Raw genomic sequence first — 72,089 nt, forward strand, 5'->3', positions numbered from 1 at the left:
ACATAAAACTGAAGAAAAATATTTTACTTCAATAAAATACCCATTTTTAGAATTGAAAAAATATCATGATATAACAAATACTAGAACTTGTCTATCAAAATATCAACCAAAAATTAAGATAATAAAAATAATAATTGTTAGATAAATATTCAACAATCGCACCATCTGCAGTAGCTCTCAGGCAAATTCAACGATGTGAATTTTTGTGTTCAACTTCTGGCTGCCAAAAAATATTTAGTTTCTTACCGAAATCCGACTTCTTGGCGTCTTATATTTTTACTCATTTGTATGAAGTATGGACAAATTTATTCATTCTTAACAATATTGGTTAGTTATTCCCATTACCATATTAATTTTGACCTTACTCTAATAAATTATTATCAAATAAAGTTTATTATCACTAATAATCTTTAATGTATTTTTACATTCAATTTGATATAAACATAAAACTAAAGAAAAATATTTTACTTCAATAAAATACTCTTTTTTAGAATTGAAGAAAAATTTCATGATATAACAAATTTTGGAACTTGTCTATCAAAATATCAACCAAAAATTAAGATATTAAAAACAAATAAATGTTAGATAAATATTCAACAATTCCACCATTCGCAGTTGCGCTTAGGCATATTTTGTAAAACCTAGTTAATTTATAGCTAATTAATCCATAAATTAAAATATATTCTAGAAAGTGAGAAATGAGGTTTTTATGGTTTAATGTGGTAGAGAAATTTAAAACAAAAATTTTGACACCAATTTTAAAGAAATCGGCCCAAGATTGGGCCGAACGGGCCAAACCGGGCCAACCGGACCCAAGTTGGGCCAATGGCCCAGCCACGCTTCATTTAATTAATGAAGCTGAGCCCTCTCTCCTCTAAGAACACACACTCACACTGAAATTAGAGGAGGGAAAGGGGGAGAAAACATAAATCCTTGCTCCAACTTCAATTGATCATATCTTTTGATCCGGAGCTCCGATTGATGCATCGTTTGTGGCCACGCAACCGTGGCGTCGAGTTCTAAAAAATCCATCCAACCAATCTTGAGGTAAGTTGTAGAATCTTATTCAAATTCTCAGCCCTCATTTTCGAAAATTTGTGGGTAAAGTGTTGAGATTTTTGAGTTTGAATGTTGTAGGCTCAAATTAACTTGAAGGGAAGGCTTTCTCCAGCTCCCTTGATCTTTGAGTAAGTTGAGATTATCAACCCTAAGCAAGAGACTTGAGATTTTGTGATTTATTGATTGAGTTATTGTGTCTTTATGTGATATTGTGGCTTAGGCCTTGTATATATGTGTTTTGGAGCTTGATTGGTGGTTTTGAAAAGCTTTGGTGTGGAATCCCAAGCATGGAAATCTATTGGTGAGGCTTTGAAAACCTTGGAAGTTGATTTGAGAGTGTTCCGGGTGGAACAGAAATCGGCCAAGGTATGGCTTCAGTTTTCTGTATCTAAAATGTAATGTGGTGTGAAAACGTAGGGTAGAGACCCTAAGATAGGAGTTGAATCATTAAGGTTGTGAATGGATTGATATGAATTGTGTTGTTGTATATGAATTTAGTGAATTGTGGGATGATGATAAGTGTTGGTACAATATGTAAAAGTTGTGTGTGATGTGGTTCAATATGTAGAATTGATGATAGCATTGAGGCTCGTGTTAATGAGCATGACTTGAAAGTTGTGTGCATACGCACACGACCCAGTTCATTTCTAAGACTTTGTTTTCAAGTTCTTCATATTCCCAACAAGCTCGTAAGCTTCCGGAATGTTATTTCACACTTATAAACCCCTAATTTCATCCCTTGAGTCTTAATTTGATATTAAATGCCTAGAGATTAAGAGAAGGCTAGGAAAGGGGTAACTTGTGGAGGGAGAAAAAAGGGATGTAATGATAAGTATAATGAATAATGATGATATGAGCGGTTGGGAAGGATGGTGGAGTGCTGAGTATGATTTGAGTCGAAAGGGCTGAGTATTTCACGAGCCGAATGGCCATGTGTGATGATGATGATTGTGGCTGAGTATGGGATTATGATTGTTAAGCCGGAGAGGCTGAGATAAATGTTAATGTATTGTTGTGATTAAATGCAGATATGCTGAATTGAATTGTTGATACTATGACCGTTTGCACTCCACCTATCTGAGATACGAATTTCCCTGGATGAAAGCAGTGGCTAGCCACTACGTGCTCCAGGTAGAGACTCGATACTCTATTGACCCTATGTCACAAGTTTGGCCGGACACTGCGAAAGTTCCAGATGAGCTCGCCCCCGTGAATATACACCAGTGAGGGTGTTGGATATAAATTATGATTTTGTTTGTGGATAACTCGAGTTGGGAATACGCGACAGAGGAACAGTCCAATGGTTAGCTACTAGGACTTGTCGGGTTGGCTTTATAACCGACAAATGAGACTCATCAGCCACTAGGACAGGCATGCATCATATGCATTATATGTGATCTGTCTGGATTGCCTAATTGACTGCATCATTACTTGCTACTTGCTTAATTGTTCTATCTACTTCCTACTTGTACATTTTTTTGTTTGATAAACTTGTGCTTGCATCTGTTACTGTTGGCAGTTGGGAGGTTTTGCAGGATTTGGAAAGGGGACATATAGTTAGACCAAAGATCCTTAAGTCAGTTGCCTATTTATAATTGTTATGGTTTAGTTATGTTTATACGCTCTGATTATAAATTGGAAATTCTAGGATTGCCTTCGGCTTTCCCAGGACATTACATGTTAGATATTTGGGCACTGTTACCATGCTGAGAACCTTTGGTTCTCACCCATGCGGATTTTGTGATTTTCAGATGCAGGACGTGAGGCTCCTCGCTGAGGCATGCTGGAGACTTTCTTTTGGCAGAGATCCTTGTATCTTGGGATTTTATTTTGGTTATTATATACCTGTTTAGATACAATATTCTCCACTGTATATGTATTTTGTATTTACTCCTCTTAGAGGTTATTTTGGAGAAACAGGATTTGTATATTGTCTTTTAGGTTGTCTTTTGGGTTTTCTTTACTATATGTATATATGTATACTGTATGCTCGGACTGGTTATCTTTGCAAGCTGAGTCTTGAGTCTTGATATATGTATATTGGCACTCTTTTGTATATCTTTTAGCTTTAGCGTAATCCTTAACTGTTCGTTTACGTTATCAATCGAAGTGTTGCGCTTTTGATTCCTCGGTTTTGATTTACCAACTTTTCTTCAAAGGCTCCTAGTTATGAACATTTTTGCAATACTATACATACTATATTTTATTTTTAGAGGTCGTAATACCTCTCCACCTCTATTTTATGACTTAAGTATAAGAGTCTGTGTTACATTATGGTATCAGAGTGGTTCGTTCCTGTAGAGCTTGAGGGACGGACTAACTATGCTTCTGTGCATTCTCCGTATTTGTGTTTATGTGCTATTAGGATATCTGATTGATATAACTGGCATAAACGTTCATGAGCATGCATTTGGGACTTTGAGCACTATACTTCTGATATTGAGACTGATCAACTTGCTATCGATTGGTTGGTGTGTATAGGAACCAGATGGCACCTCATGGACGCAGACGGGGCCGTACGAGAGGACGTACCGGTACTCATGAGCCATAATTCAATCCGAATGATCTGGTGAACTTCATGGCTGCAATGCAGAACATGGCTGCTACTATGTAGGCCACCGCTGAGGCACTAAGGCAGTAGATGAATAACAATAATCACAATGGGGAAAACAGTGGAAATGGGACTCAAGGTCAGATGACATTGGTGACCTTCCTAAAGGTCAATCCACCAAAATTCAAGGGAACCACCAACCCGACGGAAGCCGACACTTGGTTCCAAGCTTTGGAGCACGCACTGCAAGCGCAGTTGGTACTTGAAGAGCAGTGCGTCGATTTTGCCACTTATTTTCTCATCAAAGAAGCGTCACATTGGTGGCAGGGGTCCCGACGTATCATACATCAAGGTCATGATACTATCACCTGGGATACCTTTCAAGAGTAATTCTACAAGAAGTACCTTCCGACCTCCGCTAGGACAGCAAAGGAACTCGAACTACTACAGTTGAAGCAGGGTATGATGTCTGTATCTGAGTACACGGACAAGTTTGAAGAGTTATTTAGATTCTCCCGTATGTGCCAAGGAGCTCTAGGGGACTTTGAGGAGGGGAAATGTATCAAGTACGCAGGAGGACTCTGAAGTGACATTTATAGTTCAATAGAGCCTATAGAGATCAGGACTTTCTCTGAGTTACTTAACAAAAGCAGAGATGCCGAAGAGTGTGTGAAGAAGGCAGCTGTAGAAAGAGGAAGCCAGATGGGATTAGTCTTACTGAACCGAGGGAAGAGTTTTACTCCTAGAGGTTCACCTTTTAAGCGGGGAGGTTTTGCACCACAGAGGACTCAGGGTCAGAACAGATTCAAAAGGCCCAACAACAACAACAACAACAATGCTTTAGGGAGATGATTTAGGAAGCAACCTTTGAATGAGCAGACTTGCACTAGATGTGGGAGTTACCATCCTGGTGTTCCGTGTAAGGCCGGTTGGGGTCTGTGCTACTCATGTGGGAAGCCGGGGGATAAAGCCTCCAACTGTCTAGAGAAGTAGAGACAGGGTACTGGGAGAGCACAACATCCTGGACGGGTGTTCACTACTTCAGCTATAGGGTCGAGGGGTTTGAGACACTTTTCCGATGTAAATGTGAAATAGCGGGTCAAGTTTTAAGTTCCTTGTTTGATTCTGGAGTATCACATTCATTCATTGCATTTGAGAAGGCTAGTGAGTTAGAGTTGAAGATCGTAAGGTTAGGTTATGACTTAAGGGTGTATAATGCCACCCATGAAGCCATGGTAACTAGGCTTGGATGTCCGCTGATGGTGTTTCTGTGGAAAAATGAATTTCCAACACACAAATCCAACCGGCAAGTATACCGGGTCGCATCAAGTAGTAATAACTCACTTAGAGTGAGGTCGATCCCACAGGGATTGATGGATCAAGCAACTTTAGTGGGTGATTAGTTTAGTCAAGCTAACATTGAAGGGATATTGGATGAAATGTAGCCAACAGAATTGTAAATGACAGGAAATTTAAAGTTGCAGAAAGTAAAAGTGCAAGTAACTTAAATAACAAGAAAGTAAAATAACTGAAACTTAAATTGCAAGAAATGTAAATTGCATGAAAAGTAAAGGGGGTTGGGTGCTGGAAATTAAAGAGAGCAGTAAAGCAAAGCGTAGAACAATTGCAGGGAGATTAACTTGCAGGAAAGTAATTTGGGATCATGAACAGAAATGTAAAATAAAAAACAAGTGCAGAAGAATTAAATTGCTTGAAAGTAAATTGAAAGCCAATGGAACAGTAAAAACAGAAGAGCAGCCAAGAACTCAACTCAATTGCAAAATAAAATTGAAGATCTCAAGGAATCAAAGAGACTAGAAAACAAGTCTAGATCTCACTCCCTTCCTTGATCCAACAGCAAATAGATTGAAGAAGAAAGAAAAATGGAAGCAGCAAAGAGAGCCTTGATTCAAATCGCAATTCCTTGAATTATGCAGCAAAATAAAAACAGAGAGATCTCAGATAGAAATTGAAACAGAATTTCTCCAATCTCAATCCAAGATTTAGAACAGGAAGGAAAACTAAGAGAGAGATCTCAAATCCTAATGCTCCCTAGTGGAGCTAGCCTTTTTCTAATGGAGCTTCCCTTTTTTGAAATGAGAGTGACGCCTTTATATAGGCTTTTTACAAAATGAAAATAAAATGAATTTGAAATTAAAAACAAATTCACAAAATGAAATTCCTAATCTAGCTTCTCTGTGTGCCTTTGAGTCATGTTGAGTGGGCTTTGCTTGCTTTGGATTTGAGGAGAAATGGATTTGGTTGGCCTTTATATATTGCATGATTCTTTTCTTGCTTGGGGACAAGCAAGGTTTAAGTTTGGTGTTGTGATGACATGTCATCATATACCTATTTTTCTATGCTTTTTCATACAAGAAATTGATGATTAGTGCTTAAATATTGCATTCTTTTGTGCTTAATTGGAAGATTTCCTTGATCTTTTAATTTTATAAATCTTGTAGGAAATAAGAAGAAAAAGAAGCAAAGAAGCACAAAAAAAGGAGAAAAAAAGAGCTTTGGGACACACTTTGAAGTTGGAGCACACTTTGGAGCCTTAGGCCACGCTTTTAAAAGCGTGGCCCATGACCAAATTAAAGGAGAATAGGCAATCAGCACACACTGCCCCGCTCTTGCCAAGGGCAGGGCAGAATCGTGATGCAAAGTGAGGTTGGAAGCAAGAATTTTCGCTAAGGTAAAATCTGGGCGCTCATAGCATGACCATGCCTCCTTCAAAGGGCTATAACTTGAGCTACAGATGTCCAATTGATGTGCTTCCAGTTGCGTTAGAAAGCTGACGTTCAGAGCTTTCCAACGATATATAGCAATCCATATTTGGCGTACAATTGAGGTAGGAAAGGAAGGCATCTTTAAGGGCCAAAAATAAGCAAAAATAAACCAATGTGGTTCCACCAAGGTTCGAAGCTGGAGCCTCACCCCAAAGCAAGTAGCGCTCATTTTTCTGCTCTGCCCTCTTGGAGAGTAGGGCAATGTCGTGCTCTTCATGAAAAATCAAGAAAAATTGCTCCCCCAAATGCTTTCACCAAGGTTCGAACACGGCACCATGAGGAATCAAAGAACTAAGCCTTACTTTGGTGCCAAGAAAATCAAGGAAAAAGTGTAGCGTGTGCATTGCCCGAGTTTCGAACATGGGACTTCAATTTGGAAACATTGCCCTGCCCTCCGCAAGGGCAGGACAACATTTTGTTGTGGCACGGTCAGCGCACCATTCTGGCGCACCAAGGGAAGTCTCGGCAGCACCAGCAGCACGCACGGGCATCATTCTAGCGCACCAAAAATTCCTGCCCTGCCCTCCACAAGGGCAGGGTAGCATCCTACAGCACCAAGCACGCACGCACGCAACGAGGGCCGCACGCACCATTTCCTGCTCTGCCCTCCACAAGGGCAGGGCAGCCTCCTGGGAGCAACATGGGCCAAAATTCAACCAAAATTTCATTTAAATTCAATTCCTCTCCAAATTGAATCAAGGCCAACCAAACCCATTTCTCCTCAAATCCAAAGCAAGCAAAGCCCACATCATCACTCAAAGGCACATGGATCAATTAAATTAGGATTTTTATTTTTGTAATTTGTTTTAATTTCATTTTCATTTTTCATTTTGTAAAGCCTATATAAAGGCATCAATTCCATCTCACTAGAGGAGGTTGGCTCTAGAAAAAAAAGGGCCCCATTAGAAAGGCAAGCTCCGCTAGGGAGCATTAGGAATTGAGAGTTCTCTCTCTTAGTTTTCATTTCTGTTTGAATTTTGGATCAAGAATTGAAGGAATTCTGTTTCACTTGATCTGAAATCTCTTGTTCTTCTTCTGCATAATTTCAGAAAATTAAGAATTGAATCTGAGTTTTCATTTACTGCTTCCATCTTCATTTCTTCTTCGATCTGTTTCTTGGTTGGATCAAGGAAGGGAGTGAGATCTAGACTTGTTTTCTAGTCTCATTGATTTCCTGAGATCTTGTCTCTTTAAATTTCACAATTGAGCTGAGTTACATTCTGTGTTGCTTCTTCAAGAAATTTTGCCTTGCTGTTTATATCTGTTGCTTTTATTTCATATGCATTTTACCTTTCTGTTCCTATTACTTCCAATTTACTTCCAAGCAATTTAATCTCCCTGCAATTGTTCTACGCTTTGCTTTACTGCTCTCTTTTTAATTTCCAGCACCCCAGCCCCATTTACATTTGATGCAATTTACTTTTCTTGCAATTTAAGTTTAAGCTATTTTACTTTCTTGCTCTTTAAGTTTTCTGCCCATTTAGATTCTGCAACTTTATCATTCCTGCAATTTACTTTCTGTTGATCAACTTCACACAATTCACTTCAATGTTAGCTTGACTAAACTAATCACCCACTAAAGTTGCTTGATCCATCAATCCCTGTGGGATCGACCTCACTCTTGTGAGTTATTACTACTTGATGCGACCCGGTATACTTGCCGGTTGGATTTGTGTGTTGGAAAATTTGTTTTCCGCAAAAACACCATCAAGTTTTTGGCGCCGTTTCCGGGGATTGATTAGATCAACAATGATTAAGTGGGTGAGAAGTCTAGATCAAGCATTTTCTTTTTTTTTTGTTCTCTGTTTTAAAGTTGAAACCAAGGTGTTTGTGTTTTTGCCTCACTAAGCAAAACTCATATCTGATATGAGTAATTTCAAATTTCATTGATGTTTACAAAATACAAATGGAGTTCAACTCATCTTATGTTCAAACAAAATTTTATGGGATATCATCCACCATCACCAATATCTAATGATGGCTGGGAATATCACCAAGAGAATACACATTCTGAGCACTCCAATTCATGGAGATTTGCTTCAGAAACACAAGATGAGCAAGAGAACCATATGGGACATTTCCTTCCACCACAAAATGATGCAAGTCATGATTCTAATGGTGGCTGGGAAGGGAATTCTAATGTTCCATATGATATTCATCTAAAGATATCATCACTTGACCATGCTTCAACAGAAAGCCCCTTTCAAAACTCACCACCCACACAAACTTCCATGAACCACTCAAGGTTCTCAAAGCTTGAGTCCATGCTCAAAAGATATGAGGAGAAGACAATGAAAGTTTGGAAAGAATAAGAAAACTCCCTCAAAAACATGGAAGTGCAGCTAGCTCAATTGGTGAGTGCAACGAAGAAGGAGGAAAAACAAGAGGAAGAGGCTACTGAGTCAAGTGGATTTTTAGTGAAGAAAAAAAAGGTGGTGGAAACATTTGAACCTGAGCTTGCATATTCACAGAAGCCACTTGAGATGACAAGAGAACCTGAACACTCACAACCTCCTCAACCTCCCTTGGACCAAAAAGTCTCAACAATTGAATCTGAGATTAAAAGATATAAAGAGGAGATGAAGAAATGTTGGGAAGATCAACAAACCTCCTCAATGAAAAAGCTATTAAGTAAAATGTTGAGTGCAAGAGAGGAAGTGGAAGAGCAAGAAAGTGAGGAAGACACTCAAGAGAAGTCAAACTCAAATGAAGCAGAGAGGCATATGAAGGACAAGCTCATGGAACCACCAATTCAAAAGGCTTTGGATGAAGATCAAACTCCAAAAATCACACAGCAACCATGTCTTAACATCCAAGAAGTGAAGGCAACTAACAAAAGCACCAATCCTGTCCCTAAAAGCAAGCTCAATCAATCCAAATTCAAAAGGAAGCTTGCTGAGAGGAAACCAAGAAAGGGGACAAAAGCTGAAACTTCTTCCCCCTTGAAGTCATTCCTCTTAACCAATTGGAAGAAGAGGAAGAAAGTGAATAACAACATGTCAAGCTAATGACACTAAAAGAGCACTTGTTGGGAGGTAACCCAACCGTAGGTAACATTTCTTCTTTGCTTTGTCTTCGTTCTTTACTTTGTTTAAATTCAATAAATGGCCATATGGTTACATTCTAAGTTCGGTGTTGTCTTGCAACAACTTGTTTTTAATCTTTTTGGATGATTGCATCAAATCAAAAATGGAAGTGACACACTAAGATTCTAAGTTTGGTGTGCCACTTAATTCTCTATGCAATTCATTAAGCAACACCACTTGTCTGCATAATCATAAGGCCTTTGCAGTGTTGTTTTTCTTTTGGTTTGACACTTTATTATTCTGTTTACTTTAGTTATTTCTTTATTTTTAATACTTCCACTTATTTTGCTTCTTGACTGTTTTTGTTAATACATCACCAAGAGATCCTTATTCATGACATATTCTTGGCTTAGTGATTGTATTTAACATATAACAGTTTCTTTTGTTTAGTTTTAATTCAAATAAATTGACATATGGTCGTATTCTAAGTTTGGTGTTGCTATGCAACAAAATTTGGTTCCAATCCTTACAAGATACTTGCATCAATTCCAAGTGAAAGTGTCACACTAAGTCTGGTGTGCCACTTATATATTTTTTATGCAATGTATCATGCACACCATCTTACGTTTGCAATCATAGTGTTTTTATTTCTCCGTGCCTTGATTATTATCCTCAATTTTGCTTGCTTAAAACACATGTACTACTAACATATCGTTGTGTAAGACATTCATGATCCTTCTTAGCCCCATAGCCATTGTTCTAATTGTTGCTTGAGGATGAGCAAGCATTCTGAGTTGGTATGGGAAGGAGAAGAATGGGAGGAAAATGACAACAATAGAGAAGATGAATTGCAAGGTTGTAAAGTTCCTTTTCCTCTCATTTATTTCCAGCACTTTAAATTGCATGATTGTCTTATTATCTTCTCTGTTTACATGTGTGGTATGACTAAGCATAGCTTGAATTTGTTTTGAAATATGTTGTTGTGACATTATGACTACCAACTTGAGTTTTGTGAATTCAAAAGCAAAAAAAGCATCATGATCATAAACAAACAAGGAATTAAAGAAGAATTTAGCATGTGCATACAAGTATTGGAAAGCTAGTGTGATTGATTGTTGCTCAATTGCATTGGATTTTATTTAATTGAAGTTTTTCATCTAGTATATTTTGTGAAATCTTTTGAAATCATGAAAACCTTGAAGAAGCAAATACAATTAAAGCAAGAAAAGAAAAATGGAAAGAATGAGAAAGCGGAAGGCTCTGAGTACCAATGGCAATTTATTTGTTAAGTGCTTATGGTGTTTATGTATCAAGCCAAATGCTTGAAAACAAAACACTTAGAAGTCAAGGCTAGGCTCAAGTGCAAAAGCACTCCCTCAAAGCTCAAGGTTCTAAGCATCAATGATTAGAGAGTCAAGAAAAGAAAAAAAAATGAGCTTAATGAAGTCCTCTAATTAAATGCTTGTGGTGCTTATGTATCAAGTGGTAATACTTGAAAACAAAGCATTTAGAAGTCGTAGCTTTGTTATTAACTCATGGGGCAAAGCACCCAAAAGGAGAAACTAAAAAAAAAATCAAAAGCTTGTTTCAAGGAAGAATTATAAGAAAAAGATTTCATAAATTGAGCTAGATAGAAGCATCAATCATTTACATCTCTTTTGTAATTGTAGCATGCATAGAAAACTAGCTTGCCATGAACATTAACTTGCTACTCTTCTTACCTTGGATTGTCAATTTCTATTGCATGATTCTTTTCTTGCTTGGGGACAAGCAAGGTTTAAGTTTGGTGTTGTGATGACATGTCATCATATACCTATTTTTCTATGCTTTTTCATACAAGAAATTGATGATTAGTGCTTAAATATTGCATTCTTTTGTGCTTAATTGGAAGATTTCCTTGATCTTTTAATTTTATAAATCTTGTAGGAAATAAGAAGAAAAAGAAGCAAAGAAGCACAAAAAAAGGAGAAAAAAGAGCTTTGGGACACACTTTGAAGTTGGAGCACACTTTGGAGCCTTAGGCCACGCTTTTAAAAGCGTGGCCCATGACCAAATTAAAGGAGAATAGGCAATCAGCACACACTGCCCTGCTCTTGCCAAGGGCAGGGCAGAATCGTGATGCAAAGTGAGGTTGGAAGCAAGAATTTTTGCTAAGGTAAAATCTGGGCGCTTACAACATGACCATACCTCCTTCAAAGGGCTATAACTTGAGATACAGATGTCCAATTGATGTGCTTCCAGTTGCGTTGGAAAGCTGACATTCAGAGCTTTCCAACGATATATAGCAATCAATATTTGGCGTACAATTGAGGCAGGAACAGAAGGCATCTTTAAGGGCCAAAAATAAGCGAAAATAAACCAATGTGCTTCCACCAAGGTTCGAAGCTGGAGCCTCACCCCAAAGCAAGTAGCGCTCATTTTTCTGCTCTGCCCTCTTGGAGAGCAGGGCAATGTCGTGATCTTCATGAAAAATCAAGAAAAATTGCTCCCCCAAATGCTTTCACCAAGGTTCGAACACGGCACCATGAGGAATCAAAGAACTAAGCCTTACTTTGGTGCCAAGAAAATCAAGGAAAAAGTGTAGCGTGTGCATTGCCCGAGTTTCGAACATGGGACTTCAATTTGGAAATATTGCCCTGCCCTCCGCAAGGGTAGGGCAGCATTTTGTTGTGGCACGGTCAGCGCACCATTCTGGTGCACCAAGGGAAGTCTCGGCAGCACCAGCAGCACGCACGGGCATCATTCTAGCGCACCAAAAATTCCTGCCCTGCCCTCCACAAGGGTAGGGCAGCATCCTGCAGCACCAAGCACGCACGCAACGAGGGCCGCACGCACCATTTTCTGCTCTGCCCTCCACAAGGGCAGGGCAGCCTCCTGGGAGCAACATGGGCCAAAATTCAACCAAAATTTCATTTAAATTCAATTCCTCTCCAAATTGAATCAAGGCCAACCAAACCCATTTCTCCTCAAATCCAAAGCAAGCAAAGCCCACATCATCACTCAAAGGCACATGGATCAATTAAATTAGGATTTTCATTTTTGTAATTTGTTTTAATTTCATTTTCATTTTTCATTTTGTAAAGCCTATATAAAGGCATCAATTCCATCTCACTAGAGGAGGTTGGCTCTAGAAAAAAAAGGGCTCCATTAGAAAGGCAAGCTCTGCTAGGGAGCATTAGGAATTGAGAGTTCTCTCTCTTAGTTTTCATTTCTGTTTGAATTTTGGATCAAGAATTGAAGGAATTCTGTTTCACTTGATCTGAAATCTCTTGTTCTTCTTCTGCATAATTTCAGAAAATTAAGAATTGAATCTGAGTTTTCATTTACTGCTTCCATCTTCATTTCTTCTTCGATCTGTTTCTTGGTTGGATCAAGGAAGGGAGTGAGATCTAGACTTGTTTTCTAGTCTCATTGATTTCCTGAGATCTTGTCTCTTTAAATTTCACAATTGAGCTAAGTTACATTCTGTGTTGCTTCTTCAAGAAATTTTGCCTTGCTGTTTATATATGTTGCTTTTATTTCATATGCATTTTTACCTTTCTGTTCCTATTACTTCCAATTTACTTCCAAGCAATTTAATCTCCCTGCAATTGTTCTACGCTTTGCTTTACTGCTCTCTTTTTAATTTCCAGCACCCCAGCCCCATTTACATTTGATGCAATTTACTTTTCTTGCAATTTAAGTTTCGGCTATTTTACTTTCTTGCTCTTTAAGTTTTCTGCCCATTTAGATTCTGCAACTTTATCATTCCTGCAATTTACTTTCTGTTGATCAACTTCACACAATTCACTTCAATGTTAGCTTGACTAAACTAATCACCCACTAAAGTTGCTTGATCCATCAATCCCTGTGGGATCGACCTCACTCTTGTGAGTTATTACTACTTGATGCGACCCGGTATACTTGCCGGTTGGATTTGTGTGTTGGAAAATTTGTTTTCTGCAAAAACACCATCAAGTACTAAATGAAAAACTTTAATTAAATAAAATCCAATGCAATTGAGCAACAATCAATCATACTAGCTTTCCAATACTTGTATGCACATGCTAAATTCTTCTTTAATGCCTTGTTTGTTTATGATCATGATGCTTTACTGCTTTTGAACTCACAGGATTCAAGTTGGTAGTTATAATGCCACAGCAACATGTTACAAATCAAGATTCAAGCTATGCTTTATTCATACACACATGTAAACAGAAAAGATGAAGACAATCATGCAATTTAAGTGCTGGAAACAAATGAGAAGAAAATGAACTCTACAACCTTGTAGTTCATCTTCATTATTGTTGTCCTTTTTCCTCTATTCTTCTTCTTTCCCTTGCCAAACTCAGAATGCTTGCTCATCCTCAAGTAACAATTAGAACAATGGCTATGGGGCTAAGATGGATCATGAATGTCTTACACAATGAAAAGTTAGTAGTACATGTGTTCTAAGCAAGCAAAATTAAAGATAATAATCAAGGCACAAGAGACAGAGACATTGTGATTGCAAACTTAAGAAGGTGAGCACAATACATTGCATAAAAGATAAGTGGCACACCAAACTTAGTGTGACACTTTCACTTGGAACCAATGTAAGTATCCAGTAAAGATTTGAAGCAAATTGTGTTGCACAGCAACACCAAACTTAGAATGCAATCCTATGTCCACTTATTTGAATTAAAACCAAGCAAATGAAACTGTTATTTATTAAGTACAATCACCAAGCTAAGAATCTGTCATTAATAAAGCTCTCTTGGTAATGTATTAACAAACACAGTAAATAAGCAAACTAAAATGAAAGCATTAAAAACAAAGAATTAACTAAAGTAAACAGAATAACAAAATATCAAACCAAAAGAAAATTAACACTGTAAAGACATTATGGTTATGCAGACAAGTGGTGTTGCTGAATGATTTGCATAGAAAAATAGGTGGCACACCAAACTTAGAATCTTGGTGTGTCACTTTCATTTTTTTGATTTGATGCAGTCATCCAAAAAGATTGAAAACAATGTGTTGCATGGCAACACCAAACTTAGAATGTAACCATATGCCAATTTATTGAATTTAAACAAAGCAAAGAAAGAAAACAAAGCAGAGAAGAGAAATTATACCTACGGTTGGGTTACCTCCCAACAAGTGCTCTTTTAGTGTCATTAGCTTGACATGCTGTTCTTCACTTTCTTCCTCTTCTTCCAGTTTGTTAAGAGGAATGACCTCAAAGGAGGGAAAGATTCAGCTATTATCCCCTGTCTTGGTCTCCTTTCAGCAAGCTTTCTTTTGAAATTGGCTTGATTGAGCTTGCTTGCTTGATCAGGGGGAAGATTGCTTGTAGTTGACATTCTCTTCTTCATGAATATTGTCTTTTGTAGCTTGGTCACAATCCTCTTTTTGGTGCTTTTGTTAATTGCCTTCACTTCCTTGAGTCCAAGTCTTGGTGGTTGTGTAATTGTTGGAGTTTTGTCTTCATCAAGAGTTCCTTGCAGTGATGGTTCAATGAGCTCTTCCTCTGTGCACTTCTCTACTTCACTTGAGTGTGAATTCTCTTGAGTATCTTCTTCTATTTCTTCTTCATGATTTTCCATTAATTCCTTTGGGAGAGAAGTTTCAGGTTCCTTTATCACGTCAATTAGCTTCTGTGAATATGAAGCTACAGGTTCAAACACCTCGACAACCTCCTTTTCTATTGAAATTTCACTTGACACAGAGGCTTCCTCATCTTGCTTTTCTACTTCCTCACCCACAAATTGGTCTTCATCCTCTCTGTTTGATGGTTCTAGGTTCCTTCTTGTTTGCTCTGAGGGCCCATTCATCTTCTTGAAGATGATTTCTTTCCAGGATTAGGATTGTGTGTATCTTTCCACAAGTTTTCTATGTATTTCAATGGCTTGGCATCGGCTTTCTAAGGGTTCTTTAGACCATTGAAGGTAATCCTCGTCTGCTGGTTCAAGAGATGAAGGTTGAGAGTAATTTTGGTGACATGGATGTGTTGTGGTGAAGTTGTGTTGAGGGGTGTGGAATGAGTTGTGTGATTGATGGGATGACTTGTATGGATTTTGGAGGAAACTTTGTATTGAGGCATAATCAAGTGATGAAGAACTTTCAAATGAGAAACTGGGAAGTGAGGGTGGATAATTTTTCATGTGATTTGACTGCTCAGAATTTGCAGTTTCTTGGTGATACTCCCATCCACCATGAGGATAATGATATGAATCATTTTGTGGTGGTGGTTGGTATCCCTCATAATTCTCTTGCTCATCTTGGAGTTCTGAAGCAAATCTCCATGGATTGGAGTGCTCAGAATTTGTGTCTTCCTGGTGATATTCCCAACCATAATTAGAATACTGACTTGAATCATATTGTGATGGCGGGAAATATCCCATGAAGTTTGTTTGACTAAAAGATGAGGTGAACTCCATTTGAATTTTGCAAAACACAACACCATTGAAAATTGAAAGTCATGTCACAGAGACAGAATTTCTTAGTAAGGCAAAAATACAAACACCTTGGTTTCAGTTTAAAATAGAGAACAAAAACAAAAAAATGCTTGATCCAGACTTCTCACCCACTTAATCATTGTTGATCTAAATCAATCTCCGGCAACGGCGCCAAAAACTTGATGGTGTTTCTGTGGAAAAATGAATTTCCAACACAAAAATCCAACCGGCAAGTATACCGGCTCGCATCAAGTAGTAATAACTCACTTAGAGTGAGGTCAATCCCACAGGGATTGATGGATCAAGCAACTTTAGTGGGTGATTAGTTTAGTCAAGCTAACATTGAAGGGATATTGGATGAAATGTAGCCAACAGAATTGTAAATGACAGGAAATTTAAAGTTGCAGAAAGTAAAATTGCAAGTAACTTAAATAACAAGAAAGTAAAATAACTGAAACTTAAATTGCAAGAAATGTAAATTGCATGAAAAGTAAAGGGGGTTAGGTGCTGGAAATTAAAGAGAGCAGTAAAGCAAAGCGTAGAACAATTGCAGGGAGATTAACTTGCAGGAAAGTAATTTGGGATCATGAACAGAAATGTAAAATAAAGAACAAGTGCAGAAGAATTAAATTGCTTGAAAGTAAATTGAAAGCCAATGGAACAGTAAAAACAGAAGAGCAGCCAAGAACTCAACTCAATTGCAAAATAAAATTGAAGATCTCAAGGAATCAAAGAGACTAGAAAACAAGTCTAGATCTCACTCCCTTCCTTGATCCAACAGCAAATAGATTGAAGAAGAAAAAAAAAATGGAAGCAGCAAAGAGAGCCTTGATTCAAATCGCAATTCCTTGAATTATGCAGCAAAATAAAAACAGAGAGATCTCAGATAGAAATTGAAACAGAATTTCTCCAATCTCAATCCAAGATTTAGAACAGGAAGGAAAACTAAGAGAGAGATCTCAAATCCTAATGCTCCCTAGTGGAGCTAGCCTTTTTCTAATGGAGCTTCCCTTTTTTGAAATGAGTGTGATGCCTTTATATAGGCTTTTTACAAAATGAAAATAAAATGAAATTGAAATTAAAAACAAATTCACAAAATGAAATTCCTAATCTAGCTTCTCTGTGTGCCTTTGAGTCATGTTGAGTGGGCTTTGCTTGCTTTGGATTTGAGGAGAAATGGGTTTGGTTGGCCTTGATTCAATTTGGTGAGGAATTGAATTAAATTGAATTTTGGTTGATTTTGGCCCATATGTTGCTCCCAGGAGGCTGCCCTGCTCTTGTGGAGGGCAGAGCAGGGAAGTTGTGTGAGGAAGCATGTTGCATGCTGGTGCGCGAAATCGTGATCACTACAACTTCGGACAACTAACCAGCAAGTGCACTGGGTCGTCCAAGTAATAAACCTTACGCGAGTAAGGGTCGATCCCACGGAGATTGTTGGTATGAAGCAAGCTATGGTCACCTTGTAAATCTTAGTCAGGCAGACTCAAATGGGTATAGATGATGAATAAAACATAAAGATAAAGATAGAGATACTTATGTATATCATTGGTGAGAGCTTCAGATAAGTGTATGAAGATGCTTTCCCTTCCGTCTCTCTGCTTTCCTACTGTCTTCATCCAATCCTTCCTACTCCTTTCCATGGCAAGCTTATGCAAGGGTTTCACCGTTGTCAGTGGCTACCTCCCATCCTCTCAGTGGAAATGTTCAACGCACCCTGTCACGGCACGGCTATCCATCTGTCGGTTCTCGGTCAGGCCGGAATAGAATCCAGTGATTCTTTTGCGTCTGTCACTAACGCCCCGCCTGCTAGGAGTTTGAAGCACGTCACAGTCATTCAATCATTGAATCCTACTCAGAATACCACAGACAAGGTTAGACCTTCCGGATTCTCTTGAATGCTGCCATCAGTTCTTGCCTATACCACGAAGACTCTGATCTCACGGAATGGCTGGCTCGTTTGTCAGGCGAGCACTCGGTTGTCAGGCGATCAACCATGCATCGTGTATCAGGAATCCAAGAGATAAACACTAGAGCCTTGGTTGCTTGTAGAACAAAAGTGGTTGTCAGTCACTTTGTTCATAAGTGAGAATGATGATGAGTGTCACGGATCATCACATTCATCAAGTTGAAGAACAAGTGATATCTTGGATAAAGAACAAGCGGAATTGAATAGAAGAACAATAGTAATTGCATTAATACTCGAGGTACAGCAGAGCTCCACACCTTAATCTATGGTGTGTAGAAACTCCACCGTTGAAAATACATAAGAACAAGGTCTAGGCATGGCCGAATGGCCAGCCTCCCAAAGTGAGTTCAATCATAAAAACATGATCAAAAGATTCTCCATGTCAAATACAATAGTAAAAGGTCCTACTTATAGAGAACTAGTAGCCTAGGGTGTACATAGATGAGTAAATGACATAAAAATCCACTTCCGGGTCCACTTGGTGTGTGCTTGGGCTGAGCAATGAAGCATTTTTCGTGTAGAGACTCTTCTTGGAGTTAAACGCCAGCTTTTATGCCAGTTTGGGCGTTTAACTCCCATTTTGGTGCTAGTTCCGGCGTTTAACGCTGGGAATTCTGAGGGTGACTTTGAACGCCGGTTTGGGCCATCGAATCTTGGGCAAAGTATGGACTATCATATATTGCTGGAAAGCCCAGGATGTCTACTTTCCAACGCCGTTGAGGGCGCGCCAATTGGGCTTCTGTAGCTTCAGAAAATGCACTTCGAGTGCAGGGAGGTCAGAATCCAACAGCATCTGCAGTCCTTTTCAGTCTCTGAATCAGATTTTTGCTCAGGTCCCTCAATTTCAGCCAGAAAATACCTGAAATCACAGAAAAATACACAAACTCATAGTAAAGTCCAGAAAAGTGAATTTTAACTAAAAACTAATAAAAATATACTAAGAACTCAACTAAAACTACTAAAAACATACTAAAAACAATGCCAAAAAGCGTACAAATTATCCGCTCATCACAACACCAAACTTAAATTGTTGCTTGTCCCCAAGCAACTGAAAATCAAATAAGATAAAAAGAAGAGAACATGCAATGAATTCCAAAAACATCTATGAAGATCAGTATTAATTAGATGAGCGGGGCTTTTAGCTTTTTGCCTCTGAATAGTTTTGGCATCTCACTCTATCCTTTGAAATTCAGAATGATTGGCTTCTTTAGGAACTCAGAATCCAGATAGTGTCATTGATTCTCCTAGTTAAGTATGATGATTCTTGAACACAGCTACTTATTGAGTCTTGGCCGTGGCCCAAAGCACTCTGTCTTCCAGTATTACCACCGGATACATACATGCCACAGACACATAATTGGGTGAACCTTTTCAGATTGTGACTTAGCTTTGCTAGAGTCCCCAATTAGAGGTGTCCAGGGTTCTTAAGCACACTCTTTTTGCCTTGGATCACAACTTTATTTCTTTCTTTTTCTTTCTTTCCCCTTTTTTTTTCGATTTTTTTTTCGAATTTTTTTTTGTATTCACTGCTTTTTCTTGCTTCAAGAATCATTTTTATGATTTTTCAGATCCTCAGTAACATGTCTCCTTTTTCATCATTCTTTCAAGAGCCAACATTCATGAACCACAAATTCAAAAGACATATGCACTGTTTAAGCATACATTCAGAGAACAAAAGTGTTGCCACCACATCAAAATAATTAAACTGTTATAAAATTCAAAATTCATGCAATTCTTATCTTTTTTTCAATTAAGAACATTGTTTATTTAAGAAAGGTGATGGATTCATAGGACATTCATAACTTTAAGGCATAGACACTAAGACACTAATGATCATAAGACACAAACATGGACAAACATAAAGCATAATTTTCGAAAAACAAGAAAAATAAAGAACAAGGAGATTAAAGAACGGGTCCACCTTAGTGATGGCGGCTTGTTCTTCCTCTTGAAGATCTTATGGAGTGCTTGAGCTCCTCAATGTCTCTTCCTTGTCTTTGTTGCTCCTCTCTCATGATTCTTTGATCTTCTCTAATTTCATGGAGGAGAATGGAGTGTTCTTGGTGCTCCACCCTTAGTTGTCCCATGTTGGAACTCAATTCTCCTAGGGAGGTGTTCAGTTGCTCCCAATAGTCTTGTGGAGGAAAGTGCATCCCTTGAGGCATCTCAGGGATCTCATGATGAGAGGGGTCTCTTGTTTGCTCCATCCTTTTCTTGGTGATGGGCTTGTCCTCATCAATGAGGATGTCTCCTTCTATGTCAACTCCAACTGAATAACAGAGGTGACAAATGAGGTGAGGAAAGGCTAACCTTGCTAAGGTAGAGGACTTGTCCGCCACCTTATAAAGTTCTTGGGCTATAACCTCATGAACTTCTACTTCTTCTCCAATCATGATGCTATGGATCATGATGGCCCGGTCTAGAGTAACTTCGGACCGGTTGCTAGTGGGAATGGTTGAGCGTTGGATAAACTCCAACCATCCTCTAGCCACGGGCTTGAGGTCATGCCTTCTCAATTAAACCGGCTTCCCTCTTGAGTTTCTCTTCCATTGAGCGCCCTCTTCACAATTGTTTATGAGGACTTGGTCCAACCTTTGATCAAAGTTGACCCTTTTTGAGTTTGAAAGGGATCTCAGGGATCACCTTCTTCAAGGCCACAACTTCATAAAAGTGGTCTTGATGCACCCTTGAGATGAATCTCTCCATCTCCCATGACTCGGAGGTGGAAGCTTTTGCCTTCCCTTTCCTCTTTCTAGAGGTTTCTCCAGCCTTGGATGCCATAAATGGTTATGGAAAAACAAAAAGCAAATGCTTTTACCACACCAAACTTAAAAGGTTTGCTCGTCCTCGAGCAAAAGAAGAAAGAAGAGAGTAGAAGAAGAAGAAATGAGGAAGAATGGAGTGGCTTTGTGTTCGGCCAAAGAGGGGGAGAAGTGGTGTTTAGGTTATGTGAAAATGAAGGGGTGAAGAAGGGTATATATAGGAGAGGGGGGCTCATGGTTCGGTCATGTATGGGTGGGTTTGGGAGGGAAAGTGGTTTGAATTTGAAGGGTGAGGTAGGTGGGGTTTTATGAAGGATGGATGTGAGTGGTGAAGGGAAAGAGGTATTGAGGTGATTGGTGAATGGGTGAAGAAGAGAGAGGGTGGTGAGGTTGGTGGGGATCCTGTGTGGTCCACAGATCCTGAGGTGTCAAGGAAAAGTCATCCCTGCACCAAATGGCATGCAAAATCACGTTTTGAGCCAATTCTGGCGTTAAACGCCGGGCTGGTGCCCATTTCTGGCGTTTAACGCCAGGTTCTTGCCCTTTTCTGGCGTTTAACGCCAGTCTGGTGCCCCTTTCTGGCGTTAAACGCCCAGAATGGTGCCAGACTGGGCGTTAAACGCCCACCTGCTAGCCTTACTGGCGTTTAAACGCCAGTAAGTTCTTCCTCCAGGGTGTGCTATTTTTCTTCCTGTTTTTCATTCTGTTTTTGCTTTTTCAATTGATTTTGTGACTTCTTATGATCATCAACCTACAAAAACATAAAATAACAACGGAAAATAGATAAAATATAATCATTGGGTTGCCTCCCAACAAGCGCTTCTTTAATGTCAGTAGCTTGACAGAGGGTTCTCATGGAGCCTCACAGATACTCAGAGCAATGTTGGAACCTCCCAACACCAAACTTAGAGTTTGAATGTGGGGGTTCAACACCAAACTTAGAGTTTGGTTGTGGCCTCCCAACACCAAACTTAAAGTTTGACTGTGGGGACTCTGTTTGACTCTGATTTGAGAGAAGCTCTTCATGCTTCCTCTCCATGGTGACAAAGGGACATCCTTGAGCCTTAAACACAAAGGATTCTTCATTCACTTGAATGATCAGTTCACCTCCATCAACATCAATCACAGCCTTTGCTGTGGCTAGGAAGGGTCTGCCAAGGATGATGTTTTCATCCATGCACTTCCCAGTCTCTAGGACTATGAAATCAGTAGGGATGTAATGGTCTTCAACTTTTACCAAAACACTCTCTACAAGTCCATGAGCTTGTTTTCTTGAGTTGTCTGCCATCTCTAGTGAGATTCTGGCAGCTTGCACCTCAAAGATCCCTAGCTTCTCCATTACAGAGAGAGGCATGAGGTTTACACTTGACCCTAAGTCACACAGAGCCTTCTTGAAGGTCATGGTGCCTATGGTACAAGGTATGGAAAACTTCCCAGGATCTTGTCTCTTTTGAGGTAATTTCTGCCTAGACAAGTCATCCAGTTCTTTGATGAGCAAAGGAGGTTTATCCTCCCAAGTCTCATTTCCAAATAACTTGTCATTTAGCTTCATGATTGCTCCATGGTATTTAGCAACTTGCTCTTCAGTGACATACTCATCCTCTTCAGAGGAGGAATACTCATCAGAGCTCATGAAAGGCAGGAGTAAGTCCAATGGAATCTCTATGGTCTCATTTTGAGCCTTAGATTCCCATGGTTCCTCATTGGGGAACTCAGAGGAGGTCAGTGCACGCCCATTGAGGTCTTCCTCAGTGGCGTTCACTTCCTCTCCTTCTTCTCCAAATTCGGCCATGTTGATGGCCTTGCACTCTCCTTTTGGATTTTCTTCTGTATTGCTTGGAAGAGTACTTGGAGGGAGTTCAGTAATTTTCTTGCTCAGCTGTCCCACTTGTGCCTCCAAGTTCCTAATGGAGGATCTTGTTTCAGTCATGAAACTTTGAGTGGTTTTGATTAGATCAGAGACCATGGTTGCTAAATCAGAGGGGTTCTGCTTAGAGTTCTCTGTCTGTTGCTGAGAAGATGATGGAAAAGGCTTGCCATTGCTAAACCTGTTTCTTCCACCATTATTGTTGTTGAAACCTTGTTGAGGTCTCTCTTGATTCTTCCATGAGAAATTTGGGTGATTTCTCCATGAAGAATTATAGGTGTTTCCATAGGGTTCTCCTAGGTAATTCACCTCTTCCATTGAAGGGTTCTCAGGATCATAGGCTTCTTCTTCAGATGAAGCATCCTTAGTACTGCTTGGTGCATTTTGCATTCCAGACAGACTTTGAGAAATCAAATTGACTTGTTGAGTCAATATCTTGTTCTGAGCCAAAATGGCATTCAGAGTATCAATCTCAAGAACTCCTTTCTTCTGATTTGTCCCATTGTTCACAGGATTCCTTTTAGAAGTGTACATGAATTGGTTATTTGCAACCATTTCAATTAGCTCTTGAGCCTCTGTAGGCGTCTTCTTCAGATGAAGAGATCCTCCAGCAGAGCTATCCAAAGACATCTTGGACAGTTCAGAGAGACCATCATAGAAAATACCTATGATGCTCCATTCAGAAAGCATATCAGATGGACACTTTCTGATCAATTGTTTGTATCTTCCCAAGCTTCATAGAGGGATTCTCCATCCTTCTGTCTGAAGGTTTGGACTTCCACTCTAAGCTTACTCAATTTTTGAGGTGGAAAGAACTTTGCTAAGAAGGCATTGACTAGCTTTTCCCATGAGTCCAGGCTTTCTTTAGGTTGTGAGTCCAACCATGTCCTAGCTCTGTCTCTTACAGCAAAAGGGAATAGCATCAGTCTGTAGACCTCAGGGTCAACCCCATTAGTCTTGACAGTGTCACAGATTTGCAAGAATTCAGCTAAGAACTGATGAGGATCTTCCAATGGAAGTCCATGGAACTTGCAATTCTGTTGCATTAGAGAAACTAATTGAGGCTTAAGCTCAAAGTTGTTTGCTCCAATGGCAGGGATAGAGATGCTTCTCCCATAGAAGTCGGGAGTAGGTGCAGTAAAGTCACCCAGCACCTTCCTTGCATTGTTGGCATTGTTGTTGTTTTCGGCTGCCATGGGTTCTTCTTCCTTGAAGAATTCGGTCAGGTCCTCAACAGAGAGTTGTGCCTTAGCTTCTCTTAGCTTTCGCTTCAAGGTCTTTTCAGGTTCAGGGTCAGCTTCAACAAGAATGCCTTTGTCTTTGTTCCTGCTCATATGAAGGAGAAGAGAACAAGAAAATATGGAATCATCTATGTCACAGTATAGAGATTCCTTGAGGTGTCAGAGGAGAAAAAAATAGAAGGCAGAAGTAGAAAATTCGAACTTATCAAAGAGGATGGAGTTCGAATTTTGCATTAAGGAGTAGTGTTAGTCCATAAATAGAAGGATGTGAGAAGAAGGGAAGTAATTTTCGAAAATTCAATTAAAAAGATTTTAAAAACATTTTGAAAAACTTTAATTGATTTTCGAAAACCAAGAGTGGGAAAGAAATCAAGTGATTTTTGAAAAAGATTTTGAAATTAGAAATAAAAAAGATTTGATTGAAAACTATTATGAAAAAGATGTGGTTAAGAAGATATGATTGGTTTTTAAAAAGATGTGATTGAGAAGATATGATTTGAAAAACATTTAAAAAGATTTGATTTTAAAAATTAATGACTTGCCTAACAAGAAAAGATATGATCAAAACATTAAACCTTTCTCAACAGAAAAGGCAACATACTTGAAATGTTCAATCAAATCATTAATTGTTAGCAAGTATCTTTGAAAAAGGAAAGAAATTGATTTTGAAAGAGATTTGATTGTAAAGATTTGATTTGAAAAAGATTTGATTTTGAAAAACCTTGAAAACTTAAAAAAATTGATTTGAAAAACAAAATCTTCCCTCTTGTGCAATCCTGGCGTTAAACGCCCAGAATGGTGCACATTCTGGCGTTTAACGCCCAGTGCACTACCTTTTTGGGCGTTAAACGCCCAACCAGGCACCCTGGCTAGCGTTTAAACGCCAGTCTGTCCTTCTTCACTGGGCGTTTTGAACGCCCAGCTTTTTCTGTGTAATTCCTTTGCTGCATGTTTTGAATCTTTAGTTCCCTGTACTATTGACTTGAAAATAGAACCAAGATCACATAAACAATGCATGCAAGACACCAAACTTAAAATTAGACACTGGACTCAAACAAGAAACATAAAATATTTTTGGTTTTTTATGATTTTGTAATTTTTTTGTGCTTTTTTTCGAAAATTATATGAAAATGGAAAATAAAGGTTTCAGAATTCTTAATTTGGATTCCAGGAATCATTGCAATGCTAGTCTAAGACTCCGGTCCAGGAATTAGACATGGCTTTACAGCCAGCCAAGCTTTCAAAGAAAGCTTCGGTCCAAAACACTAGACATGGCCAATGGCCAGCCAAGCCTTAGCAGATCATTACTCCAATAGCAAGATTGATAGAGATCAACAAGCTATTGTGATGATTAGTTGAAACCTCGGTCCAATAAGATTAGACATGGCTTCTCAGCCAGCCAGATTTCAACAGATCATCATGAAACACTAGAATTCATTCTTAAGAACTCTGAAGAAAAATACCTAATCTAAGCAACAAGATGAACCGTCAGTTGTCCATACACAAACAATCCCCGGCAACGGCGCCAAAAACTTGGTGCGCGAAATCGTGATCACTACAACTTCGCACAACTAACCAGCAAGTGCACTGGGTCGTCCAAGTAATAAACCTTACGCGAGTAAGGGTCGATCCCACGGAGATTGTTGGTATGAAGCAAGCTATGGTCACCTTGTAAATCTTAGTCAGGCAGACTCAAATGGGTATAGATGATGAATAAAACATAAAGATAAAGATAGAGATACTTATGTATATCATTGGTGAGAGCTTCAGATAAGTGTATGAAGATGCTTTCCCTTCCGTCTCTCTGCTTTCCTACTGTCTTCATCCAATCCTTCCTACTCCTTTCCATGGCAAGCTTATGCAAGGGTTTCACCGTTGTCAGTGGCTACCTCCCATCCTCTCAGTGGAAATGTTCAACGCACCCTGTCACGGCACGGCTATCCATCTGTCGGTTCTCGGTCAGGCTGGAATAGAATCCAGTGATTCTTTTGCGTCTGTCACTAACGCCCCGCCTGCTAGGAGTTTGAAGCACGTCACAGTCATTCAATCATTGAATCCTACTCAGAATACTACAGACAAGGTTAGACCTTCCGGATTCTCTTGAATGCTGCCATCAGTTCTTGCCTATACCACGAAGACTCTGATCTCACGGAATGGCTGGCTCGTTTGTCAGGCGAGCACTCGGTTGTCAGGCGATCAACCATGCATCGTGTATCAGGAATCCAAGAGATAAACACTAGAGCCTTGGTTGCTTGTAGAACAAAAGTGGTTGTCAGTCACTTTGTTCATAAGTGAGAATGATGATGAGTGTCACGGATCATCACATTCATCAAGTTGAAGAACAAGTGATATCTTGGATAAAGAACAAGCGGAATTGAATAGAAGAACAATAGTAATTGCATTAATACTCGAGGTACAGCAGAGCTCCACACCTTAATCTATGGTGTGTAGAAACTCCACCGTTGAAAATACATAAGAACAAGGTCTAGGCATGGCCGAATGGCCAGCCTCCCAAAGTGAGTTCAATCATAAAAACATGATCAAAAGACTCTCCATGTCAAATACAATAGTAAAAGGTCCTACTTATAGAGAACTAGTAGCCTAGGGTGTACATAGATGAGTAAATGACATAAAAATCCACTTCCGGGCCCACTTGGTGTGTGCTTGGGCTGAGCAATGAAGCATTTTTCGTGTAGAGACTCTTCTTGGAGTTAAACGCCAGCTTTTATGCCAGTTTGGGCGTTTAACTCCCATTTTGGTGCCAGTTCCGGCGTTTAACGCTGGGAATTCTGAGGGTGACTTTGAACGCCGGTTTGGGCCATCGAATCTTGGGCAAAGTATGGACTATCATATATTGCTGGAAAGCCCAGGATGTCTACTTTCCAACGCCGTTGAGAGCACGCCAATTGGGCTTCTGTAGCTTCAGAAAATGCACTTCGAGTGCAGGGAGGTCAGAATCCAACAGCATCTGCAGTCCTTTTCAGTCTCTGAATCAGATTTTTGCTCAGGTCCCTCAATTTCAGCCAGAAAATACCTGAAATCACAGAAAAATACACAAACTCATAGTAAAGTCCAGAAAAGTGAATTTTAACTAAAAACTAATAAAAATATACTAAGAACTCAACTAAAACTACTAAAAACATACTAAAAACAATGCCAAAAAGCGTACAAATTATCCGCTCATCACATGCCAAGTGTGGGAGGGGCATCAGGGGATTGCCCTGCCCTTGTGGAGAGCGGGGCAGTGGCTTGTGGTGTGTCTTGTGCGCGCACCAAGTTCCTTGACCATGCCAAATTGTGCATGCAACAAGTCCCTGGCCGTGTCATGATGCGCTTGTGTGCGCCAAGAAGTAGCGCCCAAACCTTTACTTCCTTAAAGGTCTTGTGTTCGAACCTTGGTGAAAGCATTTGGGGGAGCAATTTTCCTTGATTTTTCATGAAGAGAAGCACGACATTGCCCTGCTCTCCAAGAGGGCGGAGCAGAATAATGAGCGCTACTTTGCTTTGGAGTGAGGCTCCAGCTTCGAACCTTGGTGGAAGCACTTTGGTTTATTTTCGCTTATTTTTGGCCCTTAAAGATGCCTTTCACTCATGCCTCAATTGTACGCCAAATATGGATTGCCATATATCGTTGGAAAGCTCTAAATGTCAGCTTTCCAATGCAACTGGAAGCACATCAATTGGACATCTGTAGCTCAAGTTATAGCCCTTTGAAGTAGGCATGGTCATGCTGTGAACGCCCAAATTTTAACTTAGCGAAAATTTGCTTCCAACCTCACTTTGCATCACGATATTGCCCTGCTCTTGGCAAGGGCAGAGCAGTGTGCGCTGATTGCTTATTCTCCATTAATTTGGTCATGGGCCACGCTTTTAAAAGCGTGGCCTAAGGCTCCAAAGTGTACCCCAACTTCAAAGTGTACCCCAAAGCTCTTTTTTTCTCCTTTTTGGCTTATTTTGTGCTTCTTTGCTTTTTTTTCTTTTTATTTCCTACAAGATTTATAAAATTAAAATATCAAGAAAATATATCATTTAAGTACAAAAGCATTCAATATTTAAGCACAAATCATCAATTTCTTGTATGAAAAAGGATAGAAAAATAGGTATATGATGACATGTCATCATCCGCAAGTTTCCTTTAGGGTCAAGCAGCGTGACTTTGTACACAATTTAGTATGTTTGCCGATCGTAGGTCTTGACCTTATCTTGGGGTTGGACTGGTTGTCCAAGAACCACGTTCTACTCAACTATTCCACGAAATCAGTGTACTTCATGTCGGAAGATACGGAAGTACCGATTTTGGTAAATAACTATTAGTTGAATTCCATGATAGTGAATTGTTCGGGGGCTGAATGTCAAGGCATTCTGTTGTTAACCGCGGGCGTCTCGGGTGATGATCAAAGCTTAGAATAGATTCCGGTTGTATGTGAGTTTCCTGAGGTGTTTCCCGATGACATTGAGGAATTTCTGCCTCATCGAGAGGTTGAATTTGCGATCAAATTGGTGACGGGAACAGGGCCAATCTCGATCGCTCCTTATAGTATGTCACCACTAGAGATGGCCGAGCTGAAATCTCAACTCGAGGATCTTTTGGGTAAGAATTTTATCCGACCGAGTGTTTCTCCATGGGGAGCGCCGGTGTTAATGGTGAAGAAGAAAGACGGAAGTATTCAGATTTGTGTGGATTACCGACAACTGAACAAGGTCACAATAAAGAATAAGTATCCACTGCCAAAGATTGACGACCTCATGGATCAGTTACAAGGAGCTGGGATTTTCTCCAAGATTGATTTGTGATCCAGTTATCACCAGATAAGGGTAAGAGATGAGGACATCCCTAAGACCGCTTTCAGGACTCGTTACGGTCACTATGAGTACACTGTAATGTCTTTTGGGTTGACTAACGCCCCTGCAGTGTTTATGGATTATATGAACTGGATTTTTCGTCTGTTTCTGGATAAATTCACTTTTGTCTTCATTGATGACATACTGGTTTATTCCAAGACTGAAGAGGATCATGCAGAGCACTTGAGGACCATGTTACAGATACAAAAGGAAAAGAAACTCTATGCAAAACTATCTAAATGCGAGTTCTGGAAGAGTGAGGTGAAGTATCTAGGTCACGTGGTGAGTATAAAGGGGATAGCAGTAGATCCTGCCAAGGTGGAAGCAGTAATGGAATGGAAGCAACCGACCTCAGTTACCAAGATACGGAGTTTTCTGGGATTAGCTGGCTACTATCGGAGATTCATCAAAGGATTCTCACAATTGGCTTTGCCATTGACGAAGTTAACCCGTAAGGACACGCCGTTCGTTTGGAATTCTAAATCTGAGGAGAGTTTCCAAGCATTGAAGCAAAAGTTAACTACTACGCCTGTGTTGGTATTACCTGAATCGAATGAACCTTTTGAGGTGTATTGTGATTCATCACTAAAGTGTTTGGGTTGCAAGTATAGCTCTACCAACAACAATCATCGATGATCAAATTTAGAATGGAATTGGTTGTGACAGGTTTAACCTCAATAAAGTAACCGAAGTAACAAACATTGGGTCGTCTCACAAGGAATGGGCAAACATGTGCTTCAACATTGGTTAGAAATCCGAGGTTGTAAGTCATGAGCAAGAAAGTAAACTAGGAATCTTAGCAAACAAGTAATCTAAAGTGCAAGGAACTAATTCAAATAACTAAGCAAGATGTGAGCAATTTCAAACTAAGAAGACAACATTCAATTCAATTCTACTCTAAACTAGACAATAGCTACAACTAAAGCAAGACAATTAAGAATTTGGGTTTTTAAATATGAATAATAAAAGCTACTCTTCACTATCCTTGTCTAATAACCATATCTGACAATTATGAGGAGCCAAACTCATTAAATCTACTTCTATACTTGAAGTAAGTTAAATGGCTTGGTCAACATCTACCCATAAGGTCTAACCTCACTACTAATTAACCTAGTAGTAGGCTAGTGTCAATGGCTATCAAATTGACCACTAAGGATTCCCAAATCATCAAATCCATTAGACCCAATGACTCAAGTTTACCCAATTCCCTTGGCCTAAGCCAAGGGTAAAAAGAACTACTCCATAATCAAGGCAAACAATTCATCAAACACTTAGTAAGCATTAACAAAAGACATGTTCAAATTGCAATTAGATTGAAATTAACAAATACCCACTAACAAATATCAACTTACAATCACTCAAACAACACAATTAAGCATAGAAATCATCAGTGTAACATCAACAAGTCAAGATTCACAACATTCATGCAATGGGTATAAAGTGACAATTGACAAAAATCCATAAACTAACACAAGATCTAAGAAAAAGTATACTAAGGAATTCAAATTAAACGATAAAAACTAGTAATTAACAAAATCCAATTCAGATTCAACAAGGGAAGATCAAATTAAAGCTAGATCTAGAGAAGAATAAGGGTTTCCCTCTCTAGAAGAACAAAGAAAAAAAAACTAGAAAATGTGTCTTCGTGTCAAAATGATTGATCCCCCTTCTCCGTAGCATCCTTGGGTCTTTTTCCATGTAGAAACAGCTTGAAGTTGGGCCCAATGAGCCTCATAAATCGCCAAGCATGATTTCCTTTAATGAGGTCACGTGCAGCGCCAAGCATGATTGATCCCCCAATGCGTGCATGCGCGCAGATTGCTTTTGTGATCCACGTGTGCGCGCCAAGTGCGCGTGCGCGTCGGTTGGAATTCTTTGGCCTGCGCGGGTGTGTCCATCCTTGCGCGCCGCTTCCAGCTATCCTCATCCACGTGTGCGCATGATGTGCGCGTGCGCATCGGTGCTTCAGTTCCCAAAATCCAAATCTTCATGTTCCTTCCTCTTATGCATGCTTTCTTTCTCTTTTCTAGGCGATTCTTACCCTATTAATTCTGAAATCACTCAACAAACATATCACAACACCTAATGACAATAAAGAGGATCAAAATATAGCAATTTTAAGGCAAAATAAGCATGTATTCTATCATGGAGCAATATTAGGAAGTGAACACAAAACCATGCATTTCTTGTGAATAAGTGCGAGAAATATTAACAAAAACCCCCCAAATTAAGCACAAGATAAAACAGAAAATTTGGGTTTATCAAATCTTCCCACACTTAAACCAAACATGTCCTCATGCTTAAAATAAAAAGACCAAAGATTATGGTGAGAAAGGGTTTATGAAATGCAAATTACCTAAGCGAATGCAAGCGACTAATGTAAAATTATCTATCTACTTGGTCAAGGGTAAATCCATCCTCCAAGAATACATGTGAGCATATGGGGTGAAAATGATGTGTAGTTCATGAATCCTACCAAACTGAATATCACTATGAAGTGCATATAACTTCCTAAATGAATGCTTGTGAAAGCCGGGAACAAGGAGTTGAGCATCGAACCCTCACCGGATGTGTATCCGCTCTATGCGCTCAAGTGTATAGGGTTCGTCACTCAATCCTCTCCTAATCATGCTTTCCAAGATTTGTCTTTCATCTAACAATCAACAATTACTTAATGCATGCTTACAAGTATCATGAGGTCTTATCATGGGGTGTAACGTGGCTAGGGTGAAGGTAAGGATGCATATGGTCAAGTGAGCTTAAAATTTGAGTCCTTGATTAACCTAGAATCCCACTAGACACATAAAGCAACCTATACAACTATAATATATTACCTAGCTACCCTTGAGTTTCACTTTTTGCACACTCATGCATTCCTTTCAATTCGCATCCCATATGCATTGTTTTTACTACTTTGTCTTAGGGCATTTTCGTCCCCTTTCATTGCGTTTCTTTTTTTCATATATATATATATATATATATATTTTTTCTTTTCTTTTTTTTCATACATTCTCATATATACACATATGAAATTTTTCTCTCTTTTTTTTTCGGTCCCCTTTTTCTTGGGGTTCATGTACAAAAGTTTCAATGCATATGGTGCAATCATTCAATACATGAGTATGTTCCTAATATCCTAGAATTTTCTATTACAATACACCTCTACATCTACCCAAGTTCCCAAGTATACCCTCCCAATCGAATAATACACATCCTAACTCACCTAAGCTAATCAAGGATCCAAATTTAGGGACATTCATGGTTTTTCACTTAGGGTTGTTGATGTGCTCTTTTTAGGAACAAAGAGGGTTTATCATAGGCTCAAAATTGGTTAGCAATGGTAGATAAAAGGGTTAAGGCCATTTGGGAAGAGTGACTATTGAAATGATGGCCTAAATCATGTAAATGCATTCATACACAAGTAATGGACATATAGAATTAGACAAAGCAAGGATTGCAATCATAAAGAGAGAATAATGCACACAAGAATGAGAATTAATGGCTAGAAAATATAACCATACAATAGGCTCAAAACTTACATGCTTGTGTTCTTAGCTCAATCACTATGTTCCAAAATACATTCTTGAAGCAAGTTCAACACAAAAAAAAATTTCTTCAAATTGGTAGGGTACCCCAAAACACAGTTTCTTGGGGAAGAAGTTATTATTCGACCAAGCAACTCTATAGAGACTAACTACCATGCAAGGAATATTTACAAGCAAGACTAACTACGCATGCAATGTACTAACTATTAAGCAAAAGATAAATCCATGGGTATTGAAAGGAAAAGATTGTTACCCATAGAGATTGGTCGAACGACCTCCTGGTGCACGAAATTGTGATCTCTACTTTTCACAACTCAAATAATCCCCGATAATGGCTCCAAAAACTTGGTGCTCAATACCATGGTCTAGACATAATTTCACAACTTCGCACAACTAACCAGCAAGTGCACTGGGTCGTCTAAGTAATAAACCTTGCGCGAGTAAGGGTCGATCCCACGGAGATTGTTGGTATGAAGCAAGCTATGGTCACCTTGTAAATCTCAGTCAGGCAGATTCAAATGGTTATGGATGATTTATGAATAAAGCATAAAATAAAGATAGAGATACTTATGTAATTCATTGGTGAGAATTTCAGATAAGCGTATGAAGATGCTTTGTCCCTTCCATCTCTCTACTTTCCTACTATCTTCATCCAATCCTTCTTACTCCTTTCCATGGCAAGCTGTATGTTGGGCATCACCATTGTCAGTGGCTACAGTCCCATCATCTCAGTGAAAATGTTTAACGCGCTCTGTCACAGCACGGCTAATCATCTGTCGGTTCTCAATCAGGTTGGAATAGAATCCAGTGATTCTTTTGCGTCTGTCATTAACGCCCAGCCTCCAGGAGTTTGAAGCTCGTCAAAGTCATTCAATCCTTGAATCCTACTCAGAATACGACAGACAAGGTTTAGACTTTCCGGATTCTCTTGAATGCCGCCATCAATTCTAGCTTATACCACAAAGATTCTGATTAAGGGATCCAAGAGATATCTACTCAATCTAAGGTAGAACGGAGGTGGTTGTCAGGCACATGTTCATAGGTGAGAATGATGATGAGTGTCATGGATCATCACATTCATCATGTTGAAGACCAAGTGATATCTTAGAACAAGAACAAGCTGAATTGAATAGAAGAACAATAGTAATTACATTAATACTCGAGGTACAGCAGAGCTCCACACCTTAATCTATGGTGTGTAGAAACTCCACCATTGAAAATACATAACAACAAGGTCTAGGCATGGCCGTCAGGCCAGCCCCCAAAACGTGATCTAAGATAGCATAAAACTCTCCAAGATAGCTACCAAGATGAGAATACAATAGTAAAAGGTCCTATTTGTAGAGAACTAGTAGCTTAGGGTTTACAAAGATGAGTAAATGACATAAAAATCCACTTCCGGGCCCACTTGGTGTGTGCTTGGGCTGAGCATTGAAGCTTCTATGTGTAGAGACTTTTCTTGGAGTTAAATGCCAGCTTTTGTGCCAGTTTGGGCGTTTAACTCCCATTCTTGTGCTAGTTCCGGCGTTTAACGCCAGGCAGTTTTGATCTAATTTGGAACGCCGGTTTGGGCCATCAAATCTCGGGCAAAGTATGGACTATTATACATTGCTGGAAAGCCCAGGATGTCTACTTTCTAACGCAGTTAAGAGCGCGCTAATTAGGCTTCTGTAGCTCCAAAGAATTCACTTCGAGTGCAGGGAGGTCAGAATCCAACAGCATCTGCAGTCCTTTTCAGCCTCTGAATCAGATTTTTGCTCAGGTCTCTCAATTTCAGCCAGAAAATACCTGAAATCACAGAAAAACACACAAACTCATAGTAAAGTCCAAAAAAGTCAATTTTAACGAAAAACTAATAAAAATACAATGAAAACTAACTAAAACATACTAAAAACATACTAAAAACAATGCCAAAAAACGTATAAATTATCCGCTCATCACAACGCCAAACTTAAATTGTTGCTTGTCCCCAAGCAACTGAAAATCAAATAAGATAAAAAGAAGAGAATATGCAATGAATTCCAAAAACATCTATGAAGATCAGTATTAATTAGATGAGCGGGGCTTTTAGCTTTTTGCCTCTGAACAGTTTTGGCATCTCACTTTATCCTTTGAAATTCAGAATGATTGGTTTCTATAGGAACCCAGAATCCAGATAATGTTATTGATTCTCTTAGTTAAGTTTGATGATTCTTGAACATAGCTACTTTATGAGTCTTGGCCGTGGCCCAAAGCACTCTGTCTTCCAGTATTACCACCGGATACATACATGCCACAGACACATAATTAGGTGAACCTTTTCAGATTGTGACTCAGCTTTGCTAAAGTCCCCAATTAGAGGTGTCCAGGGTTCTTAAGCACACTCTTTCTGCCTTGGATCATGACTTTTTTTCTCTCTTTTTTTTTTGCTATTCACTGCTTTTTCTTACTTCAAGAATCATTTTTATGATTTTTCAGATCCTCAGTAACATGTCTCCTTTTTCATCATTCTTTCAAGAGCCAACATTCATGAACAACAAGTTCAAAAGACATATGCACTGTTCAAGCGTACATTCAGAAATCAAAAGTATTGCCACCACATCAAAATAATTAATTTGTTATAAAATTCAAAATTCATGCAATTCTTCTCTTTTTCAATTAAGAACATTTTTCATTCAAGAAAGGTGATGGATTCATAGGACATTCATAACTTTAAGGCATGGACACTAAGACACTAATGATCGTGTAATAAGACACAAACATAGATAAACATAGGCATAAAAATTCAAAAAACAGGAAAACAAAGAACAAGGAAATTAAAGAACAGGTCCACCTTAGTGATGGCGGCTTGTTCTTCCTCTTGAAGATCTTATGGAGTGCTTGAGCTCCTCAATGTCTCTTCCTTGCCTTTGTTGCTCCTCTCTCATGATTCTTTGATCTTCTCTAATTTCATGGAGGAGGATGGAATGTTCTTGGTGCTCCACCCTTAGTTGTCCCATGTTGGAACTCAATTCTCCTAGGGAGGTGTTGATTTGCTCTCAATAGTTTTGTGGAGGAAAGTGCATCCCTTGAGGCATCTCAGGGATTTCCTGATGAGTGGGATCTCTTGTTTGCTCCATCCTTTTCTTAGTGATGGGCTTGTCCTCATCAATGAGGATGTCTCCCTTTATGTCAATTCCAACTGAATAACAGAGGTGACAAATGAGATGAGGAAAGGCTAACCTTGCCAAGGTAGAGGACTTGTCCGCCGCCTTATAAAGTTCTTGGGCTATAACCTCATGAACTTCTACTTCCTCTCCAATCATGATGCTATGAATCATGATAGCCCGGTCTATAGTAACTTCGGACCGGTTGCTAGTGGAAATGATTGAGCGTTGGATAAACTCCAACCATCCCCTAGCCACGGGCTTGAGGTCATGTCTTCTCAATTGAACTGGCTTCCCTCTTGAATCTCTCTTCCATTGAGCGCCCTCTTCACAAATGTCTATGAGGACTTGGTCCAACCTTTGATCAAAGTTGACCCTTCTAGTGTAAGGGTGTTCATTTCCTTGCATCATGGGCAAGTTGAATGCCAACCTCACATTTTTCGGGCAAGTTGAATTGTAAGCCAATTCTTTGGGTCCGGGTTCACACTTTGATCATGGTTCTTGGTGATCCATGCATTGGCATAGAACTCTTGAACCATTAAGATTCCGACTTGTTGAATGGGGTTGGTAAGAACTTCCCAACCTCTTCTTCGGATCTCATGTTGGATCTCTGGATATTCACTCTTTTTGAGTTTGAAAGGGACCTCGGGGATCACCTTCTTCATGGCCACAACTTCATAGGAGTGGTCTTGATGCACCCTTGAGATGAATCTCTCCATCTCCCATGACTCGAAGGTGGAAGCTTTTGCCTTCCCTTTCCTCTTTCTAGAGGATTCTCCGGCCTTAGATGCCATAAATGGTTATGGAAAAACAAAAAGCAATGCTTTTACCACACCAAACTTAGAAAGTTTGCTCGTCCTCGAGCAAAAGAAGAAAGAAGAGAGTAGAAGAAGAAGAAATAGAGGAGATGGAGGGGGAGTAGTGTTTAGTTTGTGTGAAAATGAAGGAGTGAAGATGGGTTTATATAGGAATGGAGAGGGGGTGTATGGTTCGGCTATTATGGGTGAGTTTGGGAGGGAAAGTGGTTTGAATTTGAATGGTAGGGTAGGTGGGGTTTTATGAAGGATGGATGTGAGTGGTGAAGAGAATGGTAGGATTTGATAGGTGAGGGGTTTTTGGGAAAGAGGTGTTGAGGTGATTGGTGAATGGGTGAAGAAGAGAGAGAGTGGTGGGGTAAGTGGGGATTCTGTGGGGTCCACAGATCCTGAGGTGTCAAGGAAAATTCATCCCTACACCAAGTGGCGAGCAAAAATGCTTTTTATGCCAATTCTGGTGTTAAACGCCGGGCTGGTGCCCATTTATGGCGTTTAACGCCAGCTTCTTGCCCTTTCCTGGCGTTTAACGCCAGTCTGGTGTCCCTTTCTGGCGTTAAACACCCAGAATGGTGCCAGACTGGGCGTTAAACACCCATTTGCTGCCCTTACTGGCGTTTAAATTCCAGCAAGGTTTTCCTCCAGGGTGTGCTATTTTTCTTTCTATTTTTCATTCTATTTTTGCTTTTTCAATTGATTTTATGACTTCCCATGATCATCAACCTACAGAAAACATAAAATAACAAAGAAAAATAGATAAATATAACATTGGGTTGCCTCCCAACAAGCGCTTCTTTAATGTCAGTAGCTTGACAGTGGGCTTTCATGGAGCCTCACAAATGTTCAAAGCAATGTTGGAACCTCCCAACACCAAACTTAGAATTTGGTTGTGGCCTCCCAACACCAAACTTAGAGTTTGACTGTGGGGGCTCTGTTTGACTCTGTTTTGAGAGAAGCTCTTCATGCTTCCTCTCCATGGTAACAGAGGGATATCCTTGAGCCTTAAACACATAGGATTCTTCATTCACTTGAATGATCAATTCTCCTCTGTCAACATCAATCACAGCCTTTGCTGTGGCCAGGAAGGGTCTGCCAAGGATGATAGATTCATCCATGCACTTCCCAGTCTCTAGGACTATGAAATCAGCAGGGATGTAACGGTCTTCAACCTTCACCAAAACATCCTCTACAAGTCCATAAGCTTGTTTTCTTGAATTGTCTGCCATTTCTAGTGAGATTCTTGCAGCTTGTACCTCAAAGATCCCTAGCTCCTCCATTACAGAGAGAGGCATGAGGTTTATACTTGACCCTAAGTCACACAAAGCCTTCTTAAAGGTCATGGTGCCTATGGTACAAGGTATTGAAAACTTCCCAGGATCCTGTCTCTTTTGAGGTAATCTCTGGCTAGTCAAGTCATCTAGTTCTTTGGTGAGCAAAGGGGGTTCATCCTCCCAAGTCTCATTACCAAATAACTTGTCATTTAGCTTCATGATTGCACCAAGGTACTTGGCAACTTGCTCTTCAGTGACATATTCGTCCTCTTTAAAGGAAGAATACTCATCAGAGCTCATGAATGGCAGAAGTAAATTCAATGGAATCTCTATGGTCTCATTCTGAGCCTCAGATTCCCATGGTTCCTCATTAGGGAACTCATTAGAGGCCAGTGGACGTCCATTGAGGTCTTCCTCAGTGGCGATCACTGCCTCTTCCTCCTCTCCAAATTCGGCCATGTTGATGACCTTGCACTCTCCTTTTGGGTTCTCTTCTATATTGCTTGGAAGAGTACTAGGAGGGAGTTCAGTAATTTTCTTGCTCAGCTATCCCACTTGTGCCTCCAAATTCCTAATAGAGGACCTTGTTTCAGTCATGAAAGTTTGAGTGGTTTTGATTAGATCAGAGACCATGGTTGCTAAGTCAGAGTGGCTCTGCTTAGAATTCTCTGTCTGTTGCTAAGAAGATGATGGAAAAGGCTTGCCATTGCTAAACCTGTTTCTTCCACTATTATTGTTGTTGAAACCTTGTTGAGGTCTCTGTTGATCCTTCCATGAGAGATTTGGATGATTTCTCCATGAAGGATTATAGGTGTTTCCATAGGGTTCTCCCATGTAATTTACCTCTTCCATTGAAGGGTTCTCAGGATCATAAGCTTCTTCTTCAGATGAAGCATCCTTAGTACTGCCTGGTGTAGCTTGCATTCCAGACAGACTTTGAGAAATCATATTGACTTGCTGAGTCAATATTTTGTTCTGAGCCAATATGGCATTCAGAGTATCAATCTCAAGAACTCCTTTCTTCTGATTCGTCCCATTGTTCACAGGATTCCTTTCAGAAGTGTACATGAATTGGTTATTTGCAACCATTTCAATGAGTTCTTGAGCTTCTGCAGGCGTCTTCTTCAGATGAAGAGATCCTCCAGCAGAGCTGTCCAATGACATCTTGGACAGTTCAGACAGACCATCATAGAAGATACCTATGATGCTCCATTCAGAGAGCATGTCAGAGGGACACTTTCTGATCAATTGTTTGTATCTTTCCCAAACTTCATAGAGGGATTCACCTTCCTTCTGTCTGAAGGTTTGGACTTCCACTCTAAGCTTACTCAATTTTTGAGGTGGAAAAAACTTTGCCAAGAAGGCATTGACTAGCTTTTCCCAAGAGTTCAGGCTTTCTTTAGGTTGTGAGTCCAACCATATCCTAGCTCTGTCTCTTACAGCAAAAGGGAATAGCATAAGTCTGTAGACCTCAGGGTCAACCCCATTAGTCTTGACAGTGTCACAGATTTGCAAGAATTCAGCTAAAAACTGATGAGGATCTTCCAATGGAAGTCCATGGAACTTGCTATTCTGTTGCATTAGAGAAACTAATTGAGGCTTAAGCTCAAAGTTGTTTGCTCTAATGGCAGGGATAGAGATGCTTCTCCCATAGAAGTCGGGAGTAGGTGCAGTAAAGTCACCCAGCACCTTCCTTGCATTGTTGGCATTGTTGTTATTTTCGGCTGCCATGGGTTCTTCTTCTTTGAAGATTTCTGTTAGGTCCTCTACAGAGAGTTGTGCTTTAGCTTCTCTTAGCTTTCGCTTCAAGGTCCTTTCAGGTTCAGGGTCAGCCTCAACAAGAATGCTTTTGTCTTTGTTCCTGCTCATATGAAAGAGAAGGGAACAAGAAAATATGGAATCCTCTATATCACAGTATAGAGATTCCTTGAGGTGTCAAAGGAAAAGAAGAATAGAAGGAGGAGGTAGAGGAATTCAAACTTATCAAGAGGGATAGAGTTCGAATTGTGCATTGAGGAGGAGTGTTAGTCCATAAATAGAAGGATGTGAGAAGAAGGGAAGAAATTTTCGAAAATTAAGTAAAAGATTTTAAAATCATTTTGAAAAATACTAATTGATTTTTGAAAACTAAGAGTGGAAAAGAAATCAAGTGATTTTTGAAAAAGATTTTGAAATTAGAAAGTAAAAAGATATGATTGAAAACTATTTTGAAAAAGATGTGATTAATAAGATATGATTGAAAAGTTATGGTTTTAAAAAGACATGATTGAGAAGATATGATTTGAAAAACAATTTAAAAAGATTTGATTTTGAAAATTAATGACTTGGCTAACAAGAAAATATATGATTCAAACATTAAAACTTTCTCAACAGAAAAGGCAACATACCTGAATTGTTGAATCAAATCATTAATTGTTAGCAAGTATCTTTGAAAAAGAAAGAAATTGATTTTGAAAATATATGATTGAAAAGATATGATTTGAAAAAGATTTGATTTTGAAAAATTTTGAAAACTTGTAAAAAAAAATTTGAATTAAAACAGAATCTTCCCTCTTGTGCCATCCTGGCGTTAAACGCCCAGAATGGTATACATTATGGTGTTTAACGCCCAAAACACTACCCTTTTGGGCGTTAAACGCCCAGCCAGGTACCTTGGCTGGTGTTTAAACGCCAGTTTTCCTTCCTTACTGGGCGTTTTGAACGCCCAGCTTTTTCTGTGTAATTCTTCTGCTGTATGTTCTGAATCTTCAATTCTCTGTTTTATTGACTTGAAAAGACACAAATTAAAAATTTTTTTTGGATTTTTAATCATGAGACTAAGATCAAATAAACAATGCATGCAAGACACCAAACTTAGCAGTTTGTATACTATTGACACTAACAAAATGAGAATGCATATGAGAAACAACAAAACACTCAAGACAAGAGAATTTAAAGATCAGAGTAAGGAAATCATCAAGAATAACTTGAAGATCAATGAAGACACATGAATGAATTCGAAAAATGCAAGAAGAACAGAAATATGCAATTGACACCAAACTTAAAATTAGACACTAGACTCAACAAGAAACATACAAAATATTTTTGGTTTTTATGATTTTGTAATTTTTTTTGGATTTTTTCGAAAATTGAGTGAAAAAGAAAATAAGGATATCAAAATTTTTAATGAGAATTCCAGGAATCATGCAATGTTAGTCTAAAGTTTCAGTCTAAAGGAATTAGACATGGCTAGCCAAGCTTCAGTAGGACATTGCATTCAAGAGCTAAATTGATGAGAATCAATCAGCTTTGGTGATGATAAGAACATCACCTTGAAACACTAGAATTCATTCTTAAGAACTCTGAAGAAAAACACCTAATCTAAGCAACAAGATGAACCATCAGTTGTCCAAACTCAAACAATCCCCGGCAACGACGCCAAAAACTTGGTGCACGAAATTGTGATCTCTACTTTTCACAACTCAAACAATCCCCGGTAATGGGTCCAAAAACTTGGTGCTCAATACCATGGTCTAGACATAATTTCACAACTTCGCACAACTAACCAACAAGTGCACTGGGTCGTCCAAGTAATAAACCTTACGCGAGTAAGGTCAATCCCACGGAGATTGTTGGTATAAAGCAAGCTATGGTCACCTTGTAAATCTCAGTCAGGCAGATTCAAATGGTTATGGATAATTTATGAATAAAGCATAAAATAAAGATAGAGATACTTATGTAATTCATTGGTGAGAATTTCAGATAAGCGTATGAAGATGCTTTGTCCCTTCCGTCTCTCTGCTTTCCTACTGTCTTCATCCAATCCTTCTTACTCCTTTCCATGGCAAGCTGTATGTTGGGCATCACCATTGTCAGTGGCTGCAGTCCCGTCCTTTCAGTGAAAATGTTCAACGTGCTCTATCACAGCATGGCTAATCATCTGTCGGTTCTCAATCAGGTTGGAATAGAATCCAGTGATTCTTTTGTGTCTGTCACTAACGCCCAGCCTTCAGGAGTTTGAAGCTCCTCACAGTCATTCAATCAATGAATCCTACTCAGAATACCACAGACAAGGTTTAGACTTTCTGGATTCAATTCTAGCTTATACCACGAAGATTCCGATTAAGGGATCCAAGAGATATCCACTCAATCTAATGTAGAACAGAGGTGGTTGTCAGGCACATGTTCATAGGTGAGAATGATGATGAGTGTCACGGATCATCACATTCATCAAGTTGAAGAACAAGTGATATCTTAGAACAAGAACAAGCTGAATTGAATAGAAGAACAATAGTAATTGCATTAATACTCGAGGTACAGCAGAGCTCCACACCTTAATCTATGGTGTGTAGAAACTCCACCGTTGAAAATACATAAGAACAAGGTCTAGCCATGGCCGTGAGGCCAGCCCCCAAAACATGATCTAAGATAGCATAAAACTCTCCAAGATAGCTACCAAGATGAGAATACAATAGTAAAAGGTCCTATTTGTAGAGAACTAGTAGCTTAGGGTTTACAAAGATGAGTAAATGACATAAAAATCCACTTCCGGGCCCACTTGGTGTGTGCTTGGGCTGAGCATTGAAGCTTCTATGTGTAGAGACTTTTCTTGGAGTCAAACGCCAGCTTTTGTGCCAGTTTGGACGTTTAACTCCCATTCTTGTGCCAGTTCCGGCGTTTAACGCCGGGCAGTTTTGATCTGATTTGGAACGCCGGTTTGGGCCATCAAATCTCGGACAAAGTATGGACTATTATACATTTCTGGAAAGCCCAGGATGTCTACTTTCCAACGCAGTTGACAGCGCGCCAATTGGGCTTCTGTAGCTCCAGAAACTCCACTTCGAGTGCAGGGAAGTCAGAATCCAACAGCATCTGCAGTCCTTTTCAGCCTCTGAATTAGATTTTTGCTCAGGTCCCTCAATTTCAGCCAGAAAATACCTGAAATCACAGAAAAACACACAAACTCATAGTAAAGTCCAGAAAAGTGAATTTTAACTAAAAACTAATAAAAATACAATGAAAACTAACTAAAACATACTAAAAACAATGCCAAAAAGCGTATAAATTATCCGCTCATCACCTCCCCACACTTAGAATTTAGCACGGTCCTCCGTGCTACTAAGAATGCGCAAGGGACGGTCGGGATTGAAACTTTCACTATCCTCTTCATCAGAGCTCCCATCACTTGGGTTGGAGGTGGATGTGAATATTTTGGGTTCCTCCATGCTAGGGGTAACACAACGCAGAAGCTTCTTAATGTAAGTGTATCGGCGTTGGTTGCGTCGCTCATATCTATCAATCTTCCGATGTAGATCTTCAATCCTTTGATGGGTGGATCTTTGCTACAGTGGTGATGATGAGGTGGGAGGATGATGAGCGGATAATTTATACGCTTTTTGGCATTGTTTTTAGGTAGTTTTTAGTAAGTTCAAGCTACTTTTAGGGATGTTTTCATTAGTTTTTATGTTAAATTCACATTTTTGGACTTTACTATGAGTTTGTGTGTTTTTCTGTGATTTCAGGTAATTTCTGGCTGAAATTGAGGGACTTGAGCAAAACTCTGAAAAAAGGCTGACAAAAAGGACTGCTGATGCTGTTGGAATCTGACCTCCCTGCACTCAAAATGGATTTTCTGGAGCTACGGAACTCCAAATGGTGCGCTCTCAACGCCGTTGGAAAGTAGACATCCAGAGCTTTCCAGCAATATATAATAGTCCATACTTTATTCGGGAATTGACGACGTAACATGGCGTTGAACGCCAAGTACATGCTGCTGTCTGGAGTTAAACGCCAGAAACACGTCATGATCCGGAGTTGAACACCCAAAACACGTCATAACTTGGAGTTCAACTCCAAGAGAAGCCTCAGCTCGTGGATAGATCAAGCTCAGCCCAAGCATACACCAAGTGGGCCCCGGAAGTGGATTTATGCATCAATTACTTACTCATGTAAACCCTAGTAGCTAGTTATTATAAATAGAACATTTAACTATTGTATTAGAAGTCTTTTGACCACGTTTCATCTTTGGTCTCAGTTTTGTTTTATTCTTCATCCTAAGAGGCTATTGATCACGTTTTAGGGGGCTGGCCATTCGGCCATGCCTGAACCTTTCACTTATGTATTTTCAACGGTGGAGTTTCTGCACACCATAGATTAAGGGTGTGGAGCTCTGCTGTACCTCAAGTTTCAATACAATTACTATTACTTTTCATTCAATTCTCTCTTATTCTTATTCCAAGATATTCATTCGCACCCAAGAACATGATGAATGTGATGATTATGTGACGCTCATCATCATTCTCACCTATGAACGCGCGTGATTGACAACCACTTCAGTTCTACATGCAACCGAGCTTGAATGTGTATCTCTTAGATTCCCCAACAGAATCTTCATGGTATAAGCTAGATAGATGGCGGCATTCATGAGGATCCGGAAAGTCTCACCTTGTCTGTGGTATTCCGAGTAGGATCCTGGGAATCCAGAAAGTCTAACCTTGTCTGTGGTATTTCGAGTAGGATTCTGGTAATGAATGACTGTGACGTGCTTCAGACTCGCAAGTGCTGGGCGTTAGTGACAGACGCAAAAGAATCAAGGGATTCTATTCCAGTAGGAGCGGGAACCAACCAGTGATTAGCCGTGCTATGACAGAGCGCGTGAGCGTAGTTTTCACTGCGAGGATGGGATGTAGCCTTCGGCCAGTGTGATGCCTCCAGACGATTAGCCATGCGAGTGACAGCGCAGAGGACCATTTTCCAGAGAGGATACAAAGTAGCCATCGTCGAACAGTGAACCCCTATACACAGCTTGCCATGGAAAGGAGTAAGAAGGATTGAGTTGAAGCAGTAGGAAAGTAGGCGTTCTTGAGCCATACAATATCTCCATTCGCTTATCTGAAATTCCCACCAATGAATCTGCATAAGTATTCTATCCCTTTTATTATTTCTATTTTCTTATTTCTATTTTTGAAACCATAAACAAATTTAATCTGCCTAACTGAGATTTACAAGGTGACCATAGCTTGCTTCATACCAACAATCTCTGTGGGATCGACCCTTACTCACGTAAGGTTTATTACTTGGACGACCCAGTACACTTGCTGGTTAGTTGAACGGAGTTGTGAATTCAACTGGTGCCATAATAATGATTTCATACAAATACAAAGAATATGGATCACAATTTCGTCCACCAAAGGAATAATAGATGGTGGGGCTATGTCAAGGCTTGGTTTGTTCATGGGAAGATGTATGTATTTTCCGCTTGGGACCACATCGCCCTTAGCCGGAATTATAGCTTTCGTATCCATGGCTTCCCAAGGAACACCCACAGCAGCAACTAAATTAGATACCAATGCTGGAAATGGCAAATTGCCCCGATCGTGGATTTGACCCATCGCTTGCTTGACAAGAAGCGGAATGTTCACCGATCTTCCCGTGAGAACACACCAAACAAGCAAAACGAGATCCGTCGTGAAGGACGACTTGTGGGTGCTAGGTAGGACATAGTGAGATAGGATCTGGGCCCAAGCTCTAGCTTCTACAGTGAGGAAATATGCGTCAATACACATGGGTCGCATTCGGAGTTGACCATGCGTCTAAAATGCTTCTGGTTCAGCAATAACTTGGAGGATCGAGTCCCAGTCAAATCTAGACTTCTCTCGCTGATGTAAGACCTCTTGGTAGCCATCTATGTCACTTGGTACTGGTAAGACATTAAGCACTTGCTGAATAGCCTCTTCTGACACTGAGACTTGCTTCCGGCGCACGTATACCGATTGAAGAGAGGAGAGATGGTAGTTGGTGGAGAATTCTACCACCCATGAGAGATTGACCTCTTGTGGTTTTCTCAGAAGAAACTCCCATCCTCGCTATTCAATGCGGGGTAGAATGCAAGGAGCAACTTTGTTCAGCGGAGCGAGTAGATGCTCAGCATGATAGTTCCTCTCAACCATGACGGGGAACACAAGTTCACAGAAGCGGTTGGAGAATCTTGAAGAATCCTTGGCCGGTTTACTCTTCTCATTGTCATCAATAGAAGCGGGTGCCTTCGCCTTCTTAGATAAAGGTTTAGCTCCTAGTGAAGAGTGCACCTTAGAGCGTGACTTTGGGGGTGCCCTCTTTGTGGCCGGTTTCCTTGAAGCTTTCTCCTTGCCTTTCTTGGTGGCCATCCTGAAAAGGAGGGGAAAGAAGGAAAATGTTAAGCCCAAAGGATCAACTCAACAAACATGCAAGTGATAGGTGTGCCCAAAAGAAATAGTGCAACAAAGTAGTCATAAAAGCATGGGTCACAACACTTGGCATGGGATGCAAGAGGGAGTAAAGCATGCAATATGGCATGAGAGGAATGATCTCAAGCATCCAAAACAAAGAGCAAGTCATGTTTAATGCATATCTAATTAGCAAGTAATAAGAAAAATGTGTTCAATGCACTTAGAAGAGAGCAAGTGAATGAGGAGGAAGCACCAAATTGAAGATATATGACTAGAAGAAACCAAGATGGCATATGTGCATTTTCTCGAACACTTGGTGTGCGTTTAACAAGCAATGAGCAATTATGAGATACTTCAACCAATTAGAAGCCCAAATTGAAGTATCAATCATCGCACAACATCATCCATTCACAAAGATAATGAAAAACAATCAAGAAGATCCATCTAAGTAATCAAACTTCAAGTTCAACATCCATGGGAAAACAAAAAGAAGAAAAAGTAAACAAGCAAAAAGCAAGTGGTATAATCACGTAACTAAAAGAGAAAACAAGTAAATAACAATAGGAAAAAGACTAACTAGAAAAAGAAGTGATGCAAAGAAGTAATAGATGAAAGATGGAGGGAGTAGAACCTTGAGAAGTGTAAAAGAACAAGGTGAATTTTCTTTTTGAAGATGAGAAAGAAAGGGAAGAGATGGAGTGCCACCGGAAGAAGTGGTGGCCGCTGGTGAGTAACCAGAGACAGTGGTGGTGGAGTGTGGAAAGGAAGAGAAGAGAGGTGCTGGAGAAAGAAGAATGAGGAAATAAGGAAGGAGGTGGGAGAGAAACAGGGCGCGCAGCTTAAAAGCTGACTCGCGCAACCGACACGTGCGCGCACAGTGTGCTGGCGCGTCGGTGAAGGTGGAGTGAGGGACGCGTGCGTGTCATTGGTGCATACGCACGAGTATAGTTGTGCCTCTGGCACCACATTGGCACAAAGTTGGCACAAGTTTCGGGTCATTTGTACCAGAGTTGAGAGATGGCACAGGCGCGCGAATGCGCATAGTGCACTGATGCGTGCCTGATCGGGGTTGCCTACCGGCGCGGACGTGCGCAGTGCGCAGACGCGTCGGTGCGGGCACAGATGATGCACAAGAATGGCACAAGTTTGGCACAACTCTCGGATTTTTATACCAGGGACTTCCCAGTGCACCATCGGCGCACGCGCGCACAGTGCGCTTGCGCGTCGATGGTCAAGTTGCAAGGGATGCGCGCAGGCGGCATGCACGCTGGCGCGTGGGTACCTAACATGAAGTGGGCACAAGGTGGGCATAACTCTCGGATTTTTGGCCCAGGAGTAAGAATGCACCACCGGCGCGCGCACGCACAGTGCGCTTGCGCGCGGATGCCTTTTTTCCTTGCTTTTTTTCTTTTTTTTAAGCACATAGAAGAAGCTATTCTATCACATTTTTGGCAAGTGTTCAAGCTAGTAGGCAAGAGAACACTTCACAAATTCATACACCATTCAAAACATAGCATTCTCTCCACTAAAATAATTCTTCCATACCAAAATAATGAAATATATCTAAACATCCTAGTTATCTAACAAGATCAACAACTATAATTCCTAAGCAATCAACAACAGCGAGAAATCACAAAATTCACAAGAATCTAAAGCTAGAAGCAAGATGGTATACACAAGGAAGATCTTACCACGGTGGGGTGCCTCCCACCAAGCACTTTTCTTTAACGTTCTTAAGTTGGACGGTCAGTCGCTCAAGCTTCTCATTCTCTAGGTGCATCTGCCAATAGAAACACCTCTAGCTCCTTTGGGAGCTTGTAGCCATGGTACTTCTTCACTCTATGTCCATTCACCTTGAAGGTTGCTTCACTTTTAGGATCAAACAACTCCACCACTCTATAGGGCTTTATCTCCTTCACCTTGAAAGGTCCTTCCCATATAGAGCGGAGCTTGCCAGGCATGAAACGAAGCCTCGAATTGTAGAGGAGAACCTCATCACCTTCTTGAAAGTCCTTTTTCTGGATGTGATGGTCATGGAATGCTTTAGTCTTTTCTTTGTAAATCCGGGCATTCTCATACGCTTCGTTCCTTAAACACTCGAGCTCCTCTAGCTGTAATTTTCTAGCTACTCCAGCTTGGGTCAAATCAATGATGCACCGCTTTACTGCCTAATAGGCTCTGTGCTTAATTTTTACCGGAAGGTGGCATGCCTTACCATAGACGATCCGGAAGGGACTCATCCCTAACGGAGTCTTGTAGGCCGTTCTATACGCCCATAGTGCATCTTCTAACTGGATGCTCCAATCCTTCCTTTGTGGATTGACTACATTCTCCAAGATTCTCTTAATCTCCCGGTTGGACACTTCCGCTTGTCCGTTGGTTTGCGGATGATAAGCAGTGGCAACCTTATGCACTACCCCATAGCACTTGAGCAGTGCCTCTACTTTTCTATTACAAAAGTGGGATCCTTGGTCGCTCACGATTGCTCGTGGTGATCTATAACGGCATACAATGTTATTCCTAATAAAAGAAATGACGGTATTGGCGTCGTCAAGGCGGGTAGGTATTGCTTCTACCCACTTTAACACGTATCAACCGCTAAAAAAATATATAGATACCCACTTGAGTTAGGAAATGGTCCCATAAAGTCAATGCCCCAAACATCAAATATCTCACAGAACAACATAGGTTGTTGAGGCATTTCATCCTTTTGGGATGTGTTTCCCGACTTCTGACATTGATGGCAAGACACATATAACCAGTTAGCATCCTTGAATAAGGTTGGCCACCAGAATCCACAATCCAATACCTTTTTTGCGGTCCTTTGTGGGCCACAGTGGACACCATATTCGGACGAATGGCAAGCTTCAAGAATGGGTTGGATTTCAGACTCCGGAACACATCTTCGAATTACTTGGTCCACTCCCCTCTTCCACAAGTGAGGGTCATCCCAAATGTAATATTTGGTATCACTCCTCAACTTATCCCTTTGGTGTTTAGAAAAGTTGGGAGGGAAGAGTTTTGCAAACAGGTAGTTCCCCATTGGGGCAAACCAAGGAAAGCTATCCGATACAGCATGTAAGCTATCCAATGGGAATGAGTCATTGATCGAAAATGGATTAGATTTTAAATTCTCAAGGCGGCTTAAATGATCCACAACAAAGTTTTGAGATCCACTCCGGTCCCTAATCTCAGTGTCAAATTCCTGCAAAAGCAAGATCCAACATATGAGTCTAGGTTTTGACTCATTCTTTGACAATAAGTATTTCAAAGCTGCATGATCCGTGTATACCACTATCTTTGATCCTAGCAAATAAGATCTGAATTTATCTAAAGCATGAACAATAACTAGGAGTTCCTTTTCAGTAGTGGTATAGTTAGATTGTGCTGCATCAAGTGTTTTAGAAGAGTATGCAATGACATAAGGGAGTTTACCATCGCGTTGTGCAAGCGCGGCACCTATAGCTTGGTTTGACGCATCGCACATTATCTCAAATGGCAACGTTCAGTTGGGGCCTCGCACGATCGGTGCCGTGGTAAGAGCTCTCCTTAGCTCTTCAAAAGCTTTCACACATTCATTGTCAAACTCAAAGTCCACATCTTTTTGGAGTAGGCGCGACAATGGCAAAGCAATCTTGCTAAAATCTTTGATAAAGCACCTATAGAATCCTGCATGTCCTAAAACCGAGCGGTCATCCCTCACAGATGAGGGGTGAGATAAAGTGGTGATAACATCGACCTTGGCCGAGTCTACAAAAATTTCTTCACTAGATACTACATGTCCTAACACTATACCTTGTCTTACCATGAAGTGGCATTTCTCAAAATTCAAGACAAGGTTAGTGTCAACACATCTAGCTAAGACCTTAGCCAAGTTCTCCAAGCAACAATCAAATGAAGTTCCATAAACACTGAAGTCATCCATAAAGACTTCCAGACAATTCTCCATTAGATCGGAAAAGACACTGGTCATGCACCACTGAAAAGTAGCAGGTGCATTACATAGTCCAAATGGCATCCTTTTGTAGGCAAAGGTGCCAAAAGGGCAAGTGAATGTGGTCTTTTCCTGATCTTCAGGAGCAATGTGAATCTGGAAGTAACCAGTGAATCCATCAAGAAAATAGTAATGGGATTTACTCGCTAAACGGTCCAACATCTGATCGATAAAGGGCAAAGGGTAGTGGTCCTTCCTTATAGCGGCATTCAACCTTCTGTAGTCGATGCACACTCGCCATGCATTTTGTACTCTCTTGGTGAGCACTTCACCATCATCCTTTGTAACCGCCGTGATGCCTGATTTCTTAGAAACAACCTGGACCAGGCTCACCCACTCACTATAAAAAAATCAGGTATATGATACCCGCATCAAGTAGCTTAATGACCTCTTTCTTTACCACATCGAGGATGGTTGGGTTGAGCCTCCTTTACGGTTGCCTAACCGGCCTAGCTCCCTCTTGGAGAAATATACGATGCATGCACTTGTAAGGGTCAATTCCCACAATATCGGCTAGGCTCCAACCAATTGCCTTCTTGTACTTTCTGAGAGGATCTAGGAGCTTTCCTTCTTCTTCACTAGAAAGTTCACTAGCAATAATGACCAAAAACTTTTGGTTGTCCTCTAAGAAAGCATACTTCAAATGAGATGGGAGAGGTTTTAATTCACTATTTGCCTCAAGCTGAGGTTTCTTTTTGTCAAGCTCACGGAGTTCATTCTCAACAACTTTCTCATGTTCATCCTCTTGGTCATCCGTCTCTTCAATAACATGGTAGCACAACTTGTCATGGTCTTCTTCTTGCACTTCCGCTACCACTTCATCAATTACATCACATCAAAGAACGGAATGCTCTTCGGGAGGATGCTTCACGGCTTCTTCTAAATTGAACTTTATAGTCTTGTCCCCAACCTCAAAGGAATATGTGCCGGTGAAGGCATCTAACCTGAATTTAGAGGTCTTAAGGAAGGGTCTACTAATTAGAACGGAGGATGAGCTTCTATTTTCTGTTAGAGGCATTTTAAGGATGTAAAAGTCAACCGAAAAGATCAAATCCTTGATTGCCACAAGTACATCTTTGGCTATTTCTGTTACCGTGATCACACTTTTATCGGCCAAGGCAAACCTCGCCGCCGACTTCTTTAATGGAGCTAAATTCAACCGCACAAAGGTAGAAAGTGGCATGATGCTTACACAAGCTCTAAGATCACACATTCAATCATGAAAGGTGTGACCACCAATACAACAAGACACCAAACAAGGCCCAGGGTCACCACCTTTCTTTGGAATAGGTTCCATCAAGGAAGAAATTGAAGTACCCAAGGATAATATCTCCAATTCTCCTATCCTATCCTTGTGTGTACATAAGTCTTTCAAGAATTTTGCATACTTTGGAATTTGTTGAATAGCATCAAGAAGTGGTATGGTTACCTCAACCTTCTTGAACACTTGAAGCATGTTCAAATCAAATTCCGGTGTCTTCTTTGATTTCTTCATCATGGAAGGGAATGGAATAGGGATGGACTCATCCACTAGAGCTTTCCTCTTGGGTTCCTTGAGGTTTACTCCTTCTTCCTCATGCCTCTTGTCTACTCCCCCTTTTCATGTGGAGCTTCAACAATCACTTCTTCCTCATGAATGTCCTCCAAAACCCTTGGAGGTATCTCCTCCAATATAGTTCCCGACCATAGGGTGATGGCGTTGAGACCGCCCTTTGGGTTTGGTTGGGGTTGGGATGGAAGGTTAGAAGAACTTGAGGGTTGGTTGGTATTGTTGGAGGAGGACATGGACATCTTTGAAATCATGTCGGCAAGATTGGCCAGTTGAGCACTCATGGCCTCGAATTGAGCCTTATAGCCCTCATCTCGTTTATCCACAGCGGCTCTAAGCTCGTCAACTTGATTGGTGGGAGGTGGAGAGGTTTGGTTAGATTGTTGTTTATGGTGTGGTGCTTGGTACTTGGTGTAGTTATTTTGGTTTTGGTTGGCTTGGTAGTTGTTGTTGTTGTGGTGGTATTGAGATGAAGATTGGTTGTTGTTGTGATGAGAAGAAGAGTTGTTCCATCTTTGGATTTGATTGCTCCCTTGTGCATTATCCCTCCACCCTTGATGTTGATTACTACCATGAGGGTAGTGGTTTTGGCCTTGAGAAGGATAGGGTGGACGATTGTTGTAATTCACATTGGCCACTACAAGGGCATGTTCCTCTTGAATTTGATGGCATTGATCGGTGTAATGTGTAGTGCTAGAGCACAAACCACAGATCCTAGGAGGACCTTCAAGTTGAGCAACTGGAGGTGGAGCTTGGACGGCTTAGATGGAGTAGAATTCCTTTTGATCCTTTTGTATTTACGTGAGGATGGTGGTCATATCCTAAAGTTCTTTGGTTAGGCTTGATTCGGAAGGAGACGGTTCTACCACACCCTTGAGAGGATTACTTCTCACCCTTGTATGTTGTGTAGCTTCGGCAACATCCTTTATAAAACTCCAAGCTTCTCCCTCCGTCTTGTTTTTCGAAAGGGAACAACCACTAGAAGCGGTGAGCAATCTTCTATCATCCACACAAAGACCTCCGGTGAAGTAGCTAATGAGCAAGTGAGTGTTCATTCCATGGTGTGGACAAGATTCCAATAGCCTCTTGAACCGAGACCAATACTCGTACAAACTCTCTTGGTCTCTTTGCATTATACCCGAAATCTCCTTCCAGATGTAGTCGGTCTTCTCCGGTGAGAAGAATTTATCTAGAAACTCTCTTCTCAAAAAATCCCAATTGGTAGCAATCTCATCTGGTAGCGAATAAAACCATGTCTTTGCTTGCGCTTCAAGAGAGAAAGGGAAGGCAAAAACCATGATAGCCACCTCATCGGCTCCATGCCTTCAAGCCGTAGAACAAGCAACTTGAAAATTCTTTAGATGTCGGATGGGGTCTTGACCCGGCAACCCATGATACTTAGGTAGTAGATTTATCAAGCTACTCTTCAATTCAAAGTTTGGATCAAGGTTGGGATACCTTGCTTGCAATGGTTGAAGTACAATATCCGAAGCTCCTTGCTCATGTAAAGTGATCCGGCGTGGCTCCACCATGTGTGGTTCACCTGTAAGATGCAAAGATGTATTAGTAGTGCCAACAGAAGAATAGGAAGTAGCAAACTCTAAGTCACTCTCGGTACCATCTAGAGATTCGGTATGTTCCTCAAGAGAGGCCGAAGTACTAGCCATATAGTCCAACCGCCGTCTAGCTTGCCGAGTGTGTAACAAAGTTCTTTCAATCTCAGGATCAAAATCGGCTAAGCTAGAATTCGGTTGAGACTGAGTCATCAAACTTGAGAGTCATAGCACAAAAATAAAAGAAGCTAAACTATAGCTAAGTATTGAAAGCAAACAAACTATCTACAATATTCACATAACCAATATCAAGGCATATCTTGCAACCATTCCCCGGTAACGGCGCCAAAAATTTGATAATGCACCCGTAGACTATGTCGGAAGAGAATTTTTCAATGAAGTTGCATTGCAAGTATAGCTCTACCAACAACAATCCTCGAGGATCAAATTTAGAAAGGAATTAGTTGTCATAAGTTTAACCCCAATAAAGTAACCGAAGTATTCAAACCTCGGGTCGTCTCACAAGGAATGGGCAAACATGTGCTTCAACATTGGTTAGAAATCTGGGGTTGTAAGTCATGAGCAAGAAAGTAAACTGGGAATCTTAGCAAACAAGTAATCTAAAGTGCAAGGAACAAATTCAAATAACTAAGCAAGATGTGAGCAATTTCAAACTTAAAAGATAACATTCAATTCAATTCTACTATCAACTAGACAATAGCTACAATTAAAGCAAGACAATTAAGAATTTGAGTTTTCAAATATGAATAATAAAAGCAATTCTTGGCTAGGCATGGGAATTGGGGTCACTATCCTTGTCTAATAACCATATCTAAATATTATGAGGAGCCAAACTCATTAAATCTACTTCTATACTTGAAGTAAGTTAAATGGCTTGGTCAACATCTACCCATAAGGTCTAACCTCACTACTAATTAACCTAGTGGTAGGCTAGTGTCAATGGCTATCAAATTGACCACTAAGGTTTCCCAAATCATCAAATCCATTATACCCAATGACTCAAGTTTACCCAATTCCCTTGGCCTAAGCCAAGAGTAAAAAGAACTACTCCATAATCAAAGCAAATAATTCATCAAACACTTGGTAAGCATTAACAAAAGACATGTTCAAATTGCAATTAGATTGAAATTAACAAATACCCACTAACAAATATCAACTTACAATCACTCAAACAACACAATTAAGCATAAAAATCATCAATGTAACATGATGAGAGGATAATTTATACGCTTTTTGGTATTATTTTTAGTATGTTTTTAGTACATTTTAGTTAGTTTTTAGTATGTTTTTATGAGTTTTTATTTAAAATTCACTTTTCTGGGCTTTACTATGAGTTTGTGTGTTTTTCTGTGATTTCAGATAATTTCTGGCTGAAATTGAGGGACCTGAGCAAAAATCTGATTCAGAGGCTGAAAAAGGACTACAGATGCTGTTGGATTCTGACCTCCCTGCACTCAAAGTGGCTTTTTTGGAGCTACAAAAGCCCAATTAGCGCGCTCTCAATTGCGTTGGAAAGTATACATCCTGGGCTTTCCAGCAATGTATAATAGTCCATACTTTTCCCGAGATTTGATGGCCCAAACCAGTGTTGCAAATCAGCTTTAGAATTCCTGGCGTTTAACGCCGGAACTGGCACAAAAGTTGGAGTTAAACGCCCAAACTGGCACAAAAGCTGGCGTTTAACTCCAAGAAAAGTCTCTACACATGAAAGCTTCAATGCTCAGCCCAAGCACACACCAAGTGGACCCCGGAAGTGGATTTTTACGTCATTTACTCATTTCTGTATATCCTAGGTCACTAGTTCACTATAAATAGGACTTTTTGCTATTGTATCTTCACCTCATGACACTTTACACGTTTCATATTGTATCTTCTACGGCATGAGTCTCTAAACCCCATGGTTGGGGTTGAGGAGCTCTGCTGTGTCTTGATGAATTAATGCAATTACTACTGTTTTTCATTCAATCACGCTTGCTTCTTTTCTAAGATACCACTTGTTCTTCAACCTGATGAATGTGATGATCCGTGACACTTGATGGATCAAAGAAAGTGGTGAATTAAAAATTATTAAATTAATTACGTTGCCAGTATAGTTCTTAACTCACCGAAAATCTGCCTATCAATTTTGAAATATGTCACAGAGAATTTAAATTAAAAATTACTGGGAGTTTGAGTCCCAGGTCGTCTCCCAACGAGTTGTAGGAAAGTGTGCTATTTTATTAATTAGATGTTTCCAAAAATTTGAGTTAAGTAGATGGAAAATTAAATTGAGGAAATTTGAAGAATATAAATAAAAGCCTTGACTAGGAGTTGATTAGTTGGAATCTCTATTATTGATGGAGTGATTTTAGGATTAATTTATAATTAATGGTTGTTCTGTTTAGTTATCCTTTACTAGGTAAAGAAAAGTCAAACAAGTTGGAATGATAGATATGTTCACGAGTTGCAACCCACTTAGTTCAAAGGGATTGGTGTTAGTGACAAGATAGCAATCCAACAGTTAACCCAATTACAAATTCTCTTTCAATCCTTCCAACTCAAGAGTTCCTTTCAATCAACTCCCCATCAAGTGAGGGGAACTACTCGCTCATTGTAAATAATAAATCCATAACATATGAAAGGGAATTAAAAGAAGACATGATTATTGGAAGGTAAAATGGATTAAAATGAAAGAAATAATTCTTGTATTAAATAATCATAAAAGTATTCAAATGACAAAATTGAACAAAGCAAAGAACATGGAAGAAATAAACCAAGTTAAGAGAACGAACTAGAATGACGAAGTCTTGATGAGAAAATAACTCTTCTCAATGTTCCAATGCTAAGACCAATTGAAAATTAAATTCTAAAACCTAAAGAGAAAAACCTAGAAGAGGAGTGAAAACTAGATCTAAAACTGAAAACTGTGTAGAATGAATGTTGTGTTCTGTTTCTGCATGTTCTCTGGCTCTAGTCTGCTGTTTCGGCCCGAAAACTGGGTCGAAATCAGGTCCAAAATCGCCCCCAGCGAATTCTGCAGATTATGCAGATCGCACATGTCACGCGATCGCGTCACCCATGCGGACGCGTCACTCGCGCTTTTCCATGCCACGCGTCCGCATCGTCCACGCTACCGCGTCGCTTGAGCTTTTCCAATCCGCGTGGCCACGTGAGCCATGTGGCCGCGTCACTGCGATTTGCTCCCCTTTGCGCGGTCGCGTGAGCCATGCGACCGCGTCACTTCTCACTGGTTATCTCCTCAAATTCTTGTGTTCTTTCCATTTTTGCTTGCTTCTTTTCCAATCTCCCATTCATTCATGCCCTGTAAAGCCTGAAACACTCAACACACAGATCACGGCATCGAATGGAATAAAGGAGAATTAAAAATACATAATTAAAGTCTCTAAGAAGTAGTTTTCAACCATGTAATAAATTCAGGAAGGAAATCTAAATGCATGCTAATTTAATGAATAAGTGGGTAAGGATCATGATAAAACCACACAATTAAACACAATATAAACCATAAAATAGTGGTTTATCAACCTCCATACACTTAAACATTAGCATGTCCTCATGCTTAATTGAAGGAGATAAAGTAGACAAGTATGAACATGTAGAAACTCATGAAATGCAATGCAATCCTATATATGTAAATAAATGCAACTATATGATTCTTGCCCACTTGATCAAAAGTAAATAAGCTCTTTGAAACAATTACAAATCAAATTCCACTAATTCTTCCCTTATACAGTAAAACAGATAAAAATGCAAGAGGATAGCCTATGAAAGCAGGGAACATGAAAATTGTAACACCCTACCATACAGAGTCTTATGCTTAAGTCATAATTCAGAGATGGCAAGGTATTATGACCTCTAAAATAAAAACTTAGTACGTATAGTAGTATGAATGATTGATTATAACTAGGAGCCTTTGTAGAAAAAGGGGTAAACAAAAATCGCAACTCGAAAGCGCAACACTCCGATCGATAACGTAACGAACATGGATAACCAACGCGAGATTATATATATACAAAGGAGTGTCAAAAACAGGAATATCAAGACTCAAGATCCGGCTGCGAAGATAACCGGTCCGAGCATAGCAATATATACATATGATAAAATAAGGAAAACCCCAAAGGAAACCCAAAGGGACACAAATACATAAAACCTATTCTCCAAAATCTCCCATAAGAGGAGTCATCACAGTTTGTATTATTTAATGGAGATAAAAGTATCTAAGCAAAACATATAGACCAAAACATAGCCCCGAGAACAAAGGATCTTCGCAAATCTAGAAGTCTCCAGCATGCCTCAGCGGGAAACCTCACGTCCTGCATCTGAAAACCACAAAATCCGCATGGGTGAGAACCAGAGGTCCCCAGCATGGTAACAGCTTCCACATATATAATACATAATAATAGAGGAAAGCCAAAGGCAATCCTATAACTTCCTCCAGATAATATCAAAGCTTATAAACAAGCTAAACCATATAAGGGCATCTGACTAAAGATTCTTCAGTCTAACTAATACTTCCCTTTCCAATTCCTTCTCACCTCCCAACCACCAGCAGGAGTATAATGTAGCAAACACAGTTATATCAGACAAAGAATATACAAATAGGAGCAGTTAAGACATTTAGACAATTAGCAAGTAATATGCAGTCAAATAGGCAATCTCAAACAATTCACATAGTATGCATATGATGAATGCCTGTTCCTAGTGGCCGATGATATCATCTTGTCGGTTATAGAGCCAACCCGACAAGTCCTGGTCGCTAACCATTGGACTGTCCCTCTGTCGCGCATCCCCAACTCGAGTTATACTCGTTATAAACTTGATCATAAACATGATCCATATCCATCACCCTCACTGGTGAATATTTCGGGGGCGAGCTCATCCGGGTCTTTCACAGTGCCCGGCCACACTTACGACATAGGGTCACCAGAGTATCAAGTCTCAACCTGGAGCACGTGGTGGCTAGCCACTGCTACTACCCAGGGAAACTCGTATCTCAGATAGTGGAAGTGCAAATCACAATTATCAATGATTCAGCATAAACATGCATGAATCCTCATCCATGGATCAACATCCATATCAGCCATTCCGGCTCACGGTTCAATCCAGAACCAGCCAATATTCATAGCATTCACAGCTATTCCAGCTCACGGTTAAATCCATAACCAGCCAATATTCATAGCATACACAGCTATTCCGGCTCACGGTTAAATCCATAACCAGCCAATATTCATAGCATACACAGCTATTCCGGCTCACGGTTAAATCCATAACCAGCCATTTCATTAACAATTATAGCCTTTCGGCCCATGGCATAACAAGCACTTCCACCACCATCCTCCGCATCTCACATAATCATCTTGATCCTCATTGATCATTCATAATTCCCTTGCTTCACTCGCAAGTTACCTCATTCACTAGCCCCTTTTTAATAGCTAGGCATGTCATAATGATTTAAGACATAAATGGTGAGATCGGAGGCTTAGAAGTATGAGAATTGACTTTTAAAACTCAAAAATCAACTTTGGGATGAAAACAGGGCCACGCGTACGCGCACTCCACGCGCACGCGTGGATGGCCTCAAAAACTCATCGACGCGCAAGCGTCATGCACGCTAACGCGTGGATTCAAAATTTGCCAATCGACGCGCACGCGTCAACCACGCGTACGCGCGGGTGTTCTCGTGCCCCAAGCACAACACCGGCACAGTTCTGGCATAACTCTCTGTAAAATGGCTGGGCATTGGGTGCAGCACAATCGGCGCGCCCGCGCACATCACACGTACGCGTGAATGGCGTTTTCTGGAAGATCGGCGCGCACGCGCCAAGTGCGCCTACGCGCAAGGGGTTATTCTGCTAGAAATTTTCTAAGTTAAAAGCTGCAGAATTCACAGATTCAAACCCCTATCTTCCCATGGACATAACTTCCTCATTTTAAATCGTTTTTCACCCGTTCTTCGAACGGTATGGACATCCCGGATCCAATTTCATTTCTAAACAGATTTGGTACAAAACGGAGATCCGTAGTCCAAGTTATGTCCCGTCAAAGTATGCCCAAAAACCATATTTTCATACAAAACCACAATATGCCATTTTCAAAACAAACCATTTTCAACTCTTTTCAAAATCAATCAAAACATGCCAATTTCATCCCTTTTCTTTGAAATCAATCAAAATGTATCAATTTCAACATCAAGCCTCCTTAACTCACACATTGACACATAACCACAATTTACCAAAATCACTATCTCATCATTTTACCCCACTTCACCCAAGTGGCTCAAACTCAAACACATTGACATATCATATACTATTCCTCATGCCAATTCTCAACAACACCAATTCCAATAAATCATTATTGTACACAATCAACATCATACTCACCATTAACATGGTTCAATCCACAATTCAACCATAACCAATCGTCAAGCATATATCACAACATGCATATTTCTCATACATCATACCATTAAGGCATCAATACTCATCATCACATATATGACCACATCATATATCTCAATCATTTAACAACATCAACCATTCAATGCCTATCTTAGGGCCTCTAGCCTAAGTATTTCCTACCACATTACATATTAGATACGGGAAACCGAAACCATACCTTAGCCGATTTTCCCAAGCTCCACCGGAGCACTTCCAAACCACTTATCCACAAGCTCTCAAGGCCTCAACACCTCCAAGAACAGATTTTTCACCACCAAACCCTTTCCAAGCTTTTCAAAGTCACCAATCAAGCTCCAATATTCACATATACACAACCTAAGCCACAACCATCATACCCATACACAACATCTCAAAACCCAAACATCATAAAATCACAAATTACACTAGGGTTGAGAGTCTTACCATACCCAAGGTCCAAGGAGACAAGATTAACCTTCTCTTTCAAGAGAGTTGGGTCCTATAACATCAAAGAGCCCAAAATCTCAACATTTTACCCATGAAACTCGAAAATAAGGGCTGGAATTTCGAACAGAAACACGTGGCTTACCTCAAGATTAGTTGTATGGGTTTTGTAGAGCTCTCCGCGGTGAACGCGTGGCCGCAAACGGGGCGGCAATTGGAGCTCTAGATCAAAAGTTATGGTGATTTGAAGATCAACCAAGGGAGAGAACTTGAGAGAGTGTTCTTCCTCCCTTTCTCTCTAATTTCAGCTTGTGTGTGTAACAAATGAGGAGAGAGAGTGCTGAAAACTAGGGTTTTGGTTTAGTTATGTTGGGCCAAGGGCCCACTTTGGGTCTAATTGGCCCGGTTTGGCCCGTTCGGTCCAATCTTGGTCCGAATTCTATAAAATTGGTACCGAAATTCTCGTCTCAATCTCCTCTATCACATTTAGCCATAAAAATCACATTTTAGGCTTTCTAGAATAAATTCTCATTTATGGGTTAATTAGCCGTTAATTAACCGGGTTTTACATTCTACCCACCTAATTGGGAATTTTGCCCACAAAATTCAAATGCAATTACCTGAGAATAAATGCGGATAATCCGTTCGCATTTCTGACTCAAGTTCCCAAGTGTGTTCCTCAACACCGCCTCAACTCCATGCCACTTTGACTAGTGAAACATCTTTTCCACGCAACCGTTTAATACTAGTATCATCAATTCTGACCGGAGCCACTGGAAGCGTCAAATCTTCCCTTAACTGAACCGACTCAGGTTCTAACACATGGCTAGCATCAGGAGTGTACTTCCGAAGCTGCGACACGTGAAACACGTCGTGCAGGTTCGAAAGATGAGGTGGTAGAGCCATGCGATACGCCACCGGTCCAATCCTCTCCAGGATTTGAAATGGACCAATGTATCGAGGATTCAACTTCTTTGCTTTAATCGCCCTACCTACTCCCGTGGTCGGAGTAACCTTAAGGAAAACATGGTCTCCTTCCTCAAATTCTAAGGGCTTTCGCCTCTGATCGGCGTAACTCTTTTGACGACTCTGCGCCGTAAGCATCCTATCTCGGATTTTCTTGACTTATTCAGTAGTCTCAGCTATCATTTCCGGCCCCAACAAGCCTTTCTCTCCAGCTTCATACCAACATAGCGGAGATTGACATTTCCTCCCATACAAGGCCTCATACGGAGCCATTCCGATGCTCGCATGATAACTATTATTGTATGCAAACTCCACCAATGGCATATACCAATCCCAACTCGCCGGTTGGTCCAAAACACAAGCTCTCAACATATCCTCTAGTGTTTGGATCGTCCTCTCAGATTGACCATCTGTTTGAGGATGGTAAGCCGTGCTCAAGCTTAATCGGGTTCCAAAAGCTTTCTGAAATGCACCCCAAAACCTTGAAGTGAAACGAGGATCTCTATCAGAGATTATAGTAGCAGGTACACCATGAAGTCTCACAATCTCCTTTATGTATAACCGTGCTAGCTCCTCAAAGGTGTAATTCATACGAATGGGCAAAAAGTGAGCTGACTTCGTCAATCGGTCCATAATCACCCAAATAGCATCAAAACCAGCCCTAGTCCTCGGCAATCCTGACACAAAGTCCATTGCAATACTTTCCCACTTCCATTGTGGAATCTCTAAAGGTTGCAACATACCGGCAGGCTTTTGATGTTCAATCTTTACCTTTTGACAAGTTAAGCACTTTGAAACATATTCCGCCACATCATTCTTCATACCCGGCCACCAAAACATCACCTTTAAATCATGGTACATCTTAGTACTTCCCGGGTGAATGGAGAATCCACTTTTGTGTGCCTCCTTTAAAATATCTTGCCTCAAAGTGCCAACATCCGGCACAATAATCCTACCCTTGAATCTCCATAACCCATCTTTTCCTTCCGACACTCTCCATTGTTTTCCTTGCTCAATAGCCGGTAACACCTTCCATAATGCTTCATCATTTTGATGAGCCTTTAGGAGTTCGGACTTAAAGTCACTTGAGATTTCTAATCGGCTCAAACACAAGGTTCCGGATACTTCTTGAGAACCAATTTTCAGACTCTCGAATCCCTTGAGCAACTTCTCCTCTTGGAGCATCATCCAAGCCGCATATAATGACTTTCGACTTAACGCATCCGCCACTACGTTCGCCTTTCCCGGATGGTAATGCAACTCAAAGTTGTAGTCCTTCAACAATTCCATCCACCTTCTCTGCCTCATATTAAGCTCCTTCTGATCAAAGAGGTACTTCAAGCTCTTATGATCAGAGAAAACTTGGAACTTAACCCCATAGAGATAATGTCTCCACACCTTCAAGGCAAACACAACCGCAGCGAGTTCCAAATCGTGCGTTGGGTAACTAACTTCATGAGGTCTCAACTATCGTGAGGCATACACCACCACATTATGATGCTGCATCAGCACGCACCCTAAACCCTTCAATGAGGCATCACAATACACCTCAAATGGCTCATTTGGCTCGGGTAGCACTAACACAGGTGCAGTAGTCAACTTTTTCTTCAATGTCTGAAAGCTCTCCTCGCACTCAGGAGTCCAAACAAACGGAGTGTCTTTGCGGGTTAACTTTGTCATTGGCAAAGCTATCTGTGAAAAGCCCTTGATAAACCTTCTGTAATAGCCAGCTAAACCCAGAAAACTCCTTATCTCCGTTATGGTGGTTGGTTGTTTCCAATCCATCACAACCTCCACCTTAGTTGGGTCTACGGCTATTCCATTCTTACTCACCACGTGACCCAAAAATTTCACCTCACTCTTCCAAAACTCACACTTAGACAGTTTTGCATAGAGTTTCTTTTCCTTTAGAATCTGCAACACGGTCCTCAAGTGTTCCGCATGCTCTTCCTCAGTCTTGGAATAAATTAGTATGTCATCAATGAAGACGACAACAAATTTATCCAGAAACGGACGGAAAACTCTGTTCATGTAATCCATGAATACCGCAGGAGTGTTCGTCAACCCAAAAGACATTACAGTGTACTCGTAATGACCATAACGAGTCCTAAAAGCGGTCTTAGGGATATCCTCACCCCTCACCCTTATCTGGTGATAACCGGATCGCAAATCGATCTTGGAGAAAACTCCAGCTCCTTGTAACTGATCCATGAGATCATCAATTCTCGGCAATGGGTACTTATTCTTTATTGTAACCTTGTTCAACTGCCTGTAATCCACACAAAGCCGCATACTCCCATCCTTTTTCTTCACCAGTAACACTGGAGAACCCCACGGAGAGACACTTGGTCGTATGAAATTCTTTCCCAACAAATCCTCTAACTGAGACTTTAGCTCGTTCATCTCTAACGGTGACATCCTATAAGGAGCACTTGAGATTGGTCCCGCCCCGGGCACCAACTCAATAGCAAACTCAACCTCTCGGTTAGGTGGAAACTCATCAATATCATTGGGAAACACTTCCGGAAACTCACACACAACCGGAATCTGCTCCAACCTTTGATCATCACCCGAAACGCCCGCGGTTAACAACATGATACCCCGACATTCGATTCCAGAACAGTTCACCATCATCGAGTTCAAGTAATAATTATTCACCACGACCGGCCCTTCTGTATCTTCCGGCATAAAGTACACCGACTTTGTAGAACAATCAAGCAGGACATGGTTCTTAGATAACCAGTCCAATCCCAAGATAAGATCAAGACCGATCATCGGCAAGCAGACTAAATTATGAACAAAATCACGCTGCTTGAACCTAAAGGAAACTTCCGGGCATCCTAGCCTAGTTACCGTGGCTTCATGGGTAGCATTGTACACTCTTAGATCATAACCTAAGGTTACAATCTTCAAGCCTAACTCATGGGCTTTCTCAAATGCAATGAATGAATGTGATGCTCCCGAATCAAATAAAGCATTTAAAGTTTGACCAGCCATTTCACAGTTACCTCGAATAAGTGTCTCGGATCCCTCAGCTCCTACAGCTGAAGTGGTGAACACCCGACCAGTCTGTTGTGCTTTCCCAGCACCTTATTTCTGCTTTTCCGGGCAGCTTGCGATCTTATGCCCTGCTTTTCCACAATTGTAGCATATACCCCATCCGGCCTTGCATGGTGCTCCCGGATGGTGACTCCCACACCTAGTGCAAGCTTGATCATTCTGAGGCTGCTTCCCAAACTTCTTTCCTTGGGAGTTGTTGTTGTTGGGCCTCCTGAAAGAGCCTCCCCTCTTGAAAGACGGACCTCTAGGTGCAAAGCTCTTCCCTCGGTTCTGTGGGAATGATCCTTTGTGACTCCCTTTCTCAGCGGTTGCCCTTTTCACACACTCTTCAGCAACCCTACACTTGTTCACCAACTCGGAGAAAGTCCTAATCTCCATTGGTCCCACTGAACTGAAGATATCACTCCGGAGTCCTCCTTCATACTTAACACACTTCCATTCCTCATATTCCACCGGAGTTCCTCGGCACATACGAGAGAACTTGAACAGCTCCTCAAACTTGTCAGTATACTCTGATATGGACATAGTACCCTGCTTCAGCTGTAACAATTCAAGTTCCTTAGCCGTCCTAGCAGAAGTCGGAAAGTACTTCTTATAGAACTCCTCTTGAAAGGCATTCCAAGTGATATAGTCATCACCCTGCTGCAGAAGACGTCGGATGCCTTGCCACCAATGCGACGCTTCACCGGTGAGCATATAGGTGGCAAACTCGACACGCTGTCCTTCAGGTACCACTTGTGCTTGCAGTGCTCGCTCTATAGCCTGAAACCATGTATCAGCCTTAGTCGGGCTAGTAGTTCCCTTGAACTTAGGCGGATTAACCTTCAAAAAGTTTGCCAAGGTCATCGGACCCTGAACTCCACCTCCATCATTACCATGGTTGTTCATCTGTTGACCAAGAGCCTCAGCAGTGGCTTGCATAGCAGCAGCCATGTTCTCCAACACAGCCATAAAGTTCAAAAGTAAATAAGCTCTTTGAAACAATTACAAATCAAATTCCACTAATTCTACCCTTATACAGTAAAACAGATAAAAATGCAAGAGGATAGCCTATGAAAGCAGGGAACATGAAAATTGTAACACCCTACCATACAGAGTCTTATGCTTAAGTCATAATTCAGAGATGGCAAGGTATTACAACCTCTAAAATAAAAACTTAGTACGTATAGTAGTATGAATGATTGATTATAACCAGGAGCCTTTGTAGAAAAAGGGGTAAACAAAAATCGCAACTCGAAAGCGCAACACTCCGATCGATAACGTAACGAACATGGATAACCAACGCGAGATTATATATATACAAAGGAGTGTCAAAAACAGGAATATCAAGACTCAAGATCCGGCTGCGAAGATAAGCGGTCCGAGCATAGCAATATATACATATGATAAAATAAGGAAAACCCCAAAGGAAACCCAAAGGGACACAAATACATAAAACCTATTCTCCAAAATCTCCCATAAGAGGAGTCATCACAGTTTGTATTATTTAATGGAGATAAAAGTATCTAAGCAAAACATATAGACCAAAACATAGCCCCGAGAACAAAGGATCTTCGCAAATCTAGAAGTCTCCAGCATGCCTCAGCGGGAAACCTCACGTCCTGCATCTGAAAACTACAAAATCCGCATGGGTGAGAACCAGAGGTCCCCAGCATGGTAACAGCTTCCACATATATAATACATAATAATAGAGGAAAGCCAAAGGCAATCCTATAACTTCCTCCAGATAATATCAAAGCTTATAAACAAGCTAAACCATATAAGGGCATCTGACTAAAGATTCTTCAGTCTAACTAATACTTCCCTTTCCAATTCCTTCTCACCTCCCAACCACCAGCAGGAGTATAATGTAGCAAACACAGTTATATCAGACAAAGAATATACAAATAGGAGCAGTTAAGACATTTAGACTATTAGCAAGTAATATGCAGTCAAATAGGCAATCTCAAACAATTCACATAGTATGCATATGATGAATGCCTGTTCCTAGTGGCCGATGATATCATCTTGTCGGTTATAGAGCCAACCCGACAAGTCCTGGTCGCTAACCATTGGACTGTCCCTCTGTCGTGCATCCCCAACTCGAGTTATACTCGTTATAAACTTGATCATAAACATGATCCATATCCATCACCCTCACTGGTGAATATTTCGGGGGCGAGCTCATCCGGGTCTTTCACAGTGCCCGGCCACACTTACGACATAGGGTCACCAGAGTATCAAGTCTCAACCTGGAGCACGTGGTGGCTAGCCACTGCTACTACCCAGGGAAACTCGTATCTCAGATAGTGGAAGTGCAAATCACAATTATCAATGATTCAGCATAAACATCCAGGAATCCTCATCCATGGATCAACATCCATATCAGCCATTCCGGCTCACGGTTCAATCCAGAACCAGCCAATATTCATAGCATTCACAGCTATTCCGGCTCACGGTTAAATCCATAACCAGCCAATATTCATAGCATACACAGCTATTCCGGCTCACGGTTAAATCCATAACCAGCCAATATTCATAGCATACACAGCTATTCCGGCTCACGGTTAAATCCATAACCAGCCATTTCATTAACAATTATAGCCTTTCGGCCCATGGCATAACAAGCACTTCCACCACCATCCTCCGCATCTCACATAATCATCTTGATCCTCATTGATCATTCATAATTCCCTTGCTTCACTCGCAAGTTACCTCATTCACTAGCCCCTTTTTAATAGCTAGGCATGTCATAATGATTTAAGACATAAATGGTGAGATCGGAGGCTTAGAAGTATGAGAATTGGCTTTTAAAACTCAAAAATCAACTTTGGGATGAAAACAGGGCCACGCGTACGCGCACTCCACGCGCACGCGTGGATGGCCTCAAAAACTCATCGACGCGCAAGCGTCATGCACGCTAACGCGTGGATTCAAAATTTGCCAATCGACGCGCACGCGTCAACCACGCGTACGCGCGGGTGTTCTCGTGCCCCAAGCACAACACCGGCACAGTTCTGGCATAACTCTCTGTAAAATGGCTGGGCATTGGGTGCAGCACAATCGGCGCGCCCGCGCACATCACGCGTACGCGTGAATGGCATTTTCTGGAAGATCGGCGCGCACGCGCCAAGTGCGCCTACGCGCAAGGGGTTATTCTGCTAGAAATTTTCTAAGTTAAAAGCTGCAGAATTCACAGATTCAAACCCCTATCTTCCCATGGACATAACTTCCTCATTTTAAATCGTTTTTCACCCGTTCTTCGAACGGTATGGACATCCCGGATCCAATTTCATTTCTAAACAGATTTGGTACAAAACGGAGATCCGTAGTCCAAGTTATGTCCCGTCAAAGTATGCCCAAAAACTATATTTTCATACAAAACCACAATATGCCATTTTCAAAACAAACCATTTTCAACTCTTTTCAAAATCAATCAAAACATGCCAATTTCATCCCTTTTCTTTGAAATCAATCAAAATGTATCAATTTCAACATCAAGCCTCCTCAACTCACACATTGACACATAACCACAATTTACCAAAATCACTATTTCATCATTTTACCCCACTTCACCCAAGTGGCTCAAACTCAAACACATTGACATATCATATACTATTCCTCATGCCAATTCTCAACAACACCAATTCCAATAAATCATTATTGTACACAATCAACATCATACTCACCATCAACATGGTTCAATCCACAATTCAACCATAACCAATCGTCAAGCATATATCACAACATGCATATTTCTCATACATCATACCATTAAGGCATCAATACTCATCATCACATATATGACCACATCATATATCTCAATCATTTAACAACATCAACCATTCAATGCCTATCTTAGGGCCTCTAGCCTAAGTATTTCCTACCACATTACATATTAGATATGGGAAACCGAAACCATACCTTAGCCGATTTTCCCAAGCTCCACCGGAGCACTTTCAAACCACTTATCCACAAGCTCTCAAGGCCTCAACACCTCCAAGAACAGATTTTTCACCACCAAACCCTTTCCAAGCTTTTCAAAGTCACCAATCAAGCTCCAATATTCACATATACACAACCTAAGCCACAACCATCATACCCATACACAACATCTCAAAATCCAAACATCATAAAATCACAAATTACACTAGGGTTGAGAGTCTTACCATACCCAAGGTCCAAGGAGACAAGATTAACCTTCTCCTTCAAGAGAGTTGGGTCCTATAACATCAAAGAGCCCAAAATCTCAACATTTTACCCATGAAACTCGAAAATAAGGGCTGGAATTTCGAACAGAAACACGTGGCTTACCTCAAGATTAGTTGTATGGGTTTTGTAGAGCTCTCTGCGGTGAACGCGTGGCCGCAAACGGGGCGGCAATCGGAGCTCTAGATCAAAAGTTATGGTGATTTGAAGATCAACCAAGGGAGAGAACTTGAGAGAGTGTTCTTCCTCCCTTTCTCTCTAATTTCAGCTTGTGTGTGTAACAAATGAGGAGAGAGAGTGCTGAAAACTAGGGTTTTGGTTTAGTTATGTTGGGCCAAGGGCCCACTTTGGGTCCAATTGGCCCGGTTTGGCCCGTTCGGTCCAATCTTGGTCCGAATTCTATAAAATTGGTACCAAAATTCTCGTCTCAATCTCCTCTATCACATTTAGCCATAAAAATCACATTTTAGGCTTTCTAGAATAAATTCTCATTTATGGGTTAATTAGCCGTTAATTAACCGGGTTTTACAAAAATTCAAGCATTGAACCCTCACTGATAATGTATGTACGCTCTAATCTCTAATATATAGGGTAATTACTCTATCCTTTTCTAATCATACTTTCTAACTTTTGTTTTTCTCCTAACCAATCAACAACAGTTAATATACCAATGCAAACATCATGAGGTCTTTTCAAGGTTGTAATGGGGCCAAGGTATAGGTAGGGGTATACATATGGTTAAGTGAGCTGATAAATTGAATCTTTAATTAACCCAAGCTTCAACCCAACCTATATATTTTTAATGTAATCTTAAAGTTTATACCTAGCTACCCAGAATTTCCTTTTTTCAATCCATTCTCATGTATCACTTTTTATTTATTTTTTTTACACATTAAAATAAATATAGCTTATCAATTCACATAGATTTTTTTATTCTTATAGTTTCACATGAGTAGGTATCCAAATTCCCATTAAATTTTCATGACACATTCCCTTAACAACTTTTGTTCCCACAATTTCCCATACCTAACTAGCACACACAATTCTATCTTAAGCTAACCAAAGATTCAGTTTGGGATATACAATTGTTTTTCAGCTTAAGGTTAGTAATGTGGTAAAATATAGAACAAATGGGATTTAAAGGCTTAAAGTGGTTAACAAAGGTAATTAAAAAGGGTAGGCTTATTTTGGATAAGTGAGTTTAAACAAATAATGGCCTCAATCATGTGCAAGCATGTAAATATAATAAATATTGGACATATAAGATAAAACAAAATATAGATTACAATCATAGAGAAGTAAACACACAAGAATGAAATAATTATGGTTAAATAACGTAACCATACATAAAGGCTCAAATCTTTCACAGGTTGTGTGTTCTTTAGCTCAAACATCATGTTCCAAATACAACTCAAGCAATTTTATCATAAAAATTTTGAAAAATTAGTGAAATTTTGTTCCAAAGATAGAGTCTTAGAAGAAACTTATTGTCTTTTCAATTAAGTAGAACATGCATGCAACTATCCTAACCTATGCAAATTATTCTATTATATAAAAGAAAGAAAATATAACTAAAATATCCTAATTATTGGTGCTAGAGAAGAGAAATTACCTCTGGAAGTCAGGTACTGACCAACCTCCTCACACTTAAGGCTTTGCACCGTCCTCGGTGCCATCTGTCAGGAACAGGGGTGGGCTGGAAGTAGTATCTCCACAATCGGGACCGTCATGGCTCTCTGTGCTGGTAAAAGAAGTGGATTCCGGGGTGTCCGAATCTTTGCAATCTCCTCTAAGTAGCTCCCTAAGGTGTTTGAATCTTCGGTTGTTGTGGCGCTCTCTCAACTTAGCTTTGTGTTCTTGTCGATCCAACCTTTTGATTATCTGCTGGAGCAATTCATCAGTTGTAAGTGCTTGTGGGGTTGAAGAAGGATTATCTTCAACTGGAGCAGTAGGAAGACTTGTAGTGGCTGCTGGAAGTCTGAGGTATTTCCCGTTAGGGACATACTAATCATCCCGTGGAAGCACGGCTTTGGTGTCCCCAGCTTTGTAGGAGACTCCGGCTGCTGAGACAAGATCTGAGACCAAGGCAGAAAAAGGTAAATTGCCCGCAATTTGTACGTGTCCTATAGCATTCCGGATATGGCTTGAGAGATTCAGAGGTTGGTCTGTAAGGATGCACCATAGTAGAACGGCCATGTCCGCAGTGAAGGAGGACTCGTGAGTGCTCGGAAAGACGTAATGGGACATGATTTGTGCCCAAACGCGAGCTTCCAAAGTAAGTGCTGAAGCCAAGATTCCCTTAGGGCGGGTACGGTGGTATCCGTAGATCCAACGGCTGCCAGGTAATGCGATAACTCCGAGAACGGAATCCCAGTCAAATTGGTACCTCTGGCGTTTAAGTGCGGCTTCTTGGAATGCGTCCATTCCTTCTGGAATAGGGGGAAGACTCAAAGCTTGCTGAATGGCCTCTTCTGTAATGGGGACTTGCTTCTGCCGGACATAAACAGACTGCAGGGTTGACATGTAGAAGTTAGAGTAGAACTCAACTACCCAAGAAAGATTGACCTGTCTCGGCTGTCTCCATAGGAAACCCCATTGTCTTCGTTCAATTTGCGGCTCAACAAAGGTAGCAATATTGGACGGGAGGATAAGAAGGTATTCATTGTTATAGTTCTTTTCTGCCAGGATAGGGAACATCTGCTCACAGTAGCGATTGGGAAATCGCGCAGTGTCCTTTGCTGGAAAGGCTTTCTCCTTTTCATCAACCTTTATTATCCTCTTAACTCTCTTTGTTGAGGGCTTGACTGCGGTTGAAGGGGGCTCTGCCACTAATGCTCTTTTAGTTCCTCTTCTTGCTGGGGGTTTAGGAGTTACTTTCTCCTTTCCTTTCTTGGTGGCCATCCTGAAAAAGGGAGGGGAAAGTAAATTAAGTTCAAATAGATATATAGCAAGGAAGAGAACGAAAGAGTGGTGATGGATGCACATTAAGATGTAATTGACATTAACACATGCTCTCGAGTACATATGAAAAGCCATCAATGAAAAATAGTGAGTGCATCGAAACATAAGTGGATGCAAGGTGTTTATTAGCATGCCGGAAAATGGCATGAGTAGCATAGACCAAGCATCAGTTGTAACAAGCCAAAATGTTTGTATTGACAATTAAATTCAATTAAAACAATAGTAAAGAGAATTTGTGAAAAGCAAGCATTGAATGGTAGAGTAAAGTAATGTAGAAAAGTGCATAATGCTATATGGGCTTTTTCACAAACACATGGCATGCATGGTAAATAAGATATAGAAAGTATGAAGGTGAACATGCAAGCAATCCCTTAAAAATAATAATAATAATTGTCAAACAATTTGTAACAATCCACAAGCATATAATGAGGAATAATGACTTAAATAAATTTCTAACACCATGTAAAAAGAAAAAGAAGAAAAAAAAAGAAAATAAGAATAATGAAAAGAAGAAAAGAAAAATAAAATAACATATAAAATAACAATAATGATAGAAAAGAAAAGAAGGAGGAAGAAAATAGAACCTTGGTAATGGAGGTGGGAGAGAGAAAGTGATAGGTGAGATAGAAGGAAGAAGGGAGAAAGAAGAAATAAGGAGGGAAAAGAAAAATTAGGATTTGGAGGAGAGAAAGATAAGATATGTGGCAATATTAGGTTGAGCTGTGCGGCGCATGCGACACGGCCGCGTGGGGCACGCGTTCGCGTTGATGCGCTTTAAGTATGGTCACGCGATCGCGTCGGTCACGCGGTCGCGTGACCCATATTATGCTTCTGGCGCGAGTGCAGCCTCGCGCTAGCACAACTCTCTTTTCAAATTAATTTATTTGCCAAAATAGGGTGACGCGATCGCGTGGGTCACGCGATCGCGTGGGTCACGCGATCGCGTGAGTGTGCTTCAGAAAATGGAGGACGCGGCTGCGTCGCCAGCGGTCGCGTGATAAGGATTGTGCTTCCAGCACCACTCTCGCACAATATTTCATTGTGCACCCTTTTACGTCAAAAACTCAAGGCACGCGGTCGCGTGGGAGGCCATGATTCCCATGCGACGCGAATGCGTCAGGGACGCAGTCGCGTGGGTCGATTTGTGCCAGTGGCACGCCTTTAGCCACGCTCCAGTGTGACTCTCTGTTCACTTTTATTTTTCTTTACCCTCCAAGCGACGCGGACGCGTCGCTGATGCAATCGCGTCGCGTAGCGAAAATTTTTTTTTTTAATGAAAAATAAAAACATGTAAATGCAAATGCACGAAAGTACTAATAAAGAGAAGAGTTATTGAATAGGAAAAACGAAAAATAAAGAAAAGAACGATCATACCATGGTGGGTTGTCTCCCACCTAGCACTTTGCTTTAACGTCCGTAAGTTGGACACACCACTAGCTCAATCTTCTGCTATGTGGGGATCTTCCAAGAGGAAGATCTCAA

Source organism: Arachis stenosperma, chromosome 2, assembly GCF_014773155.1.
Source record: "Arachis stenosperma cultivar V10309 chromosome 2, arast.V10309.gnm1.PFL2, whole genome shotgun sequence".
Taxonomy (NCBI): domain Eukaryota; kingdom Viridiplantae; phylum Streptophyta; class Magnoliopsida; order Fabales; family Fabaceae; genus Arachis; species Arachis stenosperma.